The sequence below is a fragment of the Podarcis pityusensis genome, assembly GCF_964106645.2.
Source record: "Podarcis pityusensis genome assembly, chromosome: Z".
Lineage (NCBI taxonomy): Eukaryota > Metazoa > Chordata > Lepidosauria > Squamata > Lacertidae > Podarcis > Podarcis pityusensis.
Window position 1 is genome coordinate 4095096 of NC_138044.1, and position 58405 is coordinate 4153500.

At 47.7% G+C, this 58405-nt stretch overlaps 2 protein-coding genes and 1 long non-coding RNA gene across 7 annotated transcripts; 1 reads left to right on the forward strand and 2 right to left on the reverse strand.

Annotated features, from left to right (window-relative positions):
- Nucleotides 1–1167: 1167 nt before the first annotated feature.
- On the reverse strand, nt 1168–21057 carry ST6GALNAC6 (ST6 N-acetylgalactosaminide alpha-2,6-sialyltransferase 6). Of its 2 annotated transcripts, none has more exons than XM_080991012.1 (7): nt 20811–21057; nt 18827–19022; nt 14362–14426; nt 6569–6742; nt 3071–3468; nt 1650–1757; nt 1168–1496 (listed from the first exon to the last, which is right to left on the reverse strand). In XM_080991012.1, the coding sequence occupies exons 3-7, from the start codon at nt 14374–14376 to the stop codon at nt 1310–1312; spliced, it is 882 nt and encodes a 293-aa protein (XP_080847138.1). In that variant the 5' UTR covers nt 14377–14426; nt 18827–19022; nt 20811–21057; the 3' UTR covers nt 1168–1309. The 2 variants fall into 2 exon arrangements, with proteins under 2 accessions (XP_080847138.1, XP_080847137.1); XM_080991011.1 differs by having other exon boundaries at nt 1168–1499; nt 20811–21055.
- A 6409-nt stretch (nt 21058–27466) lies between these two features.
- ST6GALNAC4 (ST6 N-acetylgalactosaminide alpha-2,6-sialyltransferase 4) lies at nt 27467–44566 on the reverse strand. 2 transcript variants are annotated; one of them, XM_080991010.1, is made up of 6 exons: nt 43620–44566; nt 41455–41519; nt 38026–38211; nt 35947–36359; nt 34602–34709; nt 27467–31997 (listed from the first exon to the last, which is right to left on the reverse strand). In XM_080991010.1, the coding sequence occupies exons 2-6, from the start codon at nt 41464–41466 to the stop codon at nt 31808–31810; spliced, it is 909 nt and encodes a 302-aa protein (XP_080847136.1). In that variant the 5' UTR covers nt 41467–41519; nt 43620–44566; the 3' UTR covers nt 27467–31807. The 2 variants fall into 2 exon arrangements, with proteins under 2 accessions (XP_080847136.1, XP_080847135.1); XM_080991009.1 differs by having other exon boundaries at nt 43609–44565.
- Nucleotides 44567–45697: 1131 nt separating this feature from the next.
- On the forward strand, nt 45698–57657 carry LOC308468643. Of its 3 annotated transcripts, none has more exons than XR_013981754.1 (8): nt 45698–46631; nt 52308–52484; nt 52852–53036; nt 54493–54626; nt 54840–54895; nt 54983–55040; nt 55390–55850; nt 57470–57657. It is a non-coding gene; the product is annotated as an uncharacterized lncRNA (long non-coding RNA). The 3 variants fall into 3 exon arrangements; XR_013981756.1 differs by having other exon boundaries at nt 45698–46152; XR_013981755.1 differs by lacking the exon at nt 54493–54626 and having other exon boundaries at nt 45698–46152; nt 52852–54433.
- Nucleotides 57658–58405: the final 748 nt, after the last annotated feature.

Here is a 58405-nt window from a genome sequence, read left to right on the forward strand (position 1 = left end):
GGCTACCTTTGCTCCCTCCATTTTACTTTCCTCCCTCTCAAAGGGCTGGGCTCAGGGGTGCCAACTTGAATAAAACGGGGGGGGGGGGCAGGTAAGCTCTGCCCTGCATAATTGATCACAAGATGTAGTGCACACAGACCATTTGAATGGCAATGCCAACACCATCAAATGTTTTACCGGGAAGGCCGAAGAGACCTCGGCACCTAGGAGTTGGCTCCTATGGCTGGGCTCATTTTGACCAGCTGATGCAAGCTTAATAAAATCTAAACAAAACACAAACATGCTTCTTAAGTAAACAGCAGACTAATGGCACATGGCTTGCCTCCCTGGAATAAAAACAAAATCTTCGATTTGTTCCACCCCATGCCACTCTTCTTTCCATCCCCTCTTGGGTCTATTATGGGATGTTCTGTTAGTAATGCAAATAGTTGGCATAGGAAGGTGAGCTAGCAGGTTTGTGGGGGTGGGGGAAAGAGGAGCCATAGCAGGTACTTGTGGGTTTGCTAGGGTTGATTTTGGTTTCTCTCAATTTCTCATTATTTCCAATCTCCAGTTCTCCACATTTCAACATTTGTCTTGCAATTATTATTTTTTTGGTAAAAGTGAAAAGTCCCTATTAAAAAGTTAGCAGCATTTTAGTTCCCCTCCCAACCACCGCAACCACTTCTCCCTCCCACAAGGGAGTGCTGTCCTTGACTCTCTCAAAAAGGTTGCCCATCCCTGTTACAAAGGGCTGGGTAAAATTCATGGTCTGCCCACAAGCTCTTAACCATGACAGCTGAAAACTGAACCTCCATGTACAAAGGAAGTCTACCTCTGTATACCCGCTCCAAGCAGGAGGCAAAACACAGCGGAGGGCTGCCACCTTCACACCCTTCCTTGTAGGCTTCTCGGAAGTACCTGGTTGGCAGATACAAGGTGCTGAGATCTCATCCTGATCCGACAGGGGTCGTTTTGTGTGCTAATACAAGCCCTCTGGTGGGCTTTCAAACCATGGGCTTCCCTGGCAGCAGCAGACTGCGACCTGTCATTAAGGGGGGAGGGGGAGCAGAGTCATCCAAAGCATAATGCCCAAGGGCATTGTGGGAAATTTAAAACAGCAGCTGAGCAGGCCTGGCAGCCTGGCACATGGAAGGCCTGGGGCTAGGAGCAACGTTGGCCCTTGAGCTATCTTCACACCAAGGGCATCTCTTTCCCTCCTCCTGTTGTGGAGAGGGCCGTGTGCCCCAGAAGCTCCTCCCCACTGCCCCGCAAGTCCATGGGTTTGGCACTTGTGTGGTTTCTCCTCCGCCCCACCCCATGGGGGGCTTCAGTCCCAGTTCGGGTGGGAGAAGGTGATGTTGTAGAGACTCGCCCACTTGGCAAAGACCCGCTTCTCAGTGATGAACCGGTGGTGGTGGCCCTTTCGGCTTTGCTCATTGTGGATGTAGGTGGCACATTCATCCGGACCCTTCGGCTCATAGTAGTGGTAGGGCAACTTGTGGGGCGGAGGCTTCCTGCTGTTGGGAAGAGAACCGGAGGGGGTGGGGAAGGTTGGGGTTCAGTGAGCAGGGAGTGGTGCAGAGAAGCAGAGGCAGAGATTGAGACAGCCCTGGGGCAACTCCCCCCCCCTCGAAACTGACAAGGAGCACGCAGAGTGCAGGACTTACATGCAGTAGTTGGGAGGGACCATCCCATAGACGTGGATCTTGTCACACAGCTCAACGCCAATCACCATGGTGAACCAGCCGGTGCTCAGCCACGACCTTGACGTCACTCTGCAAAAGCAGGGAGAAACAAAAGGAGGGGGTTTTTCAAAGGAAAGGGAATCCAAACACAACCTGTGAGTGATTGATGTAGATTAGATGCCGACCTGCAACAAAATGTTGCAGTGTGGAATTCTCCACGTTGAGGATTCCAATCACTCTATTTCGTTTCACATCAATTTTTCATTCCACTCACCTCATATTCCACAGTCAGCCAGCATTCTTTTATCACTCAGCACACACTAAACCCTCATTTGGCTGGTTTAGCTTTTTTGTTTTTTTGTGGGAGGTGCCTGCCCCTCTCTCTGCCGATCCAATGGGGTCCCAGGCACCCACACAGGGTCCGTGTCCCTTTCGGAGACTGTCATGGCTTTAAGAAATGTGGTTTATTCACCTATTTACACCTTCAGTCTGCATGGAGGGAGTCCAGATCTTATAGCATAGTTCTTTTAAGAGGCAGCAGGGCAGGCAACCTGCCCAAGATGGATCTCAGCTCTTGTTCCTCCTTCTCCTTCCTGGCAACCCTTGCTCAATAACTTCATGTACGTGTCCCCTCAAACACACATCTCACTCCCTTTTGCCCCTTTTGCCATGTTAACAGATTGGTTCTTCTCTAGGCCAGCCAGGCTGGTTTGCATAAGCCAGCCCAGGGATTCCTTGTCTGGCACAGTTCTGCAGCCCATACTTTAATAAAGGTAAAAGGTAAAGGGACCCCTGACCGTTAGGTCCAGTCGTGACCGACTCTGGGGTTGCAGCGCTCATCTCACTTTATTGGCCGAGGGAGCCGGCGTACAGCTTCTGGGTCATGTGGCCAGCATGACTAAGCTGCTTCTGGCGAAACCAGAGCAGCGCACGGAAACGCCGTTTACCTTCCCGCCAGAGCAGTACCTATTTATCTACTTGCACTTTGATGTGCTTTCGAACTGCTAGGTTGGCAGGAGCAGGGACCGAGCAACAGGAGCTCACCCTGTCGCCGGGATTCAAACCACCGACCTTCTGATCAGCAAGCCCTAGGCTCAGTGGTTTAACCCACAGCGCCACCCGCGTCCCACCCCATACTTTAATCCATATCCCAATTAATCAATATCCTAGCATTTCTTCATTTCTAGGATTTAGCCCCCCCCCCCGGCCTATTAACCTATTAACACCATTTTTCTTCTACTTCTGCAAATCTTGGGATTCCCCAGAACCTGCAGACACCTCCCTCTTGTAAATTAAAAGGAAAAGATACAATCAATCTATCTTTCCTCCCTCCCCACAGCAGGGCTTGCCTGGAAGAGGAGATGCAGAAACTATGCTGGAGGGACAACTGCAGGTGAATTTACCTGTCCTTCCCTGTCTCCTTTTTGAACAAGTCATCAAACTGTTTCATGCGCCTGGGGGAAGCTACGAAGGCCGTCATGTTGGGGAATGACATGCTGACGCGCTGGATGACCTTCAGCAAGCTCTTCTGCATCCTGACTGGTGGCCCCCAAAAGATTAAGATGGTGTCCGGAGTCTTGTTGACAAACTCCTGTGGTCTCTTCAGGACCCGGAAGATACTTGAATGGGCCACCACCCTGAAGGTCGTCTTGTTACCAACATCTGCTTCGTAGGCCGTCGTGGGAGCATCGTTCATGCGAATTGTGCACTCCGACTGGTCGATTGCTGCCCCCAGCTTGCTCCCCAGCAGGTGACTGGAACTGGTGACGATCACGCATTGGCTGCAGTGATGATCCAAAGTCTGGGGGTGGGGGGGATAAGAGTATTATTATTATTATTATTATTAAATTTTATTTATACCCCGCCCTCCCCAACCAAGACCGGGCTCAGGGCGGCTAACACCGGTATAAAAACGATTGAAATGCAACTTAAAAACAAGATTAAAATACATTAAAATGTTGCCTCATTACAGTAGGAACTCAAATCAAAAACTTTTTTGGGGATGAAAACGTCAAATCTTCACCAAGGCCAACTATCCAGACTGGTCCTACGTGGCCAGAAAAAGGCGAGGAAGTCCCCAAATAGGAGTTCCATCACAGAAGGAGAAAGGAAAAAGGAAGAGGGGGAGGGGATCAAGTTGATTCCAAGCCAAAGGCCAGGCAGAACAACTCTGTCTTACAGGCCCTGCGGGAAGAAATCAGATCCTGCAGGGCCCCGGTCTCATGAGACAGAGTGTTCCACCAGGCCGGAGCCAGTGTTGAAAAGGCCCTGGCTTTGGTTGAAGCTAATCTGACTTCCTTCAGGCCTGGGACCACCAGGGTGTTGCTGTTTATGGACCTTGAGGCTCTCCATGGGGCATACCGGGAGAGGCGGTCCCATAGGTACAAGGGTCCTAGGCTGTGAAGGGCTTTAAAGGTCAAAACCAGCACCTTAAATCTGACTCTGTACTCCACCAGGAGCCAGTGCAGCTGGAAAAGCACTGGGTGAATATGCTCCTATGGCAGAGACCCCGTGAGGAGCCTCGCTGCAGCATTCTGCACCCGCTGGAGTTTCTGGGACAGCTTCAAGGGCAGCCCCGCGTAGAGCGAATTACAGTAGTCAAGCCTGGAGGTGACCGTTGCATGAATCACTGTGGCCAGGTCGGGGCGGGAAATGTATGGAGAAATTGGATAGAGAAAGGTTTTTCTCCCTCTCTCATAACACCAGAACTCAAGGACCTCCAATGAAGTTGAATGTTGGAAGATTCAGGACAGATAAAAGGAAGTCTTTATTCAAGCAGCGCATAATTAAACTATGGAACTCCCTCCCACCAGAAGCATTGATGGCCAACAAATTAGATGGCTATCAAAGAGGATTAGATAAATCCATGGAGGAGAAGGCTTTCAATGGTGACAAGCCATGATGGCGCTGCTCTACTTCCACAGTTCGAGGCAGCAGTGCTTTTGAATCCCAGTGGCTTCAAACCACATGAGGGGAGAGAGAGGGCACCTGTGTTTCAGTCCTGCTTCCTGCTTTCCCACAGGCGTCTATCTATTCAGCTACTGTGAGAACAGGATGCTACACTTACGCTATTACGTCTGATGTATGGAAGTGAGAGCTGGGCCATAAAGAAGGCTGATCGCCGAAGAATGGATGCTTTTGAATTATGGCGCTGGAGGAGACTCTTGAGAGTCCCATGGACTGCAAGAAGATCAAACCTATCCATTCTGAAGGAAATCAGCCCTGAGTGCGCACTGGAACTGTAAGAGAACGATTTTGAAGAAAGGGAATTTTCTCTAGGGGCAGGATGTGTGTGTTAGCCTTGGAAAATGGTGAGTAAAATGGGTTCTCATATTAGAAGTATATGCAATTATGAATGGCATGGAACACACTGATAGAATCTTTTCTTCCTCTCTCTATTGGCAACCTCCAGGATCAGACAAGTTCTGAGAACCATATACACATAACAACTGAGGATCATACTCCATTGTAGGAAATGGCCCTAGTCCATGAAAGCTTATGCAATAATACAATTTGTCAAGTCTGCCAAGGTGCCACAAGCCTTCTTGTTTTTCCAGTTCTGCAGTGGCAAGTTTTGAACCATTCTGCATAGCATTCGTGTTCTCCCCACTTTTTTTGACTTTTTGTGTTGTCATTTTTTTTATTTTCTTACATTTCTTCATTTAATGTCTTCATTTAAAAACATTGCTTCATTTAAAAAACATCTTCTTAAAGACTGCTAACAACATCTAAAGCCAATAAAATAATACCATGTTGGTATTATCAAAGATGAAAATGGCAGATAAAATGTCTAAAACAGCTAACCTCTAAAACTCTATTTAAAAGAAAAAATCATGGAGAACAAATCAGCAGAAGCTGAGAATCAATTTCCCCTACAGCCGCTTCGGAATCACTCCTCTACCATTCTGCAGCTGCTTGTTACAACAGCTGCCAAGATAATTCTTAAAGGCAAGATTTCTGAAATATACTCAGAGTCGAGAGTGGATTTCATGCTCTTTATTCAGCTCATAGTGGTGAGGAGGAATGAAAGTTTCCCCAAAGTATCTGCTTTATATATGTTAATGTAAAGTTATCATTTTGGGGAAGAATTTCAACAATAAAGATGAGCGTGTTACCAAAGATGCTATTTTTATTTCAGACAATCCCGGTTGTGGATTCACTTCCATCTGGAGCTGGATTGGGTGGCTCCTGCAGACCAATCATACTGCTGCATTGTTCTAGGACCAATCAGACTGCTGCATTCTGAATCCTATTGTTCTAGGACCAATCAGAATGCTGCATTTTGGATCCTATTCAACTCAGTACATAACAATTTCCTTACCCATCATTCCATCCTTCTGGTTTATAGAACCAGGGTACAGTGGCTGGTGATGTGCCAGAAATAATTTCTCAAGATCCCTCCCCGCCCACTCCCCTCTCCAGGACCACCAATGATTAATCTACAGCCACAAAGCCCACTGGGAGACCCTGGGCCAGTAACTCAGCCTAACCAACCCCACAGGGTTGTTATGGGGATAAAAAGGGGTTAGGAAGTGTCTATAGCACGCCTTGAGGTGTTTTGGAGAATGTAATTTTTTGTGATGTAAATGTAATAATAAACAGAGGTAGGGAACCTTTTTCAGTCTGAGGGCTGCACTCTCTTCTGGGAAGCCGCTCAACGGACACATGTCAGTGGTGGGCAGGACCAGAGGCAAAAGTGGGAGGGGTGATGAATGTAAATTTTATCCGAGTTGCTTACACAGTCCTTTTTCTCCCAAGAGTTCAAGGATACTTTCTAGTTAGGCAGGAAGCACGTGAGTGTGCAGCAGAGCCAGTGATGGCGTGAGATCTGGGGAGACCTGAGATTCCCTCTCTATGACCTGCAAAACAACGGCAGCTGAAAGTTCACGCGCTTCCCATACCTTGTTTCCAGAGACTGGCAGGTACCCGTTCTTCACCCCCCATTTTTTGAGGCTGGAAGGCAACGGGGGCTTCACTTTCACCGCAGTGTAGTGGAAGACTTCGCTCCTGCCATTGTAGATGATCAGCAGCATGACCAGGCCAAACAGAACCACAAAGACAACTGCGCGCTGGCCCTGCAGACACAAAGAGCGGACGAGGGGGCAAATGGTCAGAAGAGCCAGGTTGCTCTCCAGGGCATCTGTTCACACGGGGCACCTTTCTAGCTTGGCAGTAGCCTGCGTAAAATGGGATTCGGGGAGAGTAGTTGTTCGCAAGCAGAGCAGGAGCCAAGAGCCTGACGTGGCAGCAAAATATACAGGTTCCAAGTCATGGGAAGCGGGAGATCTGCTTGATCCTGGGTACAGAGGGTCCACTCAGGGGCGACCTGTCCCACTTCACCACCTGAGGTAAAACAGGAAAGTGCTTCTTCCCCACAAAGCTGCCGCCAAAGCCTTGTGAATTAGGGTTGAGCAGCAGCAGCTGGGACGCAGGTGGCGCTGTGGGTTAAACCACAGAGCCTAGGGCTTGCCGATCAGAAGGTTGACGGTTCGAATCCCCGCGACAGGGTCAGCTCCCGTTGCTCGGTCCCTGCTCCTGCCAACCTAGCAGTTCGAAAGCACGTCAAAGTACAAGTAGATAAATAGGTACCGCTCTGGCGGTAAGGTAAACGACGTTTCCGTGAACTGCTCTGGTTCGCCAGAAGCAGCTTAGTCCTGCTGGCCACATGACCCGGAAGCTGTACCCTGGCTCCCTTGGCCAGTAAAGCGAGATGAGCACAGCAACCCCAGAGTTGGCCACGACTGAACCGTACGGTCAGGTGTCCCTTTATCCTTTACCTTTAGCAGCAGCGGCAGCAGCAGCAAGGGTGGGACTCTGTCTGAGGTGGCTGCTTCAGTCTGCGTCATGGCTGGGCCACTCCTGAATTCACTGTTAATGCACAATTATTGTGTGTGTGAAGTGTTTCTTTGTTTGTCGTGTGTGTGTTTCTTTGTGTCTGATTAGCTGCTCTCCCTGTGCAAAGGTCAGAGGGGGCAGGGTTTCTGTTGAGGCAGGTGATTAGCTGTGGGAGGAGCTTATCAGAGCTTGCAGGGCAGCGGCGCGCGCCTAGTGGCGCGCACAGTTTGATCCATCTTTTAGATTTAGGAGAGCTAGTCTCAAACATTTGTTGGGGGACACCTAGGTTTTTTTTGTGGGGGGAGTTATTTGTCCTGTCTTCATGCTTTTTATGATGGAGGACCGCTGTAGCCACCCCCAACAACACGTTCTCAAGATGGAGGGGGAGGGAACAGCTGCAGTCGCCTGCGGTTCCTGTGCAATGTTTGCCATCTTGCCAAAGGTTGCAGGCAGCTTTACCTGCAGCAATTGCATGTTGATTGCCCTCTTAAAAGACAAAGTCCAGCAACTGGAGGAACGTGTAGCTACGCTCCAAAGAATTTGAGAGCTGGAGCTCTTCTTGGAAGCAACAGAGCACACCATCTCCACCAAGGAGGAGACAGGGGACTCCCCTGAGAAGGAGGCTAGTTCACCAACACAGGAGCCAGATATATGGAGAAACGTGACTCAAAGAAGTAGGAGGCCCAGGGTTCGCTCTGATTGTTTAGAAATACACAATCACTTTGAGGTCCTCTCCCCTAGCATGGAAGACGAAGAGCAGACTCCATTTGAGGATCTCTCCCTCATTACAGTCGATCAGGTATATGAAGACTAGCAGCAAAGTCAGTCCTCAGGGAATGTGCAGGCGACCTTGGAACGGACAGCTCACGGAAGAACCCCGACCAAACCTAAGAGGAGGCGTGTAGTGGTGATAGGGGATTCCCTACTGAGGGGAACAGAAGCAGTGATCTGTGGGCCTGACAAGATGTCTCGGGAAGTGTGCTGCCTCCCCGGGGCTAAGATCCAAGATGTAACTGAACGACTGCAAGGAATCATAAAACCCACTGACAAACACCCCTTCCTCTTGGTTCATGTGGGAACCAATGACACTGCAAGCAATAGCCTCCAGAAGATCAAAAGAGACTACAAGGCTCTGGGCAGGAAATTGAAGCAATTAAATGCACAAATTGTCATCTCATCTGTCCTCCCAGTTGAACGACGTGGCCCAGGGAGAGAGGGAAAAATAGTGGAAGTGAACAGCTGGCTTCGCAAATGGTGTAAACAGGAACGGTTTGGATTCTTAGATCATGGACTGCAGTTTCTTGAAGATGGACTTCTGGCAAGCGATGGGCTGCACCTCACAACGGTTGGGAGGAATGTTTTTGCCAAAAATCTCAGAAACCTCATCAGGAGGGCTTTAAACTGACTAATGTGGGGGAGGGAGACAGTGCTCCTGAAGGTAGGAGTCTATCAATTGATGAAGATGATCATCCAAATGTCATAGACCAAATGGAGCAAACAGCATGCAGACCTAGTGGTGGGAGGAAAAAATCCTTAAATAAGAGACACGGGGGAATGATTAATGGACTTCAATGTCTGTACACTAATGCGCAAAGCATGGGAAATAAACAAGATGAACTTGAGCTCTTGGTACAGCAAACTAAATATGACATAATAGGCATCACTGAAATCTGGTGGGATAAGTCCCACGATTGGAATGTAATAATGGAGGGATACAATCTATTTCAGAGAAACAGACCAGACAAGAAAGGAGGAGGAGTGGCGTTATATGTCAGGGATGTGTATACCTGTGAAGAGATCCAAGATTTAGAACCTCAAAGCCAAAGTGAGAGCATTTGGGTCAAAATTAAGGGAGAGAAGAATAACAGTGACCTCATTGTGGGAGTTTACTATAGATCCCCAAGCCAAATGGAGGACATAGATGATGCCTTCCCGGAACAGATGACCAAGCATGCAAAAGGAAGGGAGATAGTAGTAATGGGGGACTTCAATTACCCGGATATTTGTTGGATGTCAAACTCAGCCAAAAGCATAAGGTCAAACAGATTCCTCACTGGCCTTGCAGACAACTTCATTGTCCAGAAAGTGGGCGAAGCAACAAGAGGAACAGCCATTTTAGATATGGTCCTAACCAATGTTGATGACCTGGTTAGTGGGGTAGAAGTGGAAGGATCATTAGGCGCGAGTGATCATGCTCTTCTGAAGTTTACTATACAGCGGAAAGGAGCAGCCAAGCATACTAGGACTCAATTTCTTGACTTTAAGAAAGCCGACTTCATAAAACTTAGGGAAGTGCTGGGTGAGATCCCATGGACAGTAATACTAAAAGGAAAGGGAGTTCATGATGGCTGGGAGTTTGTTAAGAGGGAGATAGTAAACGCACAACGTCAGGCAATACCAATGAGACGGAAACATGGAAGGTGCCTAAAGAAGCCAGGGTGGCTATCTAAAGAACTTTTAACTGAGTTAAGATTAAAAAAGGATGTGTACAAAAAATGGAAAAGGGTGAAACCACCAAAGAGGAATTCAAACAAATAGCCAGCACGTGTAGACACAAAGTCAGAAAAGCTAAAGCACAGAATGAACTCAGGCTTGCTAGAGAGGTTAAAAGCAACAAAAAAGGTTTTTATGGGTATGTTCGTAGCAAAAGGAAGAACAAAGAAACAGTGGGGTCACTCAGAGGAGAAGATGGTGAAATGCAAACAGGGGACACAGAAAGGGCTGAACTCCTCAATGCCTTCTTTGCCTTAGTCTTCTCCGATAAAGAAAACAATGCCCGACCTGAAGAATTTGGAGCAAATGATTCAGCAAAGGAAACACAGCCCAGAATAACTAAGGAGATAGTACAAGAATACTTGGCTAGTTTAGATGTATTCAAGTCTCCAGGGCCAGATGAACTGCATCCAAGAGTATTAAAAGAACTGGCAGATGTGATCTCAGAACCACTGGCAGTCACCTTTGAGAATTCCTGGAGAACAGGCGAAGTCCTGGCAGACTGGAGGAGGGCAAATGTTGTCCCTATTTTCAAAAAGGGGAAAAGAGAGGACCCAAATAATTACCGCCCAGTCAGTCTGACATCAATACCAGGGAAGATTCTGGAGCAGATCATTAAGCAAACAGTCTGTGAGCACCTAGAAAGGAATGCTGTGATCACCAATAGTCAGCATGGATTTCTGAAAAATAAGTCATGTCAGACTGACCTGATCTCGTTTTTTGACAGAATTACAAGCCTGGTAGATGAAGGGAACGCAGTGGATGTAGCCTACCTTGATTTCAGCAAGGCATTTGACAAGGTGCCCCATGATATTCTTGTAAAGAAGCTGGTAAAATGCGGTCTTGACTATGCTACCACTCAGTGGATTTGTAACTGGCTGACTGACCGAACCCAAAGGGTGCTCATCAATGGTTCCTCTTCATCCTGGAGAAGAGTGACTAGTGGGGTGCCACAGGGTTCTGTCTTGGGCCCGGTCTTATTCAACATCTTTATCAACGACTTGGATGATGGACTCAAGGGCATCCTGGTCAAATTTGCAAATGACACCAAATTGGGAGGGGTGGCTAACACCCCAGAGGACAGGATCACACTTCAAAACGACCTTGACAGATTAGAGAACTGGGCCAAAACAAACAAGATTAATTTTAACAGGGAGAAATGTAAAGTATTGCACTTGGGCAAAAAAAATGAGAGGCACAAATACAAGATGGGGGACACCTGGCTTGAGAGCAGTACATGTGAAAAGGATCTAGGAGTCTTGGTTGACCACAAACTTGACATGAGCCAACAGTGTGACGCGGCAGCTAAAAAAGCCAATGCAATTCTGGGCTGCATCAATAGGAGTATAGCATCTAGATCAAGGGAAGTAATAGTGCCACTGTATTCTGCTCTGGTCAGACCTCACCTGGAGTACTGTGTCCAGTTCTGGGCACCACAGTTCAAGAAGGACACTGACAAACTGGAACGTGTCCAGAGAAGGGCAACCAAAATGGTCAAAGGCCTGGAAACGATGCCTTATGAGGAACAGCTAAGGGAGCTGGGCATGTTTAGCCTGGAGAAGAGGAGGTTAATGTTAGGATATTTCCGTTCCACCTTAAAAGGGAGCAGGCTCTGAGTCACAGAGTCTGCGTATTTCCTGTTCACAGGATGTTTATGTTTTCTGTTGCTTTCGTTTCTCTCTCTGTGTCGTAGACACTAAAGCAGGCAGTCATGTTTTTCTGTGTTCTGATCAACACTGAATAAACTTGTAAATAATGCTCTCCTGAGTGCAACTTTTGGCTGTGCATTATCTGCTGATAGAGTGTGCATGAGCTCTGGAATGTGGCAAAATATTTTCTAGAAACTCATGTCGCTAATTGCTGATACTGCGTGCCTACGGGAGGTCGATGGATCGTCCGGCAGACGGCTTGGGGGCCTTGATGGACTTTATCTCCCTGGCAGTATCCCAACAACAGGTTTCGGGCCCAGATTCACGGCACTTACAGGAGAGTAAGACTGCGACAGACTCCGTTGAGGTATGTGGGAAAAGCGAAAGTGAGGCTTTTCTGTTTGCCGCGGCAAGGGCTTCAGATGTCCGGCTGGCCTAATTGGTCTGGGAGTCGAGCCAAGCAGGCCTCAAGATTTATGAGCTGCCGAGATAAGACGTTTCTGAAGTGAATAAGACTCACGGCTCAAGTAAAAGGCTGAGATGGATCTTTTACAATCCTCAGAAGCTGCTCCGTCTCCACCAAAGCTAAATGGCCACAACTATCAGACCTGGGCAAGGTACTGTGAGGGCCAGATGAGAAAGCTTGGAGTGTGGAATACCGTTTCTGAGGACCCCCCAGCACCTGTGACAGATGAATGGACGGCACAGGACTCAAGAGCCATGGGGATAATTTTGCTCTCAGTAGCTCCTGAAGAGTTAATCACCCTGGCTGGCAAGGCCAGTGCCCGTGAGATGTGGGACGGGCTTAGAGCCTGCCATCTCCGACAAGAGGCTGGGTCTGTGTTGCTTTATTTCAGAAAGCTGCACAGGAAGTGTTTGGAGCCAGGGGAAGACCTTAGAGCCCACGTTTTATTGATTGATTGATTGATTCTAAGAGCCCTGCTGGATCAGGCCATAGGGCCCATCTACTCCAGCATCCTGCTCTTACAGTGGCCAATCAGCAGCCCTGCAGGACCTGATCACAAGGGCATCCTCCCATCTGTGATTCCCATCAATTAGTATTCAGTGGACGGAGAATGTAGCTATCACAGCTAGTGACCAGTGATAGCCTTATCCTCCATAAAATGATCGCAGAATTCACCCACCCACCCCTAAAGACAACCTGCACACCAGTCTGCAGGGGGCCAGACATTTCCCGCTTCCCTCTCCCATCCTGCTAGAGCAACTTTCATCAACTGGTTTTGGACCACAGCTCTCAGCAAGTACAAATTTATGCAAAGCTTGCTTTTGGAAAACAAACAAACTTAAGTGCTTCATGATTGCCTTTTGTGAGTAAATTATTTACTGTTGTGATCCTGGGGAAATCTGAATAAGGAACTAATGGAACTGCTGGGCAGGGAGAGAGGGGGGTGAGCAGTGGGTGTGGTGGTGAACAGCCGCAAGAGAATAAACAGATTGAACTGTGCAGCAAACCCAGAGAACCAGAAGTGCTTTATGTGGCTCTTAACATTTAGCGTTCATTTACCCTCGCAGTGAGAAGCAGCAGCTTTTGCATAGCTGTCTATGCAGCATCCCCATAGGAAGGCACTATGAATTCCTGGCTTGGTGCAGGAAGCATGCCACTCCCAAAGCAATTCCCAAAGTTTGTGCAGAAGCTAAATGTGCCCATCTAGGCCTCTCTATCTGGTCCTTGAACCTAGGCCACACACTTTCCCAAGCCATGCCCATCACTGGCCCTGCTACGTGGCCCAGGTGCTTTTGCCTGTATGGAATGTGTTCCTTGAACACTAATAAAGCTTTTGCTTATCTGGAGGGAGGGAGACGAGGGACATGTGAATGTGTATATCATGGGTAGGCAAACTAAAGCCCAGGAGCCGGATCTGGCCCAATCGCCTTCTAACTCCGGCCCGGATGGTCCGGAAATCAGTGTGTTTTTACATGAGTAGAATGTGTCCTTTTATTTAAAATACATCTCTGGGTTATTTGTGGGAATTCGTTCATTCCCCCCCCCCCCCAATATAGTCCTGCCCCCCACAAGGTCTGAGGGACAGTGGACCAGCCCCCTGATGAAAAAGTTTGCTGACCCCTGGTGTATATGAAAGCCTACAGGAGAAAGGTGTTCTTTATGTTCTTTCCTTTCCTCATTTTTGCCTCTGGTACAGTCCTGGAAACCAAGCCTCATGAACGGTTGAGGGAGCTGGGTATGTTTAACTTGGAAAAGAGGAGACTGAGAGGAAATGATGATATCCATCTTCCCATATCTCAAGGGCTGTTGCACAGAGGATAGAGCAAGCTTGTTTTCTCCTGCTCTGGAGGGTAGGACTCAAACCAGGGGATTCCAGTTACAAGAAAGGAGATTCCAACTAAACATCAGGAAGAACTTTCTGATGATAAGGGCTGTTTTGACAGTGGAACAGACTTCCACAAGAGGTGGTAGACTCTCCTTCCTTGGAGGTTCTGAAGCAGAGGTTTGATCTGCATGAGATTCCATCATTGCAAGGGGTTGGACTAGTTGGATCAGCTCTACAGTTCTATGATTCTATGTGGCACTTGGAAACTCTTTGTGCAGAAGGGAATGAGGCCATACAGGCTGAAAAAGATTCCCTGCTGCTGGTGCAGTACAGCAATGCAACATTGATATTCATAGATCAACAATACAAGGAAGAAACAGATTTCTCCTGAGACTGCAGGAGGCAGGAGTGGGGTAGGGGGCTCACCTTGTCGTTTTTCATGTCGCCGTCCTGGCCTTAGGTTGGAGCCTCGATCAGCGTAACTTGGATGCCTGCAATAAAGTCAAAAGGACAGGGTGACATTTGTGGTTTCTGGATGAAAAAGAAGGGGCTTTTACTAGCATGCAAGGTGTTCCACCACCCTGGGGTAGGGGTCACTTCAATGCGAAGGAGAGTGGGACATGGTCTACTTTGCGCCTGGGCTAAGCACTGGAAAGTTGCAATGTACTAATAAGGAAGCTGGGGTGCGGGTGGCGCTGTGGTCTAAACCTGGCTATAACATTAGCCATTATTCCACACAGGTGGGGTTGGTAGGGGGGGGTCTTTCCCCCAGGTACATCAAATAGTGGAACCTCATCCTCAGGAGCCAAATGTGGCCCTCCATGGGTCTCCACCTGGCCCTTGGGGCTCTCCCAGGCCCAGACTCCTCCTCAGTTGGGTCTCTTGTCCCCATACTTCATCTCTCACCAGCCCTGTTTTGCACTGTGCCTGGGTGTTTCTGGCAGGCTGAAATGTAGAAGCTTAAAGACTATTTGAAAAAAATATTTTAATATTTAAATCTTAGAATAGCTTTGGAAGTGGATACAGGCTGTACGGTTAGAAGCAGAAGACAGTGCATTTTAAAATAGTATTATTTGTAAGTGATAAAATGTGAAGATTTTTATGGTAAAATTAAGTGTTATAAAAAATGGTTAAAAATTATGATATATGGAACTAAAAAATTCCTTCCAGTAGCACCTTAAAGACCAACTAAGTTAGTTCTTGGTATGAGCTTTCGTGTGCAAGCACACTTCTTCAGATACACTTCAGATACACTGCAAGCACACTTCTTCCAGTGTATCTGAAGAAGTGTGCTTGCACACGAAAGCTCATACCAAGAACTAACTTAGTTGGTCTTTAAGGTGCTACTGGAAGGAATTTTTTTGTTTTGACTATGGCAGACCAACACGGCTACCTATCTGTAACTGGATATATGGAACTGCTAAAGATGAGGTAAAATGAAAATCAGATAAGGGGGACTTGGGGAAGCTCACCTAACAATGCTTAGAAAAAATAAGGATAAGACAAGAATTTGTTTGTATTGTTTGTATTTCTGTTTGTATTGTTTATTTGTGTCATAAAATGAATAAAAAAAATGTGGGGGGGGATGAAATGTGTCTCTTGCAAACCTGGAGGAGGGCTGAGAGAGGTATGCAAGTGTGTGCAGAAGCTAACTAGCTGCACCAAGGTAGAACGGTTGTGTTCCAATTCATTTTCATATTTTTTTAAAGTACTTAAGATTACCCCAACCCCCTAGATAAACTTTCTCTCTTTCTTACTTCCCAAGAACAATGTGGCAGCTGGCATCTCTTCTTAACTGTCACGTGTCCTGGATATTTAAATGCTTTTTTTAAAGCCCTAGTTTTCCCCTGCACTGCACTCAGAGTGATCAGGAAAATGCTCTAATTGACGAGAGGGAGGACCGGGGAGGGGGAGGGGGGAGAGGCAGAAAACCAGCAGGGTCTATAAACAACAGGCAGGAAAAGCAGCAGTGAATGGAAAATCTAGGCCTGACCTTAACGCACTGGACTGGGTCCTCCAAACAGGCCCAAGGACAGGATTGTTACGCATGATTAACTTGGGTAAACTGATTTCCTCGTGGGTTAGGTGTCAGGAAAGAGGCCAGGAGAATCAGGCACGTCCGGAATGGAACATGTGCCATTTTAAGCACAATAAAAGGCTTGTTTTCAGTGTTCTTTAGCAATCTGGTTAGAAGAATTTTAACAATGTGTGGGTGTTAAAATGAAATCCCAGCATCCTGTGCTTGGGATGGAACATTCTGGGCTGCACAGCAGTGCTTTAACGCCAACGTTTTACATAGAGACTGTCATCCATTGCTCTCTTAAGTGGGAATAAACCCCAGTGATCTCGGTGGGGCTCTGTAAAACATGCCTGTAAGTGATTCTTAGAGCAGAGCTTCCAAGTGGAGCAGAGCTCCCTTCTCTCAAATGTCCTACTGGGGAGTTTCTCCACCTCTTCCTGACCTACCCATCCCTCTGCCATCAACCAGAAAGAGGCTTGAATGAGCAAGGATGATTAGGTTTATGCCTGGGCTGCTTTGAAAATAAAATAAAACCTTAAGTATCCATACTTGCCTTTTGTGAGTTAATTATTTAGTGGATGGATCCTAGGGAAATCTGACTCAGGAACTCATGGAATGGGGGGGGGGGGGAGTAGGAGTAGGAGTAGGAGAAGTATATTATTAAGTTGAGTGGGAGTGCAACTGAAAAGCCACAAGAGCCCAGGACATGTGTCAAACCAGAGAACGCTTTGAACATGTGCTTAAGCGTCCCGCAATGAGCAGTGGCAACTTTTGCCTAGTTAGGTAGCACACCCATGTGGGGGCACAGTAGCCAAAACAGCATCCATGAAGGGGGGGGTGTCAGCAGACTTACATATACCGCTTAATAATTTGGAAAATCAATAAAAATAATTGGCAAATATATATACACTGCTTAATCACTAGCATTTCTAAGCTGTGTACATAAAAATAAACAATACAGAGAATAATACAAAGGGGAGGGCTTATTGGTTTGCTTTGTTTTTATTATGTATTTTGTATTTTTATCTTGTATTTTCATGTTGTGAACAATTTAAATAAATGAATTCTTAAAGCCTAGAAAATATAACAGTTAAAAACTCATCATAAAACTGAACATAAACGCGAAACTACCTTAAAATGCTTGCTGGAATAAGGAAGCCAAGCACCTGAAGTTCAGTAAAAGGGTGGGTGGGTGCCTGTGTAATCTCAATTGGGAGGGAGTTTCACAGGTTTGCTTTCACAGCACTGAATGCATGTGTTTCAGTACTTAAAAGCTGTGCATCTGAACCAGAGATTTTTCCGAAAGTCTCAGTGATCAGGCAGGGATACAAGAGGTAGCCCTGAGACTTACTAAAGTAAAGTAAAAAGTAAAATGGAGGGAGGGAACACTCAAAACAACCAAATGAGCACTGAGCATACCCAGTCGCCACAGAATATTGAAAGCTGGGGAGGGATGGGAAATTGGTGAAGCAGCAGCTAACATGGTGTGCTGTAGGTGTTGTACTCCAACTCTTATCAGCCCCAACCAATGTAGCCAATGGTAGGTAAAGGAAAAAGGTTAAGGTCCTCTGGACGGTTAAGTCCAGTCTAATTCAACTCTGGGATTGGGGCGCTCAACTTGCTTCAAGCCAAGGGAGCTGGTGTCTGTCCACAGACAGCTTTCTGGGTCATGTGGCCAGCAGGACTAATCTATCTGCTTCTGGCACAACAAACACTGTGATGGAAACCAGAGCGCACGGAAACGGCATTTACCTTCCCGCCGCAGCGGTGTCTACTTGTACTGGCGTGCTTCCGAACTGCTGGCTGGCAGGAGCTGGGACAGAGCAGCAGCTCACCCCATGAGCAAACCTTCTGATTGGCAAGCCCAAAAGGCTGTGGTTTAGACTACAGCACTCAGTGGTTTAGACCACAGTGGGGAGGGGGATTACATTTTATGGCTTGCCTCAGGTGCCAAAATGTCTTTGGCAGGCCCTGATCATAGGCAACCAAATAGATTGTTGATTACCTGAAGAGGCCAGAGACCATCTTGGCTGGGAGCCCCGGAAGACCTGCTCCCCACCACCACCCCCCGCTTGCTGGCCTTTCCCATCTGGGAGGGTGGGACCCTGACTGACTCCAGCTGCAAAAGCTGAGGCTGATGAGGGTATTGTTTTGGGGGGGGGGTTATTGCTGCTGTTGATATTAATTTTTTCTATCTCTGTTTTAAGATCTAATTATTTATGTGGAAATCAATCAGTTTGGTTGTGTATTTTTGAAGTGTTTTATTTCTTGTTTGTGACTACTTTTGGTTTTGTTTGGAATTCTGTAATTTGTTATGTCATAAGCTTCCTTGAGCATGGTTTGAACTCTGAAAAGGTGGTATACATATAAACTGATGTCTGTAGTATGTATGTGCAAGGCCAATGGCAGCCAGAGCCAATTCATTCTTTATCTCCATGTTCCTTCTCCCTGCTGAGTTCTAGAAGGGGCAGCACTGAGACTAAGAAGGAGGAAGATGGCAGGCAGGGCGAACCCCTGGACTGGATTTAAGTAAGGTAGGGGGGCAGGGTCTGGCTGGTGGCAGGCTGAGGTTGGTGGTGCTGTGCCCCATTAGCCCTAATAGACTAGCTTCCACTGGTATTTGATAGAACACTGGAGAATTTGGGGCGGGTGGCAGAGAGATTTACTCTACATCTTTGCCCCACCCCAGTATTGATTGCGCCATTGTCCATTTTAGCAGACATTAAATATATTGCATGCCGCCTTCAGAACTTCAGCTGGGTACAAATGTACAAGCAGATAAATAAGTGCTGACTGGGCCTTTGGGCCTGTGCCTGATTTAAGCTCTAACAGAACCTATAAAAAAATCCAGGTCAGTGTCTCCCTCCTTACCAAGGCAGGATGTCTCACATGAATAAAGTTGGGAGCGTGGTTGGGGGGGTCTTCTCCTTCGTGGGGAGCCATGAGGTGCTGCCAGCCCCAGTTGCCAGACCATCCTTCCATGACGCCGCCCGTGCCCTTGATCCTTTTATTCAAGCATCGCAACAAGACGGTAGGCAGACAGGCCAGCAGCCCTGCTCTCAGAGGCCTGCAAAAGCAAAGGGTGTTTAAAAATAAAATAAAATAAAGCAGATGGGCTGGCTTTTCAAACATGTTTGCTGGTGAGGAATGAAATCGAAAGCAGCCTCAGACCCTCATGGGGCAATCTGCTGGTTGGAGTCGAAGGCTTTCTCTCTAACTAAACTTGAGCAAAGCACATGATGCCAGGTGGCGGAAGGCCAAATTTGGAATCATTCCCTGCCACAAGGCAACAGTTTTTCCCCCAAACAGCTGTTTTCATTAGGGCAGGCTCCACAAACCTTGGTTGGCAAAGGCTGCATTAGGGATAAAATAAAATAAAGCTGAGTTATGTCAGATCCCACAGCACAAACGCACAAAATGCAAAAGTGTCTCAAAGTGAGGATCCAGTGCTGGCTCAGCACATCTTGACCAACCACATAGGAGGGCCATCTTCACACCATGCATTTAATGCGCAGTATCCCCCACTCCCCACGAATCCTTAGGACTGTGGTTTGCTGCTGTGAGAGCTACAATTCCCAGCACCCTTAACAAACCACAGTTTTCATTATTATTTGGGGAGTGGGGGAATGTGCTTTACATGTATGGCGTATATGTAGTTAATGCAACATCTGCCAACCAGAGAGAGATTTTGGATTGTGCAGTACAATCACAATCTCACATCTTGTTCCCTGTATATTTTATAACTTGCACTGCCTTGCAAAATTTTATGTGAAAGTGCAGTGCACAATGATGTAAATAAGTAAAAAATATATTTTTAGGAATGGCCGGGGGTGTGTGAGGAAGGATGTTAATCAAAGAAAGCTGAGCAGTTATGCTTCACTGACCCAAGTAAATCCTTCCATCCCATACTGGAGACAAGAAACTTTACAAGTAAGACATCCCCCCGCCCCCTAAAAAGACACTCCACTCTGCCTTCTGTGCCCCTTTACTTGTATGCCAGGAAGGGCCGCAGCTCAGTGGAAGAGCACCTGCTTGGCATGCAGATGGTCCCAGATTCAATCTGAAGGATCTCCAGGCAGGGTTCAGTGAGACCCCCGTCCAAATTCCTGGAGAGCCACTACTAGTTGTACTGTAAACAATGCTGAGTGCACTGACTCAGTTTTTACAGCTTCCTCTTTTCATTTACCCCTTCCTTCTGCATTGCTCTCTCTCTCTCTCTCTCTCTCTCTCTCTCTCTCTCTCTATATATATATATGGAGTCTTCTTAGCTAGAAATATCACCACTCTGTTATATGAATGCACTTCTCTCATACACACACACACACACACACACACACATATGAGAGAAGTGCAATTCATATAACATATATATATATACACACACACACACACACACACACACACACACAGTATATATATATATATATATATATATATATATATATATATATGATACACACAACCACCCTGCACCCTGCCCCCCAAAACCCACCATACTTCTCTTTAAACATACCCTTATCCTTTGGAGATTTGTCAAATACGTCGTTAGCATGCACATACATAAAAAGCTTAGCCAAGTGTAACGGATGGTACGGACACCTGGGTCCATTTGGAGGAGCCCCAAGACCTTTACCCAAACAAATATTTAACAATGCGTTTCCATGGGAGGCCTGTTTGTTGTCAAACTCAGCAGCCTGCTGTCAGGCAACCAAACCTACGAAGCAGATCTAGGGGCAACCAGAGAGAAACCAGAACTGTATCTTAAGGTTTCTAGATACTGGCAGCTTCTCCACCTCCCCGCCCCCCCGCCTCTACCCCACAAAACAAAAATCCCCCAAAAAGCCATGCATGCCACCTTCTTGATCTTCCGGTGCGCCCTCGATCCAATTCTAGATTTCACCAGGAAAGGATCTCTCCTCTGGGCTGGTACCAGCTTCACTTGCACACATCCCACCACCAGAAGCTGCTGCTAAACCTCTGGGATCCAGACGAAAAGATGACTCTCTTGGATTTTGCAAGCCTCTGGGTCCTAGCACGTCTCGCTTTCTCCCGTCTGCATTCATGCTCCAAGCAGCAAATCAGAGGCACCCTTTCCCTCCTCCTCCTCCTCTCCTCTCCTCTCCTGATCCGATTTCAACTCGCCTCTCGCTGTGCGCGCGCGCAGTTAGTGAGGTGTTTGGGAAGAGAGATCTGACACCAAGAAGGGGCCCGAGGAGCAAATCCAAGCGATCTATTTTTATTTTTTTGTGAGATTTACACTATTGCCTTTCGATCAAATAGTTCCCCAAAGTGATCATATAAGCAACAGGTTGCAATGATACAAAAAACGTAAAACTCTCTGTATCTCTCTTTCCACCAGCAATCATTAGTCCTGATGGATAGGGCCAGAGGGATACCCACAAACCGGTTTTGTTTTGGGCAGGTGTATTCTGTACTCACGAAATTAAAAGACGCCTGCTTCTTGGGGGGAAAGCAATGACAAACCTAGACAGCATCTTAAAAAGCAGAGACATCACCTTGCCGACAAAGGTCCGTATAGTTAAAGCTATGGTTTTCCCAGCAGTGATGTATATGGAGGTGAGAGCTGGACCATAAAGAAGGCTGATCACCGAAGAATTGATGCTTTTGAATTCTGGTGCTGGAGGAGACTCTTGAGAGTCCCATGGACTGCAAGAAGATCAAACCTCTCCATTCTGAAGGAAATCAGCCCTGAGTGCTCACTGGAAGGACAGATCCTGAAGCTGAGGCTCCAATACTTTGGCCGCCTCATGAGAAGAGAAGACTCCCTGGAAAAGACCCTGGTGTTGGGAAAGATGGAGGGCACAAGGAGAAGGGGACGACAGAGGACAAGATGGTGGGACAGTGTTCTCGAAGCTACCAGCATGAGATTGACCAAACTGCGGGAGGCAGTGGAAGACGGGAGGGCCTGGCGTGCTCTGGTCCAGGGGTCACGAAGAGTTGGTCATGACTAAACAACAACATTCTATACTAACTCAGACCATTGGTCCATCTATACAGCAGGCAGGCAGCACTCCGGGGCTTCAGTCAAAAGTCTCTCCCAGCCCTACCTGGGAGATGCTGGGGGGGGGTAGAACCTGAGACCTTCTGCATGCAAAGCAGGTGCTCTGCTACTGAAATATGGCCCTTCCCCTTGGTTGCTGCCATAATTGTGCATTGGAGTGGATTTATACCAGGCCGTCTGCATGCCATTCTGCTTTATTAGTAGAGCAGGCAGAATATAAATGCAGGTAGGTAGCTTACCAAAGTCTAAATGCTATTTACTTGCATTGTTTCTTAATGAGCTACTGGGAAGAAATATGTCTGTACAGTTGCTCTTATTTCACCACAAGTAAAAGAGACGAGAGACTTGCTTTTTAAAATGATGGCCAAAATTTCTAGGGGAAGGGGGTCCTTGAATATCCCTGACGGGGGTTGGGTAGAGGCTTCAGGCCACTCTGAAGCTACATCTCTGAAAGGGAAGATAGCGGATTCCAGTTCACATTTTAAGTGTTTAAAGAGCATCCCCACACAGGTGAAACAGGGAGAGTGATGCAAACGCAATAAGGCACCAAAAGCCAGTGGCGTAGCGTGGGGGGTGCAGGGGGGGCCGGCCGCACCGGGCGCAACATCGGGGGGGGGGGCGCTCACACTCGCAGCTCTCTGCCCCTACTAAAATCCACGAGTTAGGGGGCGCAAATTACTTGCCTTGCCCCGGGTGCTGACAACCCACGCTACGCCACTGCCAAAAGCACATTAACAGTTTGGAACAAATGCAACAAGGGCCTGTTTTTTAAAAAATTGATTTCCTCCTTGGTGCATGGTAAAATATTTATTTATATATTCACAGTCTGCCTTCTTGCAGAGTTTCAAGACAGTTAACAATCAGATACAAAAAGAAGTATAAGAAGAAAAACAGGAACAGAATCAATGACACAAACCAGAAGTCAATTTTTAAAAAATTAAAAATGGGGGGGGGGGGGCCAAATATACTAAAAGACAGATCAGATTAGAGCCAGAGTGGTGTAGTAGTTGGAGTGTCAGGTTAGGACCTGGGAGACCCGAGTTCAAATCCTGACTCAGCCATGAATCTCACTGGGTGACCTCAGACCAATGATTGTATCTCAGCCTGGCCTACCATACAGGGTTGTTATAAGGGAGAAAATGGAGAAGGGTACACCATCATATACACCAACTTTGGAGGAAAGGTAGGATTGTGAATGGGATAACAATTAAAATTAAACTTAAAAGTCCAAAAGATTAGGGCAGGCTTTGCAAGACATAATTAAGAGGCAATAACAAAAGGCACCAGCTGCACAAGTTTATGCTGGGAATTCCATTATTTAGCTGCTCCCACTGAAGGCCTTGTCCCCAGAAGGCAGGTTTGCTGAGGAAATCTTAGTCAAATTCCTGGAGGGCAAGGCTGTCAGTAACCACTAGCCATGACGGCTATGCTCTGCCTGTAGCTGGAGGCTGCCTGCTTCCAAGTATCACACGTGGGGAGAGTTCCTGTTGCACTTGGGTTCTGCTTTTTGAATTGTTTGTTTGTTTGTTTGTGTTTCTTAAATAAAGTTATGTAATTACAATTTGCAGCCCAAACCAACTATGCATCAAACACCCTATGCTTCTCACACTAGAAAAAAAAAATGAAATAAAAAGGAGGAAAGGCAAGAATAGAATATGGAATGGAGGGAGGGGGAGGCGGAAGGGACAATGTAACAAAAACTCTACAGTACCACGAATAAATCAAAAGTGAAGAATATTGTTGTTTACGTTGTTGTTCCAGAAATGCAAAAACAAGGCCGGCTTCTCAATAAATTTATTTTCATTCTTATTATGCATTGCGTTCCTCTCACATGCAAGTTTTATGACAGAGGACGCCACATTTTCCTTCACCCAGTCCCATTTTTGTGCAGTGTGCAACACACACAGGCCCGAGACACACGGTTCAGGAATTATTCTTTGCAAAAAGGAATGTGAGGTTGCAAGGTTGGATAATCAGACTACAGTCTGAGGACTTCCTTTGCAAGTGTTTAAGGAAAAAGAACCAGATTAAAAAAAAAAAAAGAAGGTTCCAAGTTTAATTATCTAAAAATATTTACACAGCAAGGTGTTACGTCCCCAACAGCTCTTGCCATCAGAAAACTCTTCCTGTTTAGCTGAAATCTCCTTTGTTGTAATTTGAAGCCACTAGTTCAGATCCTACCCTCTGGTGCAGCAGCAAGTCTCCGCTGAATTGTAATTCTTCTAACTGTAATCTATTTCCCAATTGGTCTTCTAAGTTCCACTTGGGTCTTCTCTACCACTGGCTTCTCTGCCCCATATTGTCTTTTCTAAATTGGACTTGAGAGGGAACTGTTTTCATAGTTGCATCAAGGGCCGGCCCACCCGTAAGGCAAGGTGAGGCAACTGCCTTGGGCAGCAGAATCCACAGAGACAGCAGATTCTGATGTAGATTTTCACTCACCCCTTCTTCCCTGGTGGGGTGGGAGACACCATTTTGTGGTTCACCTCAGGTGCCCAAATGTCTTGGACTGGCCCTGGTTGCATCTCCCAGCAAAAATAAAAGTTCTTTCCTATAGAATCCATAATGGCAATTGGCTCATGAAAACAGCATTCTTCTTTGCCAAGATCCTGGTTTGAATTACCTCAATACAGTGGTACTTCGGGTTAAGAACTTAATTCATTCTAGGGGTCCGTTCTTAACCTGAAACTGTTTTTAACCTGAGGTACCACTTCGGCTAATGGGGCCTCCCGCTGCTGCCGTGCAATTTCTGTTCTCATCCTGAAGCAAAATTCTTAACCCGAGGTACTATTTCTGGATTAGCGGAGTCTGTAACTTGAAGCGTCTGTAACCCGAGGTACCACTGTATTGTTCTCTCATGCATTCACGGGAACTTTTATAAAGCAGCAAAGAGTCCAGATTGCTGACACTTCAGATATTGCCAGCTTGCTCATCTGCTAGACGAAATGTGCTTCTTTGCCCTCCTGCAAGCAAAATCCATTCTCTCTCTCTCTCTCTCTCTCTCTCTCACACACACACACACACACACACACACAAATGCAACTGTTCAGTTCAGGTTGCTCCGCAGTCACTAAGGCTTGAGTTATTTCTCATCAAAGCTGATACATCCTGCCCTGCAAAGCTCGCAACTCAATATTTCAATCCAACTGGGTTAAAACACAGCTTACTTAACTTTGAAAGGGATAGAATAAATAGGTCTGATACACTTTTTAAAATATATATACAGGTATATGTAAATATACATTGAGCATAAATGTCTCTGATAACATTAAGGTACTCGGTAGCCAACTACACAAGTGCTTCTGTTTATTAGGGTTGCCAACTTACTAAAATCATGCTTAAAGGCACAAGATGCATTTTAATCATGGCCAGGACTTGCATCACAAAGCAGCAAACTGGTCCTTAAGAGGTGTGCGTGACCCTTTCTAGAATGCTTCCCTGGCCTGAAACTGTGTTTATTTGAAACTCCTTGAAAGCAGCTTTGGGTGATATTTGTTAAAGCAGGATATAGTGTACAGTCGGGACATGCACTAGACATTAGGGCAAATCCTCAACAGTAGTTGCTGGTGGCCGGGTGCGTCAGATGGTTGTTCCCCATGGTTACCATGCTCTCGAAGTACAGTCGTCATAGCAACTCTGTCTCACAGATTTAGGTTTCTCAACATTTCCGGAGAAGGAGGCTCTTTGCATGGGGGCAAGGAAAGCCCCCTCCATTTTGAACGCTGTTCAGCCAACATTTAATGCACCTTTGCTTTTTATGCCAACAAGCGTTTCGTTTTTATATGCTGGTGTGGTGGTCCTAGCTTTAATTTTCTTTGTGTGGGGTGGGTGGGTATTTTAAACCCTTTAGTCATCTGGATGATTTGAGGGGGTGCTTATCAAATGTGCAGATGACACCAAACTGGTAGGCGTAGCTAATGCCACAGAATACAGAATCAGAATTCAAAATGACCTTAACAGATTGGAGAACTGGGTGCAAGCTAGCAAAATGAATTTCAGTAGGGACAAATGTAAGGTTCTGCACTTAAGTCAGGAAGAACCAAATGCACCAATATAGGATGGGGGACATCTGGCTTACTAGCAGTACATGTGAAAGGATCTAGGGGTCTTTGTGGAACACAAGCTTAACATGAGTCAACAGTATGATGCAGGGTCATCTGGTCCAACCTCTGCAATGCAGGAATCTCAGCTAAAGCATCCATGACAGATGACCATCCAACCTCTGCTTCCAAACCTTAAAGGAAGGAGAGTCCACAACCTCTTGAGGGAGACTGCTCCACTGTCAAACAGCTCTTACTGTCAGAAAGTTATTCCTGATGTTTAGTCAGAATCTCCTTTCTTGTAACTTGAAGCCACTGAATAGAGGCCTACCCTCCAAAGCAGGAGAATACAAGCTTGCTCCATTTTCAATGTGACAGCCCTTGAGATATTTGAAGTTGGCTATCATATCTCCTCTCAGTCTCCTCTTTTCCAGGCTAAACATACCCAGCTCCTTCAAGCGCTCCTCATAAGGCTTGGCTTCTAGACCCTTGATCATCTTTGTTGCCCTCCTCTGCACACGTTCCAGTTTGTCAATATCTTTCTTAAATTGTGGTGCCCATAATTGGACACGTATTCCAGGTGTGATCTGACCAAGGCAGAATAGAGTGGGACTATTATACTTCCCTTGATCTGGATGCTACACTTCTGTTGATGCAGCCTAGAATAGCATTCGGGGTTTTTTTGCTGCTGCATCACACTGTGGATTCGTGGTCTGCTCAGACCCCTAGATCTTTTTCGCACCATCCTGCATTTTCAATGGATCTTCCTATCACTTTCCAAACTGCAAAAAGCCCTGAGGCTTTTAAAAAGTTGATTTGTTGCACTAGGGCAGCAGAGCTCCTTAATATTCACTTTAAGTGTGCAAACCTCAATAAGGAATATGGGGAGCTGTCTCATACTGAGTCAGACCACTAGTTCATCTAACTCAGTATTGCACACTGATTGGCAGGAGCTCTCCAGGGTTTCAGGCAGGGAATATTCCAGCACAACCAGGAGATGCTTGGGATTGAATCTGGGACCTTCTGAATGCAAAGCAGATGACTTACCACTGAGCTATGGGCCTCTCCCTAAGTTCCAGTATGCGTTTGGATCCCTCCCACAAAATACTGGCTGTCTGGAGCCACCCTGGCTCAGGTCAATTGAGGAGCCTAGTCCCCAATAAATCCAAACTTTCAGTGAGTTATTTGTTCTTCCCCTCTGCTCTCAGAACAAAGAGGGCATTGTTCCTGTCATACTGTCATGGGGATGGGGGGGGGAGTGCTGAGTGCAGCAGACACCATGGAGACTCAACATTCTTTTTGTCAGAACTACATGTGGGATTTTGGCTCAAGGGGCACTATGGCGAGATGGGCGTCCATAGATTTGTTCATGCTTTGGCGACTTAAACCAAGGATATGAACTTGGTAAGGAAAATGGACAATGTGACAAGAACACCAGGACACCAATAATGGTTAATGTTCATCTAGTTTATTGTTGCCACAGAAGATAATTTTAAAAGTACTTTTCAAAACTGAGAGAAGATAATTGTGCATGGGGGAGGGCAGAAGAGAGCTGAACTTCGATAGTTTCTGCTTCGCAGCTTTTCTCTGCCACTGCCCTCAGAGGATGAGCCTGCAAAGCAGGAACAGAGAGCCTGTGGTTCTCAGGATCTTGGGATCACGCAACACTGCCATTTAACGTGAATAGCAAGCTTCCTGTACCTCCATTTATTTCACGTTATCTATATGACATCCTCTAAATCACTGCCTTTCTGCACTTCCTCAATCTGGATTTTCTCATACCTTCTCCTTTTCAGAGCATCCCTGGCATGAGAAAACTCATAAAGAGGAAGGGGAAAGTGTGGGAAGGCAGTGATTTGAAGGATGTCATGTGAACAGAGGAGGAAGATTGGAGGTAAGGAAGCTTACTACCAACGTCAAACAACAATATGGATGAGCCTATTATCAGACTATGACTTGGCCCTAGTGGGAACTGTAGTCCACAACATCAGGATAGACGCGCTCCCCACCTGCTGCATCGAAAGACACATTTCTCCACCTCTTGCATGCAATTGGGAATGCCTCTTCTTAAGAGCTGGTATGGGGAAACCATGACTCTCCATGGTTCCCAGAGTATTGGTCATGCTGGCTGGGGCTGATGGGAGTTGGAATCCAATAAGATCTGGAAAGAATCAGGTTTTCCACACCTGCTTCTCTTTGTGTATAAGTCTCCCACCAGCTCTTTTCATAACTCCCTCCATTTGGCAGAGCAAATTGTTGGAGAGTGGGAATGCTAGGACAGAGCAGGACCTTTTCAGCTGTGGCCCCAGTAATACAGCTATTCTTCTCTAAAGAAGCCGGCCTCACTTGCAAACACCCTGTTTCCCATCATGATTAGCCTTTGCCTTCATGAATTCCTTCAGCCCTCTTTTAAAGCTATCCAAGATAGTCACCATCAAATCTTGTGGGAGTGAATTCCATAGTTCAACTCTGTACTGTGTGAAAAAGTACTTTCTTTGTCTGCAGCTTCAGTGGATTGCCATGAGAGGAGAAATACTTTTAGCCACTTGCTTCACTCCATGCGTAATTTTATGTGCCTCTATCATGTTCCCTGCCTCCTCAGTTTATTGACCTTCCTTTCTGAAATAAAAAGCCCCAATCATGGCAACCTTTCCTCAAAGGGGGGTGGCTCCAGCCCCTCAATTGTTTTAGTTCCGCTTTTCTGGAAGTTTCCCCATTTTACAATATCATTTTCAGGTGTGGTGACCAGAATTGATCACCATATTCTGAGAGTTAGTGCCATAAAGACATTGTGATAATGGCTGTCTTATTTTCTAGTCTTCTCAGAAAGAAGAGCTGTAATATTTTCATGGGGGGGGGGGAGGAATAGGATTGAAATAATTTGCAGTTCAGGATTTTTGTTTCTGACACCAACATTATTTTTCTCCTTAATGTACTGCTTGGCAGCAGTGAGATACTTGGCTGTGAGAAATGCATTTAACAAAATAAACAATAATCTTACCAAATGTTAAAAGGCTGATCTATTCCCCATTCTAGTTCCTCATTTACCATGGCATGATGGGTGTGCTGAATTTTTCAACTTTCAAATTCCCAAAAATGAGGGATGCTAAAAATTTGTTACATGACTTGGCAATTCAAAATATATTTTGGTTAAATTAATATAATTTAGTTTTGCTTCGTAAAAAAAATGTGTGTAAAATTGCATAAGAATAGTTAAAAATGATTGTCAAGTACTTTAATTGCATGTTAAATATTAATATCATTATGTATTTATTCATATTACTGTTGTTTAGCATTATCTGACACCTTCAGAAGATAAAATTAAAATTATTAGGTTTTCTGAAAACAGTTTATGCGCTTCATCAAACGTACACTTACCCAGCCAAATGTTGTCAAGTAACAAAAATAATAGCAGATTTGAAGTCCTCACACCCAAAAAATATCTTTAAGACCCCCTCACCGAAGACAGAATGACACGCCCTACTATAACAACCTATTATTATTATTATTATTATTATTAACCCCATCCTTCCTCCTGAAGGAGCCCAGGGCGATAGCTTGGTCGAGGCCCTCTTTGGGGCTCCAATTGTCATTATCATAATTGCACATGGCACTTTTACAAAGCCAGAGAGGCTTGTAACTTAAATGGTTATGCAGAAACACATAGGGGTTTGGCTGGACATCAGGAAACAAGAGGGTCAGGATTTACAGCTGCTCAGAAAGCGTACAGAAATTGAACAGTAAGCACCCCAGGTAAGTGGTGTGACCCTGCAACCTCGGCTGTCACTCTCCTCTTTCTCCTCATCTCAGTGTTGCCTTTTTAGAATTCAGCAGGGGGTGCGGGGGGCAAAGCTAGAATGAATTGCCTCTGCCTGCCATTGGATCTGGCCCCATCTGGTCTCCCAGCCCTACCACTCCCAACAGGAACCAGCTCCCACTGAGGAGGACTTCCTCCAAGCTGTGTTCCAGATAAAAAAAACCAGCGCTGGTCCACAGTTCCGACCTCCTCCCTCCATGCCCAATGGCTGAACACCACTACCAGCAAAACGTTTAAACCCACCAGTTTCCTGATCTCCACCTGTAACTGTGCCGCTGATCCCTTCGTTGTTACTAAAAAAATGGTCAGATTCGTTGAAAGCCTGAATCTTGAAGAATGCCCTCCTCCCCACACTGTAAGGAGGAGGAGTTTGGATTTGATATCCCGCTTGATCACTACCCTAAGGAGTCTCAAAGCGGCCTACATTCTCCTTTCCCTTCCTCCCCCACAACAAACACCCTGTGAGGTGAGTGGGGCTGAGAGACTTCAGAGAAGTGTGACTGGCCCAAGGTCACCCAGCAGATGCATGTGGAGGAGCAGGGAAGCGAACCACGTTCACAAGATTACGAGTCCACCGCTCTGAACCACTACACCACACTGGTTCACACTGGTAAGCCTTTCTCCAAGGGAAAAGGACCACTTGGAGGGCAGGGTGTGTATTTTTAATTGGGACTGCAGTAGGTGGGGGTCAGGAGAAGGGTTGACTCCCTTTCTCACAATTCCAGCTGCACCTGCTATTTCTTCAGGAACAGGAGTGGGCAACTTTTCTCTCTCCCTGTTGGGGGCCCCGTCTGCCAGTGAATGGGGGGCAGCATCCATGGTGTGGCACCCCACTCTCTGCTTCCATACTAAGGCTTTCTCTCTCTTGCTGCCACCCACTTCCCCCCTCCTCGTCACCTGCGTAAAATAAAGCTGAGGGCCACATGAATTTAGTCTGGGGGCCATCTGCGGTTGACAAGGTACACATCCCACCCCCAAGATGCGTGAAGCACAGCAGTGTATTTCTCAAGTAGCTGCCTCTCATGCTCAGGAAGGCCATGCACTGTCAGCCCTTTCCATGCTCAGGTTTCTAAAATGTTTGATAATCTCTCGGAAACAGCTGAAGGGAAACAGAAGCACGGAAGGCGGTGGAGATAAGAGGAAGCAGCTGAAGGGGTGGGGAAGGAGGGCGACATGGTGGAGAGGCCCACAGAGCCACGTGACCCACAAACAGAGCAAAGAGCCACATGGCAGCCAAGGCTGTTTTTGCTACTGAGCCCTGGCTGAGTCTCAGGCAGAAAGGGGTCGTTTATTTTATTTCATTTTTTATTTCATTTTATTGCTAAACCACGTGATGTTTAACAATCTCTCAGCAGTGCACAAAACATAGGAACAGTTATCGTGGAAACAGATTACTGTCGTCCCCCTCATCTGCTTCCCAGGATCCCATTAACTCAGGGGGTGGAGAGCCTTTTATCAGGTAAACTACCTGGGATCTCCAGCATTAGAAAACGTTGCTGCCTAATCCAGGTGTACTTCTCATCACACAATGTGTCAAGCACAGAAAACATAATTTGGTGAAGTAGGCCGCAACAATCCAACACTAGTGAGGATTGCTTAAATATATATATATATACTACAATATTTGAAATGCTTCCATCCCTCCACTTAAAAAAAAATAGTAATTCCAAAGTGTTTCCCACCTACCAACGAGAAGGACTTTCCACTCAGTGTTCAGGAAGAGGAGAACAACTCCTTGCCTCTTGACCAGAGGTTTAGAAATACATGGCCAAGGGAAATGGAAGAGGCTCTGTATCGGCTGCTCTGCATCCCGATGCCTCGTTGCCCTTTGAAAACCACGCGTGCAGGAGCCAGCACTTTGTGCAGAACCAAACAGTGACAAATATGGCTTCCATCACAAATGTTTGAAGATCGAATTCATAGAAAATACCGAAACAACAATAGCACCATGGGTGGCCTGCCGCTGGCCTCACCTAGCCATCTGGCCACGAAGGGTGAGTGAAGACAATGTTCCTTTTCTTTGCCCAGCGATAAAAGACGGCCTTCTCTGTGATGAAACGATGCCCACCATGGGGGGCTCTTTCATGGGCCAGGTACATCTTGCATTCGTCTAGTTTGCCCTTTTCAAAGTAGTGGTAAGGCACAGTGGGCTGGCTTCTGTCTCTGCCAATCAAAGGACGACAAAAACACAGAAAATGAAAACCAGGTTGCTGCATGCTTAAAGCGGCCTGGACCACACCGTCTGACAGGTTAAGAGCTGGGCTACCATGTGGCTCCTCCTACTTTAAACCCATGCATCCTCCCATCTGCATTACTGCAATGCACTGTAAGTGGGGCTGTGCTTGAAGGAAAAGGCTGCAGCTATTGCAGAATGTGGCAGCTGCTGGGTTGCCCCTGGTCCTGAAAGATGGTTGCCAGAGAGCTACTGGTCTAAACTCAAAGCTTGGGACTCAAGTACTTAAAAGAGCGCCTTCCCCAATACCAAGCATCTTGGACCCTGTGACTGGCAACTCTACAATTCCATGAATCTATGATTCTTTGGGTACCTTCTAACTCCGCAGTTCTATGATTCTGCAAGCAATTCAGATGTCCCTTCCCCTGCAATGCAGGAATCTCATACATGGCAGATGGCCATTCAACCAGTGCCAAAAAACTTTCAAGGAAGGAGAGTCCCACACCCTCTGGAGCAGAGACATAGTGTGTTGGGGATGGGGGGGTGGGCAGAGGGGTTGTGGCCCCAGGCGCACATTTTTGAGGAGGTGCAATCAGGCACCCCATGACAGGCATAGAGCCCTGGAAACTGAGGCGCAGCAGAAGGTGGGCTGGTCTAGTGGGCAGGTGGATGGAAACAGTGGATGAGGAGCCTGTTGGAGGTGAGCTCCGTTCATCCTCTCTGCATGCACACCCCTGCTGTGCGCCCCCACCTCAGCTGCTTAATCCACCAGAGGAGATCAACACTTGTCCTGTCCTGGGTGCCGGCGTCCTATGCTACGGTACTGCTCCAGAGGGAGTCCATTCCCCTTCTGAACAGCTCTTACTGTCATCCAATCACCCAAAAGCCCTGGGTTCAAGCCCTAGCATCTCCAGATAGGGGTGGGAATGTCCCCCGTCTGAACAACTCACTGCCAGTCAGTGTCAACAATGCTGAGTTGACAGCCACCAGCCAAGAGGACTGTGTTTTACCTGAACTGTGAGAGGCAGCAAGAAACTGGGAACTGCAAGAAGGGAGAACTGCTGTTGCACTCAGTTCTTGCTTGTGGGGCTTCTCAAAAGCAACTGTGAGAACAGGATACATCTTTTTTTTTTTTGGTGCTGCGCTGTTGGGCGAAACAGATGTTTTGCAGGGTAGTGGGGTAGCGAAAGACGCGTCTTTTGCTGCTGCGCTACCCCACAGACCACCTGATTCATCTGGCAGATTTCATTTCATTTCATTTCATTTCATTTTATTGCACCTAGACATTTTGTTTTGGTACCCACTACTTAGGTCCCAGGAACCACTTGGCTCCTAGAATTCCTATTCCAGTTTCTAACACTGCCGGTAGGCTTGGGATAGAGGTGAAAGCTGTTTCCTGGTCCTGCTGGATGTCTCAGCGACTTTTGATACCACTGACCATGGTATCCTTCTGGACCATCTAGGCAGGCTGGGAGCTGAGGGCACTTTCATGCAGTGGTACCACTCCTCCCTCCTGGGCCGTGTCCAGAAAGTGGTGTTGGGGATGTGTGTTCAGACCCTTTGGTGCTCACTTCTGTGATGCCTCAGGGTTCCATCTTCTCCCCCATGCATTTTAACATCTATATGAAACTGCCAGGAGAGATCATCAGGGGGTTCACCAATTTGCAGATGATACTCAGCTCTACCTCTTGTTTAAATTGGAACCAGTGCAGGAGTGAACGTCCTGTGTGGGTGCCTGGAGGCTGTTGTGGGGTGGATGGCAGTCAAAAGACTGAGGCTGAATCCCGACAAGACAGAAGTATTGTTTCTGGGGGGTGGGGGGATGGCAGGTGTGGGGGATTTGCTGGTCCTGAATGTGGTGACTGCTCCTAAAGGACCAGGTGCGCAGCCTGGGAATCAATATGGACTCCCCATGGAGACAAAAGGTAAATTCTATGTCCAGGGCAGCTGCCTACCACCTCCTGCTTGTAGACTGTCTTGCCAGAGTGGTGCATGCTCTGGTTATCTCCCGCTTGGACTACTGAAATGCACTACCTTTGAAGGTCATTCAGAAACTACAACTACTGTAATCCAGAATGCGGCAGCTAGACTGGTGACTGGGAACAGTGTCCAGGACCATGAAACAAGGATCCTAAATGATCTTCACTGGCTCCCACTAAATTTCTGAGAACAATGCAAAGTGCTGGTGCTGACTTTTAAAGCCCTAAATGGCCTTGGCCCTGTATACCTGAAAGAGTGTCTCTAGGCCAGACATTGAGGTCCACCTCCAAAGGCTTCTGGTGGTTCCCTCACTACAAGAAGTGAAGTTACAGGGAACTAGGCAGAGGGGCTTCTCGGTGGTGGTGCCCACCCTGTGGAATGTACCCTCCATCAGATGTCAAGGAGCTAGAAGACACCTGAAAGCAGCTCTGTATAGGGAAGTTTTTAATGCTTAATGTTTTGTTGTTTTTGTATATGCTGGAAGCTGCCCAGAGTGGCTGTGGCAACCCAGTCAGATGGGCAGGATACAATTATTATGTTTATTATTATTCTTAAATAATGTGTGTGTATCTCTGCTTACCCATCGTTTCATACCCCATTTCCCTGTGCCATACCTGCAATAGTTCTCGCTGACCATGCCAAAGACAAAGATCTGCTCACACAACTCCATCGCCAAAACCATTGTGAACCAGCCTGTGCTCAGGAAGGAGCCAGATTTCATCCTGTGGATTTGGGAGAGACAACGCAAACACTAACATAGAGACAGGCAAATCTGTCAATTGCAGCTTCTCTCTGTTTCTCACTTTTCCGACTTTTAAAAAAAGTCACCATGAGAATTCATAGGGCTTTCAGTGTTGATTTCTCCAAAAGTGCATATTTCTGTGTGCATTTCTGCCTGAAATACACATTTTTTGCAAAACATTCCCCCTACCCAAAATGCAGCACATTTTGTATATCATTTTGGCTAGCCCGGAATCGTAAAGGGCTGGAGGATGACTCCTAGGCCACCAAAGCTCAAACCTCGACTTGATGCACGGAAAGCTAGGGCAGATTAGACCAATTCATGGAGGACATGGCCACCAACAGCTACTAGCCACAATGGCTAGGCTCTGTCCCCACTGTCAGAGGGAGTGTGCCCCTGAACACCAATTGCAGGAATTACAAGCAGGGAGAGTTGGTGCTGTGTTTATGTCCTGCTTGTGGCCTTCCCATTGGGACATTGGGTTGACCAGTGAGTCATGATGCTGGGCTAGTGACTGTAGCTAGCCAGCAGTAAACTACACCAAGCACATTGGAGTTAACTCTTTATTAGCAAAACCAGGATCTGTCAGGCTTCATGAGCACAGCTACTCATATCCAGCAGGTCTTGCCCCCATGGAAATCAGTTGCCAAGACTGAAGGTCCCTGCCTCCCCACAGCTGCCTAAGTCCCCTCCTCTCCACGGATTTTCCTAAGCAATTTGAGGCTGCACCTGTGAGAAGCCCACTTCTCCTCTGCCCTCTTCATGCCTCTCCTGGTTCTGGGAGACCAGGGTGGAGGAGAGCTTGTTGCAACTGGAGGGGGAGACACTTGTGCCTCTTCACCGGCCAGACTCATCTCTGCCTCTTGGCCTCTCTCCTCTCCTGCTTCAGCTTCTGCCTCTGATTCTGCACTGCTCTCTGCTGCACACTCTCCCTGCTCACTAAAGCCTGTTACCTCTTCTGCTTCTGACACCTCCTCCAGTCTTTCTCTGACCACTCACTGTCTTCCCACCACCAGTCCCTGGGCAAAGAATCTGAGCCTTCTTCCCGTGGTGGTTCCCCAGCTAGTTCCTCCCACCATTCCTCTGAGTCCAACCAGTCCATGAGAGCTGGACAGGCCCCCCTGGCTGGATCCAATGGGCTCTTCTTATATCCTTGGCAGATGTGCTTCACCATTATGGTCCCTGCCTAGTGATAACCCACTCTAGCCACCTCTCACCTGTTCTTCCCTGTCTCCAGCAGGAAGAGCTCGTCACAGTGCACCATCATCTGGTCAGTCAGCGTGTAGAGGTGCAGGCTCGGGTACATCTCCTTCACCTTTAGGAGGGTGCGGTAGACCAAGCCCACCTTCTCCCGGCTCATCAGCCTGGTGGGGCCCCAGATAACATAGATTGTGTCCCGGGACTGCTTGAAGAAATAGCTTTGGTTTCGCAAGAGCAAGGGGATGCTGGTATGAGAAACGACCCGGATAGTGCTCCTGCCACCCACATCCTCCTCGTAGCCCTGGGTGGGGGCCTGGTTCATGCGCAGGACACACTCCTTCTCGTCAATCTCCTTCCCAGAACGCGAACCCAGCATCTGCCCAGAACTCGATACCACAGCACACTGGCGACATGGCACTCGGGCCAATGGCTAAAGGTAGAAGAGAATTGAGCCTGGAGGGAGCTTAGAGAAGACCAGAGGCAGTGGCTAAGGCTACCCTTGCTGCACCGCTTCATTTCCCCCATTAAATATAGGAACCAAGCCAAAGGAGAAGACAGACGTTTTAAACAAAATTGGGTTTTGCCTTTACAAAGAGACCCTCTTTTGGAAATTCAACATGCGTCTGAAAACTGGACCAAGAAAAGGGAGGGGATTCCCCCATCCAGAGTGAGGGTAACACTTCCTGCTCTCACTCTGAACTGGCTTCGTGACACTAACACACAGCCAGATCTAATTGGCTGTCTGGTAATGTGGTGTATTCATGTTCACTGGGTAATATCCAGTTGACTGGTGGCGTATTATGAGGCCAGCTTAAAAGAAAAGGAAGGAGAAAAAGTAGTTTGAAGTGGTCCTGCCAATTAGGCAACTAATAGCCCACAGGAAAGGTGAACTGTGAGGAGGAGTAAACAGAGCAATTTTGTATGCTATTGAAGCATGATTTTCTTTTTGGTGAAAATTAAATTAATGCATCTTTACTCTGGCATTTGACATCTGAGAGAGATATACTTCAGGACCCACCTCTCACGTCTCAGCCTCTCCATGGCCTTTGGTTTTTATTCATCCAAGGTTTATACTGACATCCCAGTGAGAACTACGAAAACCCTTCGGGCAAGCAAAGGATTGTTTTGTTTTTAAATTTCTATACCGCTTTATATTTTTAATGAAAAACTCAAAGCGGTTTACAGCATATTAAATCAATAAAACAATAGCTGGGCGATGTTCCTCCGGCCTCATGAGGAGCCTCTTCAGTGGGGCTGGTGAGTGTGGGCCCAGCCCCCTAGGCCAGGTGGAAAGGGCCTTGCAGGGAGTGGCCTCCATGCCCCACAGCCCAGACTCACCAGCCCCACTGAAGAGGCTGCTCATGAGGCCGGAGGAACATCACCTGGCTGTGGGGCATGGAATTCCGCTTCCTGCAAGGCCCTTTACACCTGGCCTAGGTGTTTGTATTATTTCCTCTATTTCTGATGTTCAGAATTAAATGTCATTGCTTATGCAGCTAAAACAAAGAGGAAGTATCAGCAAACTTTTGGGGGTGGAGAGAACCATAACTACAAAGAACTGTCACAAAAAGACGCAAGGTGGCCTGAAACCTACCAAACAGTTCTGGGCCCCGAAAAGGACTGACTGCTGGCTGTGGAGCAAGTAGGAATGGAGTGTCTGAAAGAAGGGCATGGCTGGCTGGAACCCTGAACAGGAGTGCTTCATAATGCAGATCCAAATGACCGTTTCAGAAGTTTTCTGCATCCCTTTCTAAACCCTGAACATACTTGTCTGGGTCTCCACACAGAGCACAACGAGGAGGCGGAACAGTCTGCACTACTCCAGGTGTGTGGGGAGGAGGAAGTCACATTTCTGAATGCTCCCCACCCCCTGTGTTTTGCTTTTTTAAAAAAACACCCTGCAAGTAGAAAACAAGCACATCAGGGAGGAGATAGACCCCTCCCCCCGCTCTTTGCTTATGGGGAGGGTTTCTTTTCTCTCTTCTTCATGGAGGATGAAAATGACACCCCAAAATGCAACCTGAATTGGTGCCTCTCAACTGACCAATGTCATGCTTTGACAAAGGTGACTTTCATAACTGGGAGGATTGACTTACCTTCCCATCAGGGACGCTGATGTAACCCTCAAACTGGGCAGCTCCAGGACCAGCTGGCAGGACTCCTTCTTGCTCTTCCGGGTAATGGCAGCCAAGCCAACACAACGACACACAGAAGTAAGGGCAAATCAAGATGTACAGGATGGAGCAGGCACACAGGATGACCAGAGTTAAAAACAGCCGAGACTGAAGAAAAAGAGAGAGGAGAGTCTGAGCTTCCTCTTGGCAGGCAGAAAGGCAGATGCACATCATAGTCCGAGGGCCACATTCTCTTCTGGGCAACTTTCCAAGGGCCACAGGCCAGTAGCAGGTGAGCCCAGAGGTAAAAGCGGGTGCAGCAACAACAACAACAATAATTTCATTATTTGTACCCTGTCCACCTGATTGGGTTGCCCCAGCCACTCTGGGCAAATGTTAAATTTTATGTTTGTACCATAGGCTAGTTTCTACACACTCCCCTCTCTAGTCTCCTTCCACGAAAGCAGGAGAAGCCGCCAGAGTTGAAGGACATAAACACTCAAGTGCAGTACAAATGGGGCTGGTGAGAGATGTGGCCTGGCTGAGGAGGAGTGCGGCCCAGGGACGTTCCCAAGGGCCAGAGAGAGGGGGGCATTTAGCCCCCAGGTGAAAGGTTCCCCATCATTGCATTAGGCAGAGAGTGGTCTTTCAACTGAACGTGCTAACAGGGACTGAGCCTGGGACTCTGCACATGCGAAGGTCGCACTCTGCTGCACAGCTGGGGTCCTGCTCTGTAGAGACCTTGGCACTCTAAGGACCCTGGGAAAGCAGCGCCACATTAATAGTTCTATTAATTGTTCTACAGGATGCTGAAATATACTTGCCCAAGTGCATCTTGTGGAAATGACAGCAAACGGCTTGATGGCAAACGACTATGCTGCAGGCAACCCTGAAGAAGTCAACTTGAACAAAGTCCACCTCACACCATTTTCAGAAGAGGAGCAAGTTTGAGGTCTGGCAACTCACCAGGAAGAAGAGCATTCCAAGGGCAGATCAAGTGAGGAAACAAATATACCAGAGTTGCCCCACATATCTGCCTCTCAGGTTACTGGCAAGCCTGCAAGGGGACTGGAGAATTTCACTTCCACTTTTAGAATCAGAGCATCATCGAATTGGAGAGTTGGAAGGGATCACGAGGGGCACCTAGTCCAACCCTTGCAACACAGGGATCTTTTGCCAACATGGGTTAACCAAAGTTCCCTGTTGTGTCCAGACTCGGAGGGATGGGGGGAACTCTTCGTTTTAAACCAATGATGGGGAACCTGTGGCCCTCCAGGTGTTGCTGGACTACAACTCCCATAAGCCCTAGCAAGCACAGTCAATTGACAGGGATGATGGAAGTCAGAGGTGGTTTTAGGGTAGTGCTGCAACAATGTTGTAAAAGATGGAGCACAAGGGGGGGGGAGTCCAAATTTTACTGTCACACAGGACACTTCTGAAATTTGAAAGCCCAAAGTCTGCCACTGTGAAAGTCGTAGTTTCCCACAGAGATATGGAGGATTTATATTTCTTTCTAGGGAACCTTTCAGAGGCAAGTTTGCCAGTGATGGGGGGGGGGGGCAGAGGCAAAAAGTGAGCAGAGCAATGAATGCAAATGTTTACTTTTGTATGGTATGATTCTCCACATTCCCCTCTTCTGCCCATGCGGACAAGTATAAGAGGCAGTGTTTGTGGACACCTCGTATCCAAGCAAAAGCAAAAGGAGGGCATGAAGCTGGGGCAGTGAGGTGTGTGGCCTGGAGAGAATCCAGGAGGCCAGGTAGAGAGGTTTGGAAGGCCCTATCATGCCTTGGCCTATGATTCCCCACACCTGGTTTAAACGATGGTTAGTTCCAACAAGCCAGGGTCAAACTGTGGCTTAAGAACCACTAAGCAACATTCTGAGTTTTGACTTAATGCGGAGATGGGCTCAGTATAAAAGCAGTTGACTAGATCACTGGGTAGAGCCTGAGACTCTTAATCTCAGGGCCACGGGTTCGAGCTGCACCTTGGGCAAAAGAGTCCTGCGTTGCAGAGGGTTGGAGTAGATGACCCTTGTGGTTCCTCCCAGCTCTAAAATTCTATGTGTCTATGAGATATTATTTTAATTAATTAATTGGTCAACCTCTTTATCTTGTCCAAGGCAACTTACAGCCAAATATTTCCAAACGTTTTACTTGCAGTCGCACTAAAGAACGAGGGGCAAGCGCCACAAGGTTTGCACACACCATGCTACTGCACAGTAATCGTCTCTGGACTCCAATTCCCATCAGCCCCAGCATGGCCCAACGGTCAATGAACCTGGGAGCTGGGGTCTAACACCACCTTCCAAAGGGCCACAGGTTAGCTACCCATGGTTTAGGGCTGTATCTGAACAGGGCATTCAACTCAGCCTTACATCAGCTGCTCTGCACCAAACCTGTCCCACTCAGACTTCACAGGTCTGCCGATAGTCCCACCTGCCCTTCGTTCCATGAGCTAAGTGGATGGCGATCACTGTGCTCTTAAGAGGCTTGTTTTAGATGCCATAATTGGCTTAGGCCTGCATGGCGCGAGATCTAACTGCAAAGAAGCTTAAAAGAAACAGAGCTTTGGTTTAACTGGTTGCAGGTTAAATTCCTCCCCACCCCACGCAGGTGAGCAGCCAAGTGGCCACACATGGAACAGAATTAGGTATGTGCCCACAACAGGTTTTGGGGAGCAAGGAGGTTGATCTTAAGGTTACACTGGGTCTAAAAGAAACCATCGTGGATGGGGCGGGTGCTGTAGCTCAGCAACAGAGGGTCAGATTTGCATGCAGAAGTTCTCAGGTTCAATTGCTGGCATTTCCCAGTATGCCTCAAGCAATCCTCAAGCAAAGGACTGGTTTAAGGCAGCTTCCTATGTTCCTCAAGGCCAAATGTTGCTGGACTAAAATTCCCATCTTCAGGGGAACAGCCAAAGCTTCAGTGTCAGAGAATCAGCCTGGCATGCAGAAGCCCCAAGTTCAGCCCTTTGCTGAGAACCACAAGGACTAGAATCTTACTTTATCTTTAGGTGAAGAACAACAGCTAAGTAACACTCGAGTGTATGTTTTGCAAGCAGATGGTCCCCAGTCCAATCCCTGGCATCTCTCAGAAAGTGCTGGGAAACAACTCCTGTCTGAAATCCTGGAGAGCCCTTGCCTGCCAGCCTGTAGACAAACGATCTGACTTGACTTAAGGCAGATTCCTCTGTTACTAAAGCAGCTGCATCTGCTGGGCAAAAGGAACCCAGCAGGCAGCGTTCTGAAAGCAAGTAACCCCCTGGGAAGGTGTGCTATGCCAGTCAAATGAGCAGAAGGCAAGGAGGCACGTGAGGAATGTTAAATGGAAGGAATATTCCCATGGTGAAAGGAGCGTATGAGTACAGACTCAGATCCCATACACACCTTCTCCCCAATTGCATACTTACAAACAACTGCATCCTTTTAAGGTCTCATCAGCCATGTATCTGCTTTGGGCCTTGAGGACAATGCCCTGAAAAAAACAAAACCGATTGTTTAAGAGACTGCTTTTTAGGACATCTCCACCACATGAAGACATTTGGAAAAGTGGAAGGAGGCTGCAGACCACTTTTCATACTTGGATATTATCCTTTGTGCTGGGCATGGTCAGTTCAATGGAAGTGAAGTCCAATACACTTTATGTGTCTGTATGTGTGTTCAGTGGGTGTGGTGGGAAGACTGTTTCACCAAACCCGTGAGCTTATGGCCCTCCATATTTTGTTGGACCACAATTCCTCATCATCCCTGGCCATTGGCTAGGCTGGCTAGTACCCCATCCCTCCTGTGCAGGTAGAAAATGCTGCAAGACCTTCCAGGTGGGAAGGGGGAGAACAAATATCCAGGAGGACCTATGAAACTAGATTCAGGAGAAGCGGAAATGCCACTGAGACTCATAGGGTGGAAGGAGTCCAAATACAGCCATACCTTGGGATAAATACACTTCAGGTTGAGCGCTTTCGGGTTGCGCTCCGCGGCGACCCGGAAGTAATGGAGCACGTTAATTCCGGGTTTTGCCACTCGCACATGCGCAGACGGTCAAAATGACATCACACACATGCGTGGAAGCAGTGAAATGCGACCCGCGCGGACGTGCTGTCGCGTCTTACATTCTGTTCAGGATGCAAATGGGGCTCTGGAACGGATCCCATTTGCATCCCGGGGTACCACTGTAATATGTGCAGACAGAGTCAACTAATTCTACTTTTGTCCCCATCCACCTCCCTGCTGAGACTAAGGAGGGAGGCAGTGTGGCCACCCATCCCCAAAATAGCAATATAGTTTGTGTCTCTGCTTTGCCCCAGTTTAAAACTAAGTCAGAACTTTCAGAACTTGTCATGTTGGTGAGATACTTTTTAGACATGCCCCATTTCACAAGACAGTAATTTAGTTTTACTACCAAACTGGAGGTTAAACTAACCCCAGGAGGAGCACAGGCTTTGCTTGCCGAAGATTCTAGAGAGGTGTAGTATATGTGCATATGTATGTATATATACACACCTACGCACAGGAAGCTGGTCTGTTAGGCACACAGGGCTCTGCCTCACCACCTCAGCCTGTGCTCAGCCAGCTTTTTTTATTATAACCAGCCCCAGAGATGGCACAGTCAGCTGCCTCCTCCTTAGTTTTTTATTTAACTGTAGGTAAAATTGAAGCTAATCTGTTGGCTAACATTCCTGCAAATTATTTACTGTTAGATATGTAGGCTAGGCATCAAATGGCACCTTAAATCTAGCTTTGCAGAATGTCTATTTGCCAGGGGGTTGGACTAGATGATCCTCAGAGTCCCTTCCAGCACTATAGTTTTACGATACTATGATCCTATGATCTCAGCTACATTGCTTGACTTTAGCTTGCTCTTACAACAGTTCACTTGTCCTAGGATGCAAGAAGGAAAAGCTCTCACAGTGGAAATGGTATTACTTTCTATTTTGTTCTCTTCCTGTCACTTGATCACAACAGCTGCCTTTTTAACACCTCTCTTCAGCATCACTGATACCGTTTTATTTCAGGCTCTGTGAAGTTTTGGCTATTTGGCCACTTTCAGCTTCTGTAGTGTTGTTGGATCAGTCACAGGAGTTTTTCCTTGTCTGTGGTGGACTTTACAACTAGATTCTTGCTGCTGTGCGACTGATGGGTTGGACTTTTTGATTTCATGTTTTTATTGAGTGCTTCAGGTCTGCTCTTCTTACCATACATGTTGGACTTGATAATACTGTATTTCTATTAGGCAACTCAAAAACTGAGTTAAATAAACAAGTAAATTTTTGTAAGGAATAATGAGAATAACAGACAACAATACTGTAATTAAAATTAAAATACTGTGGGTCCCTTCTAACTGCTAAGTCACACTCCAGAGTAGACTCACTGAAATTAAATGGCATGACTAGCTTAGATCCATTAGGACTATTTTGAATAGGGTTTAGTTGGATACATCACAATCACACACACACACGACCATTTTTGGACAAACCACATGCCCAAATATCCAGATACCGCGGGGGCACAGTTGATCAAAGAGGAGGAGGGCGTTCTGCACATGCTCAACAGCACATTCATCATACCTGCCCTGTACCTGAACTCAAGGAGGGGGCGGAGGCGATGGGTGGTCTTCCTTCCACACGTAAAGGCAAGACTGGGCTGAGAACCCTTTTGCTGCTCCGGCTTCCCCGGCTCAAATTCAGACCGCTGACTTCACGAAGCTCGACGAGAGCGGAGGCGCAAGAGGAATTGGGGCCCCCGCTGCTATCTTGGTGACTCGGTCTGGGAAGAGGAGACGTGCGCGACTCCCACAGCGCTGCAGAGGGCCGGGAGGAGAGGCGCGCATGGCCCCCGAGGGCGGCCGCTTGGCGTGGAGGTACCCTTCCCAAGGCGCGCTCTGCAACTAGACTTTGACGTGCCAAAAGGCGCGGCGGGAGGCGGAGGCGGCGACTGGGACTTCCCAGCCTAGCTGTTTGCTCGCGGGTTCCGAGGAACGGGCCTCGCCCGGCGTTTCGCAGCCTCAGCCGAGGTCTGCGCGCAACGCGGCCGCACGCTCTCCAAAAGCGCAACGCTGCGCGCAACCGCTCGGCCAGCTGGTGCTCTGCTTCCTTCCTTAGCTGATTACGACTCCGCCCTTTCCCCTCCCAGCGCCGGAGGGTTCGCGCGACCGCAGCTGTTCCCTTTCGCAGCGCGCGGGAAACAATTCCAGGCCGGTTGCCTTGTGCCGAAAAGCACCGCCTCTCCTTCTAGCTCAGGCCCGGGCCGCCGGCTCCCTGAATGATGGATAGGTTCTCTAGGCTAAGGTTTCAGGAAAAGAGGGTTCTTCTCATTCCTAGCTAAAGATGTTCCACCTCGGTCCTTTGGGGTGGGGGGAACAAAATGAAAGAAAAATTGGAAGGGGGAAAGCTTGTGCTTCTGCGCCCCTTCCTAGGGGCTGCGATCCAAAACGCAACTTACAATTGGGAATCTGCCCTCGGAAATCCCTGCCCCCGAGGAAGCGCATTGCAGAGCCCTGACCCAAGAGCAAGGGCAACCTTCGGCAAGCCTCGTCTGTACTGTACCTCTCTTGCCTTCCAGACCCGCGGGTCGTTTGGCGCTGTGGCATACTAGCTCAGATCCATTGGGGGCTGATCCATTAGAGCCAGTGGCTTCCTGCCAGTCCTCCTACTTAGAGCCACCACTGGGGTGGTCCTGGCTTTCAGCTTCCCCACCCTTAGCCTCAGTGTTGCTGGGAGGGTGGGCACAAAACTTGAATTACACAGACCCTGCTTGGCTACCAGCCCCAACAGGCAGCAGCCACCAAGGCCTACAAAGCCCAAAGTGGGCAGATGTTCCTACGGTTGGAGCGCTACTACTCAAACTAATGCTGTGAACATTTTTTGATCTTGATTCAGAAGATTAAGAAGGCAGAAGGAATTGAAACCGTTACTTTATTTTATCTGGGTTTGGGAATTAATCCAATACAAAAATGTTTTCCTGTACCCGGCACATCAACACCTCTTCATATTGTGTTAAATAATATTTCCAATTTCGGAATTGAAAAGTCTTTGATATTTTTTAAAAAATAAAAGCAAGAAAGACAATTTTCTACCTGCAATCCCTTGGGAGATGTTTGTTGATGGTGCCACTTTCAATTACAACTGGGTAGAAATTAGGGGGGGAACAAGAACATCTTATTATAGGGAAAGGGAAAAGCATAGACACCGCCCCCCCCCCAAAGAAAAACTGGCTATGGGAGGCTCAGGAGAATCTCCAGAAAAGCACACAGTGGAGGAGAATTTCCCGTCTCCCACTCAGTGAAGAATTCAAACTCAGGCTGCAGAGTCTACCAAAATCTTTAATGCTCAGATCAGTGTACATGGGCAAAATGCCATTCAAAGGCACAGCAGGTGCTACACATAGCAAAGCAAGCAAAGACATTGATCCAGGAATGACATATACCCCAACTTAAGAGCTAACTCCTCTTAAGCCCCCTCCCCAATAAAATATTTGAAGGGGCTGGGACTGCCCCCCCAAAAAAGTTGATGGGTATTTCCATTCAAATGGTGTGTGTGTGCCATGTCATGTGATTGATTGTGTAGGGCAGTGCTTACTGCCCCCCCCCCCAATATTTTATTCAAGTTGGTACCCCAGCAACCCTGTTATTAGGGACTGGGGTGGGCACTAATTTCTCATTCATGCGCAATGACCCCATGTTGAAAACAAACATATTTACATCCACTGTATTAATGGGCAGAGGGACTTTTTTATGTGCCCTTATGACCAACAATGGTGGAAGAAGCGAGCCAGATTCTAGTGAGTGAGCCTGTCCCTGGCTATAGTACTGGTTTTAGCCCTCTCACTGGTCAGATCTGGAGGAGCTAATGGGTTGAGGGATTAGGAGAGGGAGGCTAGGGGAATAGGTTTAAAATGGAAACTAAAACCAGTTTAGGTTAGATTTCAAAACTATTGTTAATATTTTTTTAAGTAAGCAAAGGAATTGTAAGGCACAGAAAAATTATTATTTACCACTTTAAAAAGAGATACAAGGGAAAACGAATACAAATGAAAGAATGTGAGGGGCAAAATCAAGTTTATTTACCTTGCAACCAACAAATCATTGGGTGTGAAAAGGAGCACAGGAAATGGTAGGTGGATATGAAGTCTGCTTCAAGCAGAGTGAAGAATAAATACAGAAAATAGAAGGCTTTTCTTTTAAAAGGCAACTAGAGAAGCCATTTCATAAAAAGAAGAATGGGGTTTCTGTTGTCAAAGTTGTTATTTGTTTGTTTGTTTTCTATACCGCCCTATACCCAAAGGTCTCAGGGTGGTTCACATAAAATATCAAACACACAAAATCAAAACAATAACAACCCAGTAACCCCGCCCCCGCCCCCATTTTAAAAAGGGTATAGGATGTAGATCAGGTCAGGCAAAGGCCTTGTTAAAAAGAAATATTTTTGCCTGGTGCCTTCACTATATACTTTAGGCGCAAACTTCACTGGGGAGAACATTCCACAGGTGGGGAGCCACTGCAGAGAAGGCCCCTTCTCATGTTGCCACCCTCTGGACCTCACATGGGTGAGGCACACAAAGAAGGGCCTCAGAAGATGATCTCAGGCTCCGGGTACGGTAGGTTCATATGGAGAGAGGCGGTCCTTGAAGTATTGTGATCCTGAGCTGTTTAAGGCTTTATAGGTCAACACCAGCACTTTGAATTGGGCCCAGAAACTAATTGGTCACCAGTGCAGTTGGACTATCATTGGTGTATGAAATATACTCAGAGTCGCAAAGTGATTTCATGCTCTTTATTCAGCTCATAGTGGTGAGGAGGAATGAATAAATGTCCCCTCACAGTATCTGCTTTATATACATTATTTACACAATGGGCTGCACATGATTGGCTAATTCTGGAATTCTACTGTAAGCCAATCAGGTTGTGGATTCACTTCTATCTGGAGCAGGATTGGGTGGTTCCTGCCAACCAATCATACTGCTGCATTGTTCTAGGACCAATCAGACTGCTGCATTCTGAATCCTATTGTTCTAGGACCAATCAGACTGCTGCCTTTTGGATCCTATTGTTCTAGGACCAATCAGACTGCTACAGTTTGGATCCTATTCAACTCAGTACATAACACCCCTCCCCTCTAAGTTCCAGTCCTGCCCGGAAGGTCGCATTCATAGTCCTCAAGGTATGCCGGCGGCCTACGTGTGCGTTGTGGCCTGGGGTGTTCCCTGGTCCGGGCTCCGGGTTCTGGCTCGTGTTCCAAGGATGCTGGCTGTGATGCGGCTGTTTGGTCTGGTGCAACCGGCTCGCTCAGTCGTGGTTCTGGTTCCGGTGTCCTTTCGGCCTCACGGGTCCTCTCTGTATTTACTGATTCTGCCTCTCCTGCTGGCCCCTCCTGCTCTATGGGCCTCACTGCCCCGCTGTTCCCTTGGGACTCCTCTGACCTGTCCTCCTCCTGGTTTTCTCCCGGGAATCGTCGCCGTATCTGGTCGCAGTGGCGGCGCCAGCATTGCCCCCCATCCGTTAGCACCTCGTACGACACGGGGCCAGTGACCCTGGTGATTGTGGCGGGTACCCATGCTGGGCCTGCCCCAAAATTCTTTGCGTACACTGGGTCCTGGGCCTCGAAGGTCCGGGGGTTCCTGCCTTCCCCCACCACTACCTCATCCTGAGCTCTATCGGGGTGAAGGCGGTCCAATCTGATTGCAAGGCGCCGACCCATTAGTAGTTCAGCGGGGCTCCGGCCAGTCGTTGAGCTGGGGGTGCTGTGCTGTGCTAGAAGGAATGTGGCAAGGCGGTACTCCCAGTCCCCTTGCGTCATGCGGCGAAGGGTGTCCTTGGTGGTCCGCACCATGCGTTCTGCTTGGCCATTGGTGGCAGGGTGGAACGGCGCCGAACGGATGTGGCGGATGGCGTTCTGCGCTGTGAAGGTTTGGAATTCTCCTGACGTAAATGCAGTCCCGTTGTCTGAGACGAGAGTGTCAGGGAGCCCGTGGGTTGCAAACAGCCTGCGTAGTACCCGGATGGCTGCGGACGTGGAAGTGGACGGTACCAGTGCGACTTCCAGCCATTTGGTGTAGGAGTCCACCACTATGAAGAATGTCTTCCCCTGAAAGGGGCCAGCGAAATCCACATGCAGGCGTGACCATGGTGCTCGGGCGGACTCCCAGGACTGGACTGGGGCCCTTGGGGGATCTGGGCGGGATTCTTGGCAGGCCTGGCAGTGTTTGACCCAGGCCTCTATCTCTCCATCGATCCCCGGCCACCACACATAACTCCTGGCAAGGGCCTTCATTCTTACTACCCCTGGATGTGTCTCGTGTAGGGCTGTGAGGACCCTTTTGCAGAGGGGCTGGGGAACAACGACTCTGCTTCCCCATAACAGGCACCCCTTGTGGGCCGACAGTTCATGTTTGCGGGTTGTGTAGCCGGCGAATTCTGGCCCGGGGCTGCTGCTGGGCCATCCCCTCCACACCCAGTCCAGGACCCGGGAGATGACCCTATCTTTCTTGGAATGGTGTGCAACTTCTTGTGCCTGAATGGGGCGGTCGGGAAGCAGCTCCAGGCTCATAACCTCTTGTGCAGGTGCTGGGTCAGGGCCTGTTTCCGGTAGTGGTAGCCTGCTGAGGGCGTCCGCATGGCCCATCGCCTTCCCAGGTCGGTGAATCAGTGCATACTGGTAGCTGGCAAGGAAAATTGACCACCTGAGGACGCGAGGAGACAGCACTTGGGGGGTCTGCTTTTCGGGGGCAAACAAGCCAAGCAACGGCTTGTGGTCAGTCACCACGGTGAAGGGCCGCCCGTACAAGAAATCATGGAATTTTTTTACTCCCTTTACGATTGCCAGACCCTCCTTGTCGATTTGCGAGTAGTTCCGCTCGGTTGTGTTGAGTGTCTGGGAAAAGTACGCCACCGGTACCTCTCTTCCATCCGGGAGTTGGTGCCCCAGGACAGCTCCAATGCCATAGGGTGAGGCGTCGCATGCTAGCACCACCGGCAGCCTCTCGTCGAAGTGTGCCAAGACCGAGTTTGAGACAAGCAAGTCCTTGACTGCCTGGAATGCGGCCTCCTGGCGCTGGCCCCACACCCAAGGGGCCCGCTTGTCCAGGAGTCTGTGTAGGGGCTCCGCTACCGCCGCCTTGTGGGGAAGGAAGGAATGGTAAAAGTTCAATAGCCCCAAGAAGGCCTGAAGTTCAGTCTTGCTCTTGGGCGCTGGGGCATCACAAATGGCCCATACCTTGTCCCCAGTCGGGTGGACCCCTTCTGCGTCCACCATAAATCCCAGAAAGTCCACCTGAGGCACTCCTAGTAGACATTTTTCCCGCTTCACCTTGAGACCCGCCGTCTGGAAACGGTGCAGAACGGTGCGGAGGCGGTCCTCAAACTCCTCTGGTGTGGGGCCGGCAATCAACACATCATCGAAGAAGGGGGTGACGCCAGGAATCCCTTTAAGGAGAGAGTCCATTATATTCTGGAATATGCCTGGTGCCACGCTGACACCGAATTGCAGCCGCTTTACCCTGAACGCTCCTCTGTGCGTCACAATCGTCTGTGCCTCTGCTGTGGCCTCATCTACTGGCAGCTGTTGATATGCTTGGGCCAAGTCCAGCTTGCCAAAAATTTTCGACCCAGCCAGGGTGGCAAGGACATGGCTGACCACTGGCACTGGGTATGCGTGGGCCGTGAGGGCCTTGTTTATGGTACATTTGTAGTCTGCGCAGATGCGGACCGAACCATTAGGCTTGACGGGTGTGACGATTGGGGTTTCCCAGGGAGCATTAGGCACCGGCTCCAGCACTCCTTGCTCTACGAGTCGGTCCAATTCCTCGTCTATACGGGGTTTCAAGGCGAACGGGACCCGGCGGGCCTTGAGCCTGACCGGTCGTACTGCGGGGTCAAGCTGTAGCGCAATGGGGGGGCCCGTATACTGTCCCAATTTCCCATCGAAAACCCCTGGAAATTCCTTGCATATGGCGTCCACGTCCACTTGTAAGCTAGTGTGGTTCACCCCGGTGACAGCTAGCCCCAGTGGTCCAAACCATGCCAATCCCAGTAAGCTAATGTAGGGGCCCTTGACCACAAGCAAGTCCAGTTGCCGCGTCCGCCCTCGGTATTGCACCCTGAAGGTCCCCACCCCCATTGTGGGGACCTTACGTTTCTGGAAGTCCCGGAGGGTGAATGGGGCCGGCCTGAGTTTGGGACCCCCAGTAGGACACAGTTTCCTTAAGGTCCTTGCCGAGATTATGGATAGAGTTGAACCCGTGTCAAGCTCCATGCGGCATGGGGCCCCCTCTATCTGTACCTCTACATAAATTTTCTCTACGTTGGGGTGGGGCAACTGGTATACCTGGAAGTCCGTGAGCTCCGTCGAGTTGCCTTGGTGCGTTGGGCCCCGGGACCTGGGGCTCTTGGATTGGTCATCTGATGCCTGGTGTCGGGTGGGCCGAGCCCGACACACCCGGGCGATGTGTCCCGATTTTCTGCACTGCCTGCACTCTGCGTTGCGGAAACGGCAGGTCCTCCTCTCGTGACTCTCCCCGCAGCTTGCGCAGTTCCCTCCTTCTCGTCGAGGCAGCTGTGGTCTGTGCGCTGCTTGAGTGCGCTGCTGTACTCGGTGCACCTCCTCCCTGTCGGATCCTGAGTCGTCGGTGAGGTCTTCATGGTGGACCCTCGGTTGGGATGGCAGGCTCGGCCGTGCCTCTTGGGTCGACCTCTCGGCAGCTTCTGTTGCCAGGGCCTCCTCCAGAGCGACCTGGAACGTTAGGTCCTTCTTAGCGTAGAGGCGTCGTTGCAGCTTCTCATCCTTCAGGCCACCGACGAGGCGGTCACGAAGCATGTTCTCCAGCTCTGAGAAGTTGCAGAACCGGGCGGCTTGGCGGAGAGAGGTCACAAACCCAGTTATGGTTTCCCCAGGGGCTTGCCGCTTTGCGTAGAAGGCATTTCGACGAGCCACCACTGAGGGCTGCGGCGAAAAGTGCCCCTTCAGCTGTTCCATTATTGTTTTGTATGGAACAGTAGCGACGTCTTCAGGCGCAAGGAGAGCCCGGGCGATTTCAAACGTCTCCTCTCCGCAGACGCTGAAGAATATCGCCCTCTTCTTGGCGTCTTCTTCGTCGGTGACCCCTTTGGCTTCTAGGAGGAAGGTGAAACGGGAGGCGTACGCTTCCCAGTCTCCAGATGCTGGGTTGAATGGCGAGAAGCTGCTGTTGGCTGCCATTCTGAGTTCCTTGTGCCCCGGAGCTGAAGCCTGGATACACGGTGCGAGGCAGCGGTGCGGCAGTTGGCGGTGCTGCGGTGCTGTGTGTGGCAGTCAGCTCAGCGGGATCCCACCTTCGTCGCCAGTGAAATATACTCAGAGTCGCAAAGTGATTTCATGCTCTTTATTCAGCTCATAGTGGTGAGGAGGAATGAATAAATGTCCCCTCACAGTATCTGCTTTATATACATTATTTACACAATGGGCTGCACATGATTGGCTAATTCTGGAATTCTACTGTAAGCCAATCAGGTTGTGGATTCACTTCTATCTGGAGCAGGATTGGGTGGTTCCTGCCAACCAATCATACTGCTGCATTGTTCTAGGACCAATCAGACTGCTGCATTCTGAATCCTATTGTTCTAGGACCAATCAGACTGCTGCCTTTTGGATCCTATTGTTCTAGGACCAATCAGACTGCTACAGTTTGGATCCTATTCAACTCAGTACATAACAGTGTAACATGCTCAAACCATCTTGCTGCAATGAGCAACCTGGCCGTTGAATTCTGCACCAGCTGAAGTTTCCAAACCATCTTCAAAGGCAGCCCTATGCATAATGCATTGCAGTAATCTAACCTTGAGGTTACCAGAGCATAGGCAACGGTAGTTAGGCTATCCCTGTCCAGACAGAGGTGTAGCTGGGCCACCAGCCGAAGCTGATGGAAGGCACTCTGGGCCACTGAGGCGACCCAAACTTCAAGCAACAGCAAAGGATCCAGGAGAACCCCCGAGCTACGAACCTACTCCTTCAGGGGCGGTGTAATCCCATCCCTAGCAGGCGACCTCCCAGGGTTAAACAACATGGGGGATAGAATTGAGCCCTGCGGAACCCCTGTTGGAGGTTCCACGGGGCTGAAAAGTAACACCCTCCAGGAGCGACCATCCAAGTAGGACTGGAACCACCGCAAATTGGTGCCACTTACTCCTAGTTCAGAGAGTTGCTCCAGAAGGATACTGTGGTCGATGGCATCGAAAGCCGCTGAGAGGTCGAGAAGAATTAACAGGGACATGTTTCCCTTGTCTCTCTCTTGACAGGTCATCACACAGGGTGACCAAGACAGTTTCTGTGCCAAAACCAGGCCTAAACCCTGGTTGAAATGGATCCAGAAAATCAGCTTCTTCCAAGAACACCTGGATCTGGTCTGCGACCATTCGCTCCAGAACTTCACTCCAGAAGTTAGAAAAACCAAGATTGGGAAGATTTTAACATAGGTAAGACTTAGAAGTGAGAAGGGTAGGTGGATCCAGGGGGGAAAGAAGGCTGTGCATGTGATAAAGAGCAAAGCAGAGGGGGAGAAGACAACATAGTTCAATTTCATGTTATCTCAGGTTGCCTTGTTGACAAAAACACTTTGCAGCCATTTTGTGATAGCTTCTTGGGGACTATAGATAAGCTCCTTTGCTAATGGGCAGAAATTCATTTTATTTATAATGTGGCTTCCAAGGAGCAGAATAACAAACCCTCTTGAGCAGCTGGCTTAAAAGTGGTGGCATTTGGCATGTGAAGCTAGGAAGAGGCATTATTATTATTATTATTATTATTATTAATACCCCACCCTTTTCCCTGATGGGAATCAAGGCAACTGACAAGCCACTTCAGATTGGTGAAGTTAGAACAGAATGAAAGCACAAAAAGAGAAATAACTATTGAAAAGAAAAGCTTTGGAAGTCACTAGGATCAAGAATTGGTTCTGGGGGAAGCATAAAAAGGATAAATAACTGAGAAAACCACAAGGAGCAGCAGCAAAAAGCAACCAACCAAAGGTGAGAGTATTATACCTAATTGTAGTTACTGGGCAACTGCAGAAGAGGCTCACCAAAATTTTGTTGAGTTTTCGTTCCTTCAGATATGTATAAATCCACAAGGTTCCAAACATGCCAGCATTTTGGATCCTTGGCAGTATTTCTTGTCTTAAGGTAATACATTTAGAATACCCATGTTAAAACTTGATACATCAAACAGCTTCCTTTGTAACAGTTGCCTTGCTGATTTCAGTGTGAAAAAGCAAGTAAGGCATTTTGAGGGGGAATCTACTGATGGCAGTGGTAGAGGCGGCCTGGTATAGGCATTGGAGTGAACAGAGGTTTTCACCATTTTGTCGGCCATTTTTAAGCAAAAAAAGTCCAGCAAACGTTTAAGCAATACATATTCATAATTAGTAGGAATGAGCCTTGACCATTTTTTCCTGTACATAAAGGGCAGAAAATTTTGTCTGCTAATGGTAAGGCTGAAATGACTGAGAAAATATTTGAAATCTTATGAATCCTGGCCATTTTGACTCATACATAAGGGGGCGGCTGATTGTTCCACTAATGACCAGAGCAGGGCCACACAAAATAATAACAACTCACATTTGTGAACATTTTGGAATGGAGATCTGTATCTCCTGTAGATAAAGGAGGCATGTAGCTCCCAATTTTCTTTGCCTGGGGTACAGATAGGTCAGCTTACCGCAGGAAACATGATCCATTTATTAGAAATTTAATTTGACCAAAATTGTATTACTGGCTTTTTGGTGAAAACTTGCATGATAGGGTTGATAGTTGCTGGGTTTCCAACAAATACTAAAATTTGGATCCTCACCAGTACTTCTGTTCCTAAGGTAATATATTAAAAAACCTGGTGTAGCAAACTGCTTCCTTTGTAACGTCTCACTTACCAGTAGTTACCTTCAACTGCAATCGTAGCTTCTATTAAAAAAACCTTTTGAATTATCAGAGATGGTGATAGGCACTAATAACTAACAAGTAATCTCTAACTGCTCTATTGTAATTATACCAGCAATACAGTTGTGTGTCTTCTGGCTAAAGGTCAACTAGGTGGGTATCTTGTGCTTGGCTGAGGAGAAAATATCTGTTGTATTCTGCCTGCAACTCTTTGTACAAAGATTCTTTCAGGTCGCAGTGAGGGGGACCATTCAAGCACCCTGAGCCCGTTAGAGAAAAGGTAGGCTCCAAATGGAATAATACATCAAATATGCAAACTAAATTTTCCAAAGAGCTTGTATTGAGCAATGTTGGTTATTCAATCACTTTTTCAGAAGAGCTGCGAACTGGAAAGCCTAATGCGGTCGCTCTCCATGCTTCTACCTGGAGGGACTTCTCTTGTCAGGACACTGCTGCAAGGGAGGCCCTTTCCTGTGCCATCACCACACAATAAGGTACATCTTTTGGTGGGACAGCCAACCTTGCTTTGTTCCAGCTCTTTTTTTTTTTACAGACCTCACAGAGCTACCTGTGCCTGAAGAAGATCTGCTCAATTGACAAGAGACAGTGTCAGAGCTCTTGATATATCAAGTGAACATCTGCAGCATAGGATTGAGAGATATCTGCGTCTTGACTGCACTGCTTTAGGTAACCTGCTGTTTTTGCTCCTCTGTGTCTGGAGGGGAGGGCTGCTGAAGACCCTAGTCTCTTCCAGGTGCATCTCAGTGAAGAAATGGAATTTTGCAAGCCTTCAGGAAACTTAATGGCAAGTGAACTTCACACTCCACAATTCAGTGATCTTTTTTAGTACAATCCTTTTGTGCTGGCCTCTCCATTTCTGTCCACTTGATCTCTTCACAGTTCTGTCCAAGAGCCCACCACACTCAGGTGAAGCCAGCTCTTCCTGCAGAAGTCAGGTTGGTAAGAACAGCTGTGTTCCATTTCTCTGGAATTGGTGGGAATGGGCTGGTGACAAGCTAATGAGTCCAGATTGCTTTTCACAGACCAGCAGAAGGAACTTCCAGGCCCATGAATTCACACTTCAGAGAGACAAACAAAAAGGTGAGCTTAAAGGCAGAGTTTTAAGACTGGGACCAGTCTCTCTGTTGCCCTGCAAATTAACGGCCCTGCAAATAGTGACTTAAACTCATCTAGGTGAATATCCCTTAAAACCTTGATTGTGCTCTGTCTGCAACTTCATAACTCTTAAGGGTTTTCTTTTTCCTGAGAGAACATTCAGTAATTCCAAAATTCAGGCGGGCCTTTACATTGGCCAGACTAAATATGTTACCCTCAGCTGTTCTTGAAGGTAGATATCAAAAAATTTCATTCGAGAACCAGCTCTGCCCCTGTGGAGCTGGCTACGTTGAGACTGTGTCACACGTTCTCCTGTCTTGTTCCCTATATAAAGATCTCAGGGACGAGACCATCACACCACTCCTATCTGCCATCCCGGGCCGCCAAATTGTTCTCACTCCTAGCCGACCAGAACAGCTCGACAACAGAGAAGACTGCTAAATTTATCGAGAGAGCAATGAGACTGAGAGCTGCCATCTGAATGACATCAGTGTCGTCATCCGGATTTCTCGCTTAGGATCTTATCATTATTATCATTATGTTTTATTATTAGTATTTTATTATCTCTGCCAAGTTTTAAGTACTGAGATTATTGATTCATCTGCATCTGGTTATTATTATCTTTCTCCCTGTCCTGACCATTTATATTTATATTCTTTCAATTTGGCTGGTCTATTTACTTAACCGACCTGGAACAACCTACCAGAGAAAAGGCGCCGCCCATGGGACAGAGGGTCATTGATGAATGATAATCCAGCTTTTACCTAGGGTTTTAATAGGCCATAAGATTATACGGTAACTACATTTGTAATATATTTTTGTCAGTGTTTGTCCTTTGATGCTATGGCCTGTTGGCTACGCAAATAAAGTCTTTGAACATTCAGTATTCAGAGTGTTCGCTCAGGTTTTGCTTTTCACTTTGTTGCATCGCCCCCCCCCCCAAAGGAAAAGGCGCTGGTGGTTGGCACTCCTGGTTTCCAGGACGGGGTTCAAGTCCCTGCAGTGCCCTTTCTTACTTCCAATGCAACCTCTTTCTCTATCTCTCTATCTCCTCCTCCCTAAGAACTAAATCAAGCAAGGCGCTCCCCTGATGCATCACTGGCGTGTGTCTAAAATAAGCTGTATTACATGGATGCTTCCCATTCTAGCACTCTCAGACATAGGGAACAAAATACTTCTTTTTTTATTGAAAAAAGACCGTCTCTGAATTTTGCATTGTTTGTTTAGGAAGTAAGCTAAACAAACAAACAAATGGATCCTATTTAGATTATGCAGAATGTGGAAAAGGCCGGGATGAAAGAGAAATGGCATCATGTTCACTCAGCAGAAGAAGAACAGCAAATATAAGATGCTCAGGTGTCCTATTTTACAGAAGACGGTGGTCAATTTTCAGGGCTATCAGAGGCTTAGGATGTGGACATGTGACAGTTCTCTCTATGAAGGTGTCCTCTATTTGAATGGCTGTGCATTCCAGGTCTGGTTGAAAGATACAAATTGGTGTCCACTCCTTTGGCCAAGTGTCACTGGCCACTCTAAACAAAGATGTGTCCAATTTCTGCAGTTGGGAGTATCTAGGGATGCAATATTGCATGTTCAGTCAGGCCCTTTTGTTTTCTCCTGATCCTGAGGAATGCGGTTTGACCCTAAGTAAGTTTACTTCGAAGGAAGTCTGAGTGCTTCCAAAGACTTACTCCCTAGTAAGTGCACGTTGGGGTAGGGTTATAGCTCCATTTCAGAGTGCATGCTCTGTATGCAGGAGGTGGCGTCCCAGGCATTTCCAGATAAGGCTGCTAGGAAACATCCTTACAGAGCCACTGCAAGTCAGCGATACCCAGACATTAGAAGAACTCTTCAACCAGATCTTCAGGAGCGCCAGAATTGCATTTTGCAACATTTTCCACATTAGTTTGTGGAAATTTCTTTCTTACTTCGGGGTGGTATTGCTGAAGGGAACGGCACACCTTCCCCTGCAGTGAGATTTTCAAATTCCAGTTATCTGGAACATGCACATTTTTGCTAGTTATCTGAGGAAACATTTTATAGTAAACTGGAAGAGGAAGTGTGAGTTACTGGTGCCCCCACTTTCCCCAATATGTACATATATATATATATATATATATGGGAATGGAGCACCAATGACTCACACTTCCTCTTCCAATATTTATTTTAGTGCGTGTAATTCCCCTCTTTGAGAAAGTTCCAATATTACTGTATTAGAATGAAGTGCATGTGACACAAAATGTGGCACTCATTTGGTACCAATGTTCTGGGCCTGGTTACATGGCCACAGCCTTAGATTCCAACAGAAATCAAGCAAGACTTTCCCTGACAGGCTTCCACCTTCTGCCTTCTGCTTATACAGTATTCACCATAAATCTACAGCAGTACTCATAAACCTCTTTGTTGTTTTACAGCTTTATCAGAAAATCAAGCATGTGTGAAAGGTCACAGCCACACCATACCCGCGAAGCACATTTAAAGCACATGGTCACACACCCAGAATCGTAGGAACTATAGTTTACCCCTCAGTTTCTGTGGACAGCTTGTAAAGACTTTTCCTTTCCCTGACCCATAAAATTGGACCTAGTCCTTTGTGCTTGAATCTCTTCCATTTTTATCTGCTCTTACATATTTTTATGCTGTTGTTTTATGGAATGCCAAATGGTATCCTTTTGGTAAAATATGCAGGGATATCTGATATGTAAAATGAACCGTAGAAAGAGACGAAGGGAAGTCATAGATATCTTAAGGGTGTAAAAATGAGTGCTTTAAATGGTAAAACAGAAAATTCAATAAAAATTATATACCCCCCCCCCAATGGTTTTAAAAGAAACGACACGAGAAGACTCGTACAAAGTTATTCCAAGGAACGGTTATTTTGTTTTGCATCTTTCCCTTTCCAATTTCCCGCCCCCGGAGGGAACCGGGCAACGCCGCCTTCCGAAGCCGAGAGCGGGGCAGGGCCTGGCTGGAGGAGGCGGGCGTCTTTCTTGGGGAGGGCGGCCGCAAAGGCCACGAGGAGGGTTAGGCCCGCCCGGCAGGCAAGGAGCAGTACGGCCGAAGCCGGGGACCACGCCGCGGTCTCTCCGCCGACGCCCCCCGGCCAAGGCAGGCCTTGCGGGGAGCTGGGCGGCGGCACCGTCCTATAGCGACGCCCTGCTCTCCGTCCCGGGGAGTCTCTCGGAGGGCAGGGCAGCCGAGTCCGGCGTCCAGAGGGCGAGGGGGAAGCAGGGGCGTCCCTTGCTGGGGGAGTGGGGGACTTTCCCCTCCACGCGCGGGGGGCGGGTCGAGCTGCACCTGTTGGAGCCCCGCCTGCCGCGCGGACCAGAAACGAGGCGGATGGAGAGACA

Coding starts and splice junctions, on each gene's coding strand:
- ST6GALNAC6 (XM_080991011.1), bottom strand. Junction 3,469..6,568: donor TGCCAGTCTCTGGAAACAAG/GTATGGGAAGCG, acceptor CCCCACCCCCAG/ACTTTGGATCATCACTGCAG. Junction 1,758..3,070: donor AAGGAGACAGGGAAGGACAG/GTAAATTCACCT, acceptor CTGCTTTTGCAG/AGTGACGTCAAGGTCGTGGC.
- ST6GALNAC4 (XM_080991010.1), bottom strand. Junction 36,360..38,025: donor TCAGCGTCCCTGATGGGAAG/GTAAGTCAATCC, acceptor TTCTACCTTTAG/CCATTGGCCCGAGTGCCATG. Junction 34,710..35,946: donor CTGGAGACAGGGAAGAACAG/GTGAGAGGTGGC, acceptor CCAAATCCACAG/GATGAAATCTGGCTCCTTCC.